The sequence below is a fragment of the Oryctolagus cuniculus genome, chromosome 8 (assembly GCF_964237555.1).
Source record: "Oryctolagus cuniculus chromosome 8, mOryCun1.1, whole genome shotgun sequence".
Classification (NCBI taxonomy): domain Eukaryota; kingdom Metazoa; phylum Chordata; class Mammalia; order Lagomorpha; family Leporidae; genus Oryctolagus; species Oryctolagus cuniculus.
In genome coordinates this window covers 2,006,239-2,077,677 of record NC_091439.1, presented here as the reverse complement: position 1 = coordinate 2,077,677, position 71,439 = coordinate 2,006,239, and the positions used below count along the sequence as shown (strand labels likewise).

Genomic DNA, 71,439 nt, shown 5'->3' with positions numbered 1-71,439 from the left:
GATCAATAGAACAGAATAGAAACTCCAGAAATCAACCCACCTATCTACAACCAACTTATATTTGACAAAGGAGCTAAAACCAATCCCTGGAGCAAGGACAGTCCCCTCAACAATGGTTCTGGGAAAACTGGATCTCCACATGCAGAAGTATGAAGCAGGACCCCTACCTTATGCCTTATACAAAAGTCTACTCAAAAGGGATTAACAACCCAATACCTTCAAATTATTAGAGAACATTGGGGAAATTCGGCAACACATTGGCATAGGCAAAGAGTACTTGGAAAAGACCCCAGAGGCACAGTCAAAGCCAAATTGACAAATGAGATTACGTCCAATTGAGAAGCTTCTGCACTGGAAAAGAAACAGTCAGGAAAGTGAAGAGGCGACTGACAGAATGGGATAAATTACTTGAAAACTATGCAACCGATAAAGGATTAATAACCAGAATATATAGAGACCAAGAAACTCAACAAAGAACGAACAACCCAGTTAAGAAATGGGCAAAGGACTTAAACAGGCATTTTTAAAAAGAGAAAATCCAAATGGTCAACAGACACATGAAAAAAATGCTCAGGATCACTAGCCATCAGGGAAATGCAAATCAAAACCACAATGAGTTTTCACCTCACCCCCATTAAAATGGCTTTCATACAGAAATCAGCAAACAACAAATGCTGGTGAGCATGTGGGGGAAAAGGTACCCTAATATGCTATTAATTGAAATGCAAACTGGTATAGCCGCTATGGAAGACAGTATGGAGATACCTTAGAAATCTGAATATAGACCTATATTATGACCCTCATCCCACCCCTGGGAATTTACCCAAGGGAAATGAAATCAGCATATGAAAGAGTTATCTGTATCCCCATGTTTATTGTAGTTCAATACACAATAGCTAAGACATGGAATCAAGCCATATGCCCATCAACTGAAGAATGGGTAAAGAAATTATGGGATATGTACACTATGGAATACTACATAGCAGTAAAAAAAAGTGAAATTCTGTCATTGGCAACAAAATGGATGAATCTGGAATACATCATACTTAGTGAAATAAGCCAGTGCCAACGGGACATATACCATATGTTCTCCCCGATCTGTGATAACTAATAAAGCACCTAAAAGGTGATTGATAGAAGTAAAATTAACACTTTGAGATGCAATGATTTGAACAACCTTATCTCTACCATTGAAGAACAGTTTTTGTTTTTCAATACTATTTGTTGAACTCTTTACTTAGTGTAGAATTAATCGTATGTGTATAAAATTAATTGAAATAACAAAAAGAACCTAGCACAATGGATCTGTGACCTACTTGGGGAGGCGCTAGCGAGCAATACCACCATTTTAAGTGTTGTGTGCAAAAAAAGCAACCATGCCCATGCATAAGACCCAGCTGGGTTCAAACCAAGGGGGAGGAGTCAGGACACTAGAGGGTGTGGTCATGCGTCCCCAACCCAATCAAAACCCCTGTTCAGCTCCCACTGGGAAGCCTTGAGCATGAGCCTCTAATTAACCTTGTCTGGGTTGCACATCCGCCTCTTGGCAACTCCTACCCAAAGTGAATGACAGAATCCTGGGTAGAATTTTGGAAGAACCCTGGCAGGAGTTACAACTTTGCAGCCTACTGATATAGTGTGCGTGAATTTCATGATTTTTTTTCTTTAATGTGGATGCTATCATTAAAAAGTCCATATTTTGAATTCCTTCAAAGCATCTGAAGGCTGGGCAGCACTGAGCTGACGTCACTGTCATAGCAATTTCGAGCTGTGGTCAGCAGCTGCGGGTCAGAGAACAGCCTGTGCCCCCTTGGCAGTCCTCCCCGCTGGTGGACGGATGCCCAAGGTCAGCTGCCATCTTTTTTTAGAAAGCAAAGGAGTGCTGTTATTTTTCTTAGGCAGAAGTGTGTCCTTGTACCGCAAGCTCCACTAAAAGTGGGACAATAAAAGGGAATTTGGATTTCAAAAAATCTCAAGATTATTTTTCCTAAAGGGAGCAAGATATTTCTGGATCATACCCAGAGAGCTTTTCTCGCCTCGGTCCTGCTTTACTTGTTTTCTTGTTGCTGCTTTAATTTGTCTTGACCCTGGACTCAGAGGAATGCGAGTCTCCCTGACCCATGGACCTGGAGAATTCTCAAGACACTTGACCATGAGGCAGGCTCTTTGTTTTTTCTGTCCTTTTCAAAACAAGTTGTTTACTTGTGAATCTTCATTTGATTTGAAAGACACAGAAGGACGCAGGTGCCGCGGCTCACTAGGCTAATCCTCCACCTTGCGGCGCCAGCACACCGGGTTCTAGTCCCGGTCAGGGCGCCGGATTCTGTCCCGGTTGCCCCTCTTCCAGGCCAGCTCTCTGCTGTGGCCAGGGAGTGCAGTGGAGGATGGCCCAAGTGCTTGGGCCCTGCACCCGCATGGGAGACCAGGAGAAGCACCTGGCTCCTGCCATTGGATCAGCGCGGTGTGCCGGCTGCAACGCGCCGGCTGCAGCAGCCATTGGAGGGTGAACCAATGGCAAAGGAAGACCTTTCTCTCTGTCTCTCTCTCTCACTGTCCACTCTGCCTGTCAAAAAAAAAAAAGACACAGAAGCAGAGAGAGACAGAGACAGAGATGAGCAGATAGAGAGAGATCATCCATGCACAGGTTCACTCCCCAGCCACCCACAGAGGATGGGCTGCGCCAGGCAGAAACCAGGAGCCGGGATCTCAATTAAGGTCTCCCACAGGGTGGCAGGGACCCAGCAGCAGGAATCCTGGATTAGGGCCCAACTCACACCCAGGCAATCTGAAAAGTCATGTGGGGACTCAGGCAGTATCTTAGCCGGTGTAGCACACATCACCTTTCAGTCTGGCACCGTCTGGCCCTCTGGTGGGGTCAAAGGCAGATGCCCTACTAGACCTGGTCCGGGCCCTTCCTCTTGATGCTACCAGGCTGCTCTGGCACTTGCCATTCCTCTCAGCTCCAATTTTCAGTGCTGGCTGTCAGGCTGGGAGCTCGAGGGTCCTCCCTCCACTACATTTGGAAGATAGCGCCTTGTCTGCCTCACCCCTCAGTTCCTTGGTTGTGAGATAAAAATAAATATAAGAGGGGATCTTCATGAAGCTCCTGGCAAAATTTCATATTTAGAAAAATATATATACATGGATTTCAAAATCTTTTGCACCAAAATAAAGTCATCTTTTAATTCTATTTTCCACAAACTGTTCAAGGTGGCTTTGCATGCATTATTCTCTGCCGCCGGTTCCTGAGCTGCTAAAATCCTTGGAGATAGGCAGTTTAGAAGAATCTTTTGTTCTAATACTTGGTCTCTGCCCCTGGCTCCTCACACTGAGGCTTTAAGGCCTCTGTAATTTCCTGAGAGACAGGAGCTTCTGACCCCGAGCCCCTAAATCCCGGGAGGCTCCTTGAGGGATAGGAGCATCCTCTCTTTTTCTGACGGGGTGCCACGTGGTGCATCCCCAGGCAGCTTCAGTGAGGGAGTTGACGGACAGGGGAGCCAATCATATGATCAGACGCAGCCCCACCTCCAACCTTTGGGGAGGGGTCGGGGCGTGGCTGAAGGTTGAGTTGATCAGCAAAAGCCAAAGTCTCCATCAAAGCCCAAACACCGGCCGGCACCGCGGCTCACTAGGCTAATCCTCCGCCTTGGGGCGCCAGCACACTGGGTTCTAGTCCCGGTCGGGGCGCCAGATTCTGTCCTGGTTGCCCCTCTTCCAGGCCAGCTCTCTCTGCTGTGGCCAGGGAGTGCAGTGGAGGATGGCCCGAGTGCTTGGGCCCTGCACCCCATGGGAGACCAGGAGAAGCACCTGCCTCCTGCCATCGGATCAGCACGGTGCGCCGGCCGCAGCACGCCGGCCAGGGTGGCCATTGAAGGGTGAACCAACGGCAAAGGAAGACCTTTCTCTCTGTCTCTCTCTCACACTGTCCACTCTGCCTGTCAAAAAAAAATATATATATATATAAATAAATTTTTAAAAAAGCCCAAACACCTGGATTCCGTGGCCTTGTGGTGTGCCGAAAGTGAGGAGGTTCCCGGAGGGCGGCACACGGTGCCGAGGGCCTGGAAGCCTCATGACCCTGCCCACGCCTCCTACTGTGCATCTTTCTGTTGGCCACTCATCCACTTCCTGTCTCGTGTCGTTTATGACGAGTGCTTCATAGTTCTGTGAGCCGCCCTGGCAAGCTGTGGAAACCCAAGGACGGGCTGTGTAAACCCTGACTTCTAGGTGTTGGTTGTCACCTGGGACTTGCAACAGTATGGGCAGTGGGGGCCCTCTTGTAGGACTGAGCCTGTACCCCATGGCTTAAGAGTAGAGAGGGGCAGAAGTTCATTAAATCATAGGGCACCCAGCTGGGGTACGCTGGTGAATTGGTTGGTAGGTGGGCAACAAGGCCACACAGATCCAGGCTCAGAGAGAGGCATCGTGTTGAGGGTTAGGGTCTCAGGCTTGGTGACACCTCTGATTGCTGTCTATTTCCTCTCCTAGCATCCTAGACCCTCCGTCCTGAGCGTGCACAGCACGGTCAGCTTCTCAGCCTGTCTTAGCTCCCTGTGTGCATCCATCCCTCCACCTCCTACCTTTGCTGAGTATTGCCAAGAGAAATGACACGGGGCAGAAAGTGTTCTGGACCCTGGAGGGAGCCTTGAGATCAACGGGAGAGGCCAGGAGACTTGCGTGGGGCCCCTCCCAGGTGGGCTGCTGCGCTCGCTTCCCCAACATCTCTCTGGTGCTCTCTCTGCCCCTGGCCTCCTTTGGTGTCTGTGCACACACGATGCTTGTTCATCAGTGTCGCCAGCAGGGCCACCTGCCGCCCTTGAACCTGCTGTCAGAGACCACCTCATAGCAGGGCTCCCCTGCCAGCAGCCACGGAGCAGGGGCAGAGCTGGGATTCACCAGACTTGGAGGCGTTGCCGTGCTGAGCTGCGCCCCGTCTTACCTTGCACGAGTCAAGGAGCTGGTGGGGCACCTGAAGGAAGTGTTTGTCCCAGAGCTCCCTCTGGACAGTGGAGCTGAGTTCCGAAGCAAGTGGTTTCCTGGGAGGAAAGGTAGACTCAGTTCCTGGTGCTGACTCAGACGGGAGCCCCGGGGCTGAGTCACCTCTTTGTCTCGTTCTGTCTCCACCCAAACGTTACGGTAGGCAGCAGCGGCAGCAGCTGCTGTGGTCCCCCGAGCAGTGGGTGTGTGCCGTGCAGAGGCGTCACAGGGTATTTTAGGAAAGAAAGCCGTGAAAGCATAGACCTCGCTTGTCTCAGCCCGATGCGCCATGGGAAAGGATCCGTGCTGTGCGTGGGGGACTCTACCCACTCCTGTCTAGCAGCACCCGGCCAGGAGCAACAACTCAGAGCCAAACCCTGGGGAGATGTCCCCGTGGCTGGATGTGTCTCTCTGCAGCAGGAGCAGGTGTGAGCTGGAACCTACTTAAACGTGAACTTTGGGGCCGGCGCTGTGGCACAGTGGGTAAAGCTGCCGCCTGTGGTGCCGGCATCCCATATGGGTGCCAGTTTGAGTCCTAGCTGCTCCACTTCCAATTCAGCTCTCTGCTATGGCCTGGGAAAGCAGTAGAAGATGGCCCACGCCCTTGGGCCCCTGCACCAGCATGGGAGACCTGGAGGAGGCTCCTGGTTCCTGGCTTCGGATCGGCACAGCTCCAGCCATCGCAGCCATTTGGGGAGTGAACCAGCAGATGGAAGACCTCTCTCTCTCTCTCTCTCTCTCTCTCTCTGCCTTTCCTTCTGTCTGTGTAACTCTGACTTTCAAATAAATAAATAAATCTTTAAAAAAAGTGAACTTTAGGAAATGTATTAGCAGGGGAGGTTGGTATTAGTAATTAACAGCCTAGCCACAGATCTGAAATTGCTTCTACCTGGAAACACGAATCCAGGCCCACACCAAGGTGAGCTGAAGTGCAGGGCTGTATTCTACAGGCATGGCTTGTCCATGATGCCATGCCCTGTTCTGGCTGCGAGCTTGCCTTGGAAGCCGGCCTCTTTCTCCCCGGTCTCTCAGTTGAGTTTTGTTTGCCTTTCTAATTTCTACCATCTGAAGGCAAGGTGTAGGGACTAAGGACCTCTTGTCGAGTGCCTCTTGCTGTCATGGGCATGTGAACTACTTCTAACCAAGGAGATGGAAGTGGGTGTCTCCAAATCGACATGTTCTCAGCAAGGTTCTGCAGAAGGCACTAGAGAGCGACTGTGGGAGTCGTCAAGGTCCCCATGCTCTTGGCCGTCTCTGCTCCATCCACTTTGCCCATGCAGTGACAGGGGGGTGAAGGACAGTGTCAATGGTCTCTTAGGGGGCAGCTTTCTCGCTCCCCTCTGTCCACGCGGGAGCCACTTTGGAAGAAGCACCTGTGTGGCTGTTGCCATAGAGAGGAGGCACTGCTGATGGGAGGAGAAGGGAGGGGACTCCGGGGCTCATCACTTGGCCTACTCCCTTAGGAGTGTGCTCTTCCATGGCCAGTCCCCAGCCACCCAACTTGGGAGTTTTGCCGAAAGCAGGACTTTATTTAGCCCAGGGCAAGTTTTCCTCCTTCGCACCTCTGTGTAGCCGTAAAAAGGCAACTGGGAGGTGATGGCTGGGGCTGGGGCAGCCTGGCCACTGTGCTGAGGCTGTGGCATTTGGCTGGGGAGGGCCCTCGGAGCTGCTGACATGATGGATCTGTCTTTCTGCCTACCCCTTCCTGTATTTATCCTTGCCTTTTAGGGCTGCGTACAAAATGCCCACGAGACAAAACAAGAGTGAAGCGATTACTCCAGGAAGCTGTCAGGTGAAGGAGACAGTGAGAGGCAGATACGGGAGTAAAAGCCGAGGACGAGATGTACTAACAGGTCCTCAGCTCCAGCACTTCTGCAACGGACAGCCGTAGAACGCGAGTCTGGGTTTCTGAAGAGTGGGAACAAAGACAGGATACACACGCTGAAGTGCACGCCAGTTCAACAGGGAAGCGTTGACGTTAACAATGCTGCTTGCCAGCAGAAAAGTGGAAGTCAGCTTTCCCTGATGGTGAGCCCCGGAGGAATTTCTCCCCTGGGTCTCCGTGAAAAAGATGCCATACTGGAGAGGGAGACGTCCCTGGCTACATCTCCACTGTGGCAGTCGCTGTGGAGTTCATCTTAGCCTCTCGGTAGCACTATGCCAAAGCTCAGCACAGGGCAGGCGGAGCAGTGTGTGCAGGAAGCATCGTTTCGGTGCCCTGATGGGGGGTAGCATTTAGACTTATGAGAGTAGACAGTCCTAGTGCCATTAGTGAATCTATTGTAGCCCCTATACATAAATCTGTAGCTCCTACACATAAACCACATAGATGTACCAACTACAAACCTTTATGGACAGTGTCAGAGTGCAGTTACTGACAACTTGAATTCCACAAAAGTGTGCATGGACCAGGAGCTCAGAAGATCACTCATGGACCAGGAAGATATGAGGACCAGGGAGACGCTGCCAGGAAAACCGTTTGAGCTGTTGTTGGGCCAACAGACTTGGTTCTGTGTGTCCTCACTAGTCCATGTGTTTGTCACATGGTTTTCCTTTGAGAATGCAGCCACCCAGAGGGAATTCATCCTGGGAAAAATCCAACATGACAATGGAATGTCCATGGACTGGACATACATTTCTTGAATTCTCCTACTGAGTACTACTGGCAACCCTGGGAGTGATACATGGACTAAATAAAAAAGGAACTCTGAAATATGGCAAGAAGAAGGAAAATCAGCAGAACTCAGTCCTGAGGGACCTCACAGTGGGCTCCCTGGATGTTCTCCCTTGCTTAGTCCCAACTGGAGCTGAAAAAATCCATAATTCAGATATCCCATAGGTGAGGAAAAAGAAAACGCTAAAAAAACTCTCTACTGTCCTTAGCCAAACAACCAAGCAAGGGACAACTTAGAAAGATAGAAAACTTCTAAAAATTTTGAAAAATTCTTATTTAATTTTATTTTATTTGAAAAGCAGATATAGAGACAGAACTAGAGCTAGAGATAGGCATAGGGATAGAAGAGAGAGACAGACAGAGATAGAGAGATAGGCGAGAGAGAGAGAAAGAGAGATCTTCTATCTGCTTGTTCACTCCATAAACTGCTTACAACAACCAGGGCTGGGGCCAAAACTCAATCAAGGTCTTCCACGTGAGAGGCAGGGACCCAAGTGTTTGAGCTATCTCAGAGTGTGCATTAGCAGGAAGCTGGAGCTGGAAGCACAACCGGGACTTGAACCCAGCTGCTCCAGTATGGGATGCTGGTATCCCAAAGAGTGTCTTAACCTTCTGCACTAAACACCTGACTCCAGAAAACTGTTAGACAATAACTGATGTACTACAGCACAATACCACCTCCAAAATGTGGCCTCACATGCATGATCTGGCAGAAAATTAGGGCAGAGAGCGTCATCCAGTTCGGCTGGGATGGAGTCAGAGGAGACCACGTGCGGAGCCAGGCTGACATCTCAGCATTGCCTGCTGGGAGATGAGCTGCCCTCTGCCCCTTAAACACAGAGGTGATGTAGCACATGGAGGCAAGAGCAGCGAATCACTCCAACCCCCTAACTTACTGCTAAGACCTGGCAGTGAGGAGAGCTGCCATCCCCTCTCAACTGCAAGAGGGCCACCCTTTTTGGACAATGCTGGAAGCTAAGACTTGGGTTTCCACTGGCTACAGTGCCCCTGCTTCAAGCCTGGGTGGCATTTGAGGAAGCTGGCTAAAACAGAAGTTGACACAAAATCCAAAATCCACGGGCTCTCACAGAATACCACCCCCCACAAATGCTCAGGTTTTCAGAGAAAATCACTTATCATGCCAAGAACCAGGGAGACAATTGCATTAGAAAGGCAATCAACAGATGTCTATATGTATCCCTCAGGAACAAAGAGGAAAACCAAGATTTTCTCAGATAAATGGAAATTAAGGGAATTTTCCAACAGATTTTTCAGGCTGAAAAAAAGGGCTAAGAACATTTTCTAGACAGAAAATTAAGAGTAAAAGAAGGAAATGTGCAACACCAGGAAGAAAGAATAAGGGAAGTGTGTCCTTTTCCTCCCAAGTTTTCTGATAGCTAACGTGACAGAGATGCTGGAATCATCCGACAAAGATGTTAAAGCAACCATCACAGAAATGCTTCCATAAGCAATTATGCGCATAATTGAAACAAATGAAAATTGGAAAATCTCCATAAAGAAATAGGAGCAATCAAAAAAACCCAACTTGAAACTTTGTAACTAAATGTATAATAATTGAGACAAACAATAAATAGACCTGAAAGACCAAGGGTTCAGAGGAAAGAATCCTTGAACTGGAAAACCCAACAACAGAAATCGCACAATCTGAACAACAGACAGAAAAATATACTGAAACAAAACTAAACAAAATCGACACCCAGGGACTTTGGGGCCGTATCAGTGAGCTAACTTTTTGTCATTGGAATGTTGGAGAGAAAGAAGTCAAGGTTGAAACCACAGTTAAAATCATGCTGGTTGAAAACATCTCCTATTTGGCAAAGGACATAGGGTTGTAGGTTTCTAGAAATTCAAGAAGCCAAATGAACCCCAAAGAGAACCTCCCAAAAATGCACACTCTGACACATCACCGTCAGAGCTCTGTGAACCAGAGACAGATCCTGAAACCAGTGAGAAAGCCATGACAACCTTCACGTGGAGGGAGAACTATTTAAGTGACAGTGAGTTTCTGATTAGAAAGAAGTCACAAAAAAGTGACTCATTTTTCAGTGCGGAAAGAAAATAACTCTCAATCTAGAAACAATATAGAATGAAGGAAAAAAAAAAACAAAATATTCTCAGACAAAATGAAGATAATTTGGTGGTGGACTTACTCTATAATAATGGCTTAAAAATTCTCTGAACAAAAAGGAAACATAGAAGAAACTTAGGATAGCAAGAAAGAATATGTCACAGAAAATAGGTGTGAATACCATGGATTTTATTTTTGCTATCGAGGTTTATTGATAGTTTTAATTGTTGAACCAAAAATTATAAACACTACCTGAAGTTATTCTAAGTGTATGTATATAAAAGATGCAAAAGAAGTATATTATAGGGGTCAGCACGGTGCCGTAGCGGGTAAAGCCGCTGCCAACAGTGCTGGCATCCCATATGGGCGCTGGTTCGAGACCCAGCTGCTCCACTTCTGATCCAGCTCCCTGCTGTGGCCTGGGAAAGCAGTAGGAGATGACCCAAGTCCTTGGGCCCCTACACCCATGTGGGAGACTTGGAAGAAGCTCCTGGCTCATGGCTTCAAATCAACACAGCTCTGGCCATTGTGGCCAACTGGGGCGTGAACCAGCAGATGGAAGACCTGTTTTTCTCTCTCTCTCTCTCTGCCTCTCCTTCTTACTCTATGTAACTCTGACTTTCAAATAAACAAATAAATCTTTTGAAAAACAGAAGTATATTTTAAAGAAAGAAGAGTACAGGAATATAAAGGAAGGTGAGGTTTCTTGACAGTGACAGTGCAATGAAAGAAGCTTGATATATGCCTAGGGCAACCACCAAAAAGTCTACACATCCAAAATCACTGTAAGTAAACGAAAATCGAATTCAATAAAATGTTCGATTAACCCACAAAGAAGACAAGAAAAATAAAACAGGAAAAACAAACACAAACTAAGTAATAAGATATTACACTCAAAACCTGCATATATAATTACATTAGATGTAAATGGCCTAAATATGTAAACAAAAACAGAGATTATCAAAATGTATGAGAAAGATGACATAACTTTGATATCTATGGGAAACTCTCTTGAAATATGACTACATGGATAGGCAGAAGGTAAAAGAGAGCAAAGATGTATGATGACAGTATTATCAAAAGAGGGGAACCCTGGCTATGTTAGTAACCAATGAAATAGAACCCAGGGTGAGAAAATGACCAGAGTCACAGAGACCTTACGCAATAAAGGGCCAATCCTTCAAGAATACATCAATCCTACATGCGTAGGAGTCAATAACAGTTAGAAACTGTGTGAAGCCAGAGCCGAGAAAAGCAAAACTGGAAATAGACAAAATAGCAATTTTAGTTTGTGGCTTCAGGATCCCCATGTTGATGACTTATGGAAAAAGTAGACAAAAAATAAGCAAAGATATGAAAGACATTAGCAACAACACATTCTGACCAACACTGATGTCCATCCTACCATATAATCGCAGAACACAGGCTCTTTCCAGGTTCTTGTGGAATGTACACCAGTGTACCCCATCTTCTGAGCCCAAAACAAACTTTAGTGCACTTAAAATAATTGAATTTAGAAATAATGTACTTCTTTGCCACAGTGAAATCACTCTACAAATCAATACCAAAAAGATAAGTAGAAAATCTCTAAATACTTGGAAACTGAACAATACACTTCTAACTCACTCATGGGTCAAAGAGGAGCCGTCAAAGAAAATAAATACATTGGACTCAATGAAAACTGAAATACAACACATCAAAACTTGTGACACAAGGCTAAAGCAGTGATGAGAACGACATTTACAGCATGAAATACGTACATTGGTACAGGAGAAAAGTCTCAAATCCATCCTCTCAGCTCTCCTAACTCATCAACTCAGAAAAAAGAATAAAAACAAACTAAAGCCAGCAGATAGAAGAATGCAATAAAATTAAGATCACACAAAATAAGGGAGTCAACTAATCCAGAACTGATTCTTTGAAAACTTGACCGAGATTGACAAGCCCCTAGCTAGACTAACAAATCAGAAGACAGGAGGAACACAGTGCCAGTGTCAGAATGAAATGTGAGCTATTACTACAAACCCTGCAGATGTCAAGAAGTAAGAGAAGATGAGGTGCGCATTCGGCGTAAGAGTTGAGACACCATTTGGGGTGCCTGCACCACTTCCTGGAGTGCCTGACTCTGCACCTGCTTCTGGCCTCCTTGCGAGCAGCAGGTGGTGGTTCTGTTAGCCATGTCCTTGGTACACACGTGGGGTACTTACACATGTCGGGTACTGGATGGGGTTTCCAGCCCCCGGCTCCAGCTGCTGTAGACATGTGAGGAGTAAGCAGCCAGTAGGAGCTCTCTATCTGCCTCTCTCTTCCTCTCTGTCTCTCTGCCTTTTAAATAAATTAACTAAAAAATAAATAATTCAAATCCCACCAAGAACCTTTCTTTAAAACTAAGGGCATACTATGAACACATAGCAATCTAAGAATGTAAATGAAATGGATTGATGCTTCAAAAAGCGCAAATTGACACTACGCATGCCAATGTGAAATGGGAAATTGGAATAGCTTAGAACTATTAAAGAGATTGAATTCATAACGAAAAAAATCCATAAAAAGAAATATCCAGGCCGAGATAGTTTTATTGGAAAGTTCTACCAAGAATTATTATGCATTTTACAGTCTTTTTTCAGAAAACAGAAGTGGGATGGGGGCGAGTCTTCCAAATTCATTTTATGAAGCTAGTATTGCCCTAACATCAAAACTAAGCAATTATAGTACGAGACAGAAATGGGGAGAGACAGAGAGACAGAGAGAGTGAGCAAGGTAAGGGCATAATGCCCCTAATAAACATAAACACAAAATCCTTAAAAATATGAACATAAATGCTACATAATACATAATAATAATATTTAATGCATCAAGCAGAGTTGTTTCAATATTTGAAATTAATGCGCCTACCTTAACAGCCAACTAAAACGTGATAGATCACACAACATAAATTATGCAGAAAAGCATTTAAAAAATTTAACAACTATTCATGATAAAAGTCTCTCAGGGAAACAGAAGGAAGCTTGTAGCTTCATAAAGATTATCTACAAAAGTCCATAGCTGGTAGGTTTGCAAATGGATCCTTAGCCCTTAAAGTCCTAAACAAGTCAAAGATGGCCATCCTCACCGTTCTCATTCAGTATAGTGCTGGATGTTTTATCCAGTGCAATAAGACAAGAAAAGGAAATAGACGCCATACACATCAGAAATGGAGAAATAAAGCTGGCACTGTTTGTAGATAACACAATTGTCTACACAAGAAATTCCTGATTTTTAAGAAAACAAACTACCAACCAAATCTCATACAATAATGAAGCGAATTCAGGAAGACGCCAGATACAAAATAAATCTACAAACAGTAATTGTGTTTCTGCATACTAGCAAAATGGACAGCAAAATTAAAAATTAATACCATTTAAGTCTTTCAAAACACATGAAGCGCTTGGGTCTAAAGTCAGCGAATCGTGTACAGGATCCACATGTTACAAACTCTAATGCTGATGAAGGAAATCAAAGGGCCAAACCAATAGCTAGATGTATACAGTTGTCATGGATGGACTAACTCCACATAATAAATATGTAAGTTCTCCGCAAATTGATAAACATACCTAATGCGATTCCTAACAAAATCCTAGCAACCTTGATTACTGGTTATAGATAAGAGGATGGGGATGCAGGGCAGAGAACTAGAACAGCTGAGAACATTTGAAAGAGAGAATAGGGGGAAAGAAAGCAACCTACTTTGTTTCCGGGGGTTCTGCACAGTGGCAGGATCCAAGCCCTACTGTGTGGTGACCACACCATGCTCCACACGTCACCGAGAGAGTGCAGAGGATGCAGACATGGCTCTACACAAATTATCTACCTTAATTGTTGACAAAGCAACAAAAGCCACTCAATGGACAAATGCCAGCCCTTTCAATAAATGGTCTTTTACTGGAAAAAAAAAAGAACCTTGACTTAAGTGCATCAGCTTTGGAATGGCAAAAAAAAAAAAAAAAAAAAAAAAAAAAAAGGCAAGCCACATATCCAACAGAGCAGTATTTACAGTATTTAGATCATATAAATAACTCTCAAAACTCTACAGAAAAATAAAAACACCAATGCAATTAGAAAACAGGCGAAAGACAGGAAGAGATATTTCATCCAGGAAGGTATACAGATGGTGAATAATTGTATCACTAGCCATCAACCAACACAAAACCAAAGTGTAGCAAGATACCACGGCACAGTTATCAGAGTGGCTCAGGTGAACAATGGAGCCACCACACCCCACCCCCGGACGGGGAGGGGGGATCACGCACACCCTGCTGAGTGTGCACACACTGCCACTCCGGAACACCTCTTGGCAGGTTTCTGTGGCTTGGGCATGCAAGGCTTTGTGTGTCTTCTGTGGGGAGTTAACAGGGTAGACACTTAGCAGGAAGAAGCTGGACTGGAAGCAGAAGAGCCGAGCCAAGGCTTGAACCAGGCACTCGGATGTCAGCAGCGGGCATCCAGAGCACTGCAACACCTGCCCCTCAGTGCCGCCCCCTTGTGGGCCCTCATCCTGGCAGCTGCTGAGCTCTCCCTGGGTTACCCCGCGAAGCCCTGCCTGGTAGCATGGGCTAGCTCCAGGGGCTTCAGCCCCCAGCCGCTGCCGCAACTCCCTGTAGGCTTGGGGAGATCCCAGAAGCCAGCAGGTCTGCCAACAGCTTCCCCTACATCCCTGACCCTCCCTCCTCACCGCAGACCATATCATCATGTCACAGATGAGGGGGCCCAGGGAGCTTACAGAGCCCATCAGAAGGAAGATGCAGGGACGCCTGTGTGAGTCTCTCTCCTGGCACAGGACGAGCACCCCGGGGACCAACGACATGCAGCGGGGTTCAGGCCCCAGGGAGATGAGTGTGCACGCTGCAGCCAGCTGGGGATGACGCTTTTGGAAAAGACGCGATGTGCGCAGGGGCGCTGGTGAGGAGACGACTAGCAGGAGAACCACCCGGGAAGTGGGTGCAAATGGGCTGACAATGCTCCTGACCTGGCTGCCTCCTGAGCCTGCCCGTGCCTCCTGTCCTTCCGCCTTGGTCCTCATGAGGTCAGTTTTTCCAGGAAGAGCCCTGCTCCCCACTCTCCTGGTTGCCAGCCCCATAGGCTCACTTAGGACCCCTGCGGGTGTTCCCGAGAAGAACACAGGTTCCCATTGGCAGTGCATTTGAAGGGGGCTTCCCGCTGGAAGGCATGCTGCCCCGCGAGCAGAGAACCCTGCACCTCTGAGGTCAAGTGTCAGCGGGGCCGGCCCTCATGGCACTTCTCCTAGGGCCCGCGCTCTCGCCCACGTCTCCAAGGGGATTAGCCGCGGAAGGAGGCAGAGTGCAGCTCAGGCTTAGCTGAGCCCGCACACGGCTCTTCCCTCCCCATATCTGCTAATTAATAGTCAGGATTAACAGCTGCCGCTGCTGGGCCTAAGCCATCTAATCACAGCCGCACCGGCTCCCCGGCGCTCCGCGGTCCCCAAGCGCCACTGCCTCCCCCAACTCGTGGAGAAATGCATCCAGAAATTAAAACAACAACAAAAGCAAGAAGCAAGGCAGCTCCCACCCTCAGCCCCCCACCTCCTGGGGTCGCCTGTCCAGGATGAAAGCAGAAGGTCCCCCCACTTCCCAGGAGCCCCTCCGGGTCGGGGGTGCCTATCATGCCAGCCCCACCAAGGCATGACAGCGCCTGGCCGGGCACAGCGCCATAGACCAGCGCCAATAGCTGTCATTGCGTTGGTGTCTCATGGGTGCCTGGAATCCCTCCCAGGGTTAAGCAGTGGACATCAGCCTACACGGAGCCTACAGAACCCTGCACACTATGGAAGCCAATGTTGGGAGCCCATACACCTGCCTCCCCATCCTCCCTCCCCCTCCCCACCTTGGGGTACCTCTAGGATACCTGTGAGACACACACTTTGCACCCCCATGGGGGAAAGCCCTCTACGGGTCACAGTGGCAGCCCCTGCCGACTGCCTCCTGGACACAGCTGGGCTCCACGGGCAGCTGGTGTGCCGCCACCAGCCGTGGTGCGTGATCGCGACCCTGGGCAGGTGCCCGGCCTGCACCAGCAGCCAAGGAGCCCTGCTGTGGGCCCTTCCCAGCTCCTTCTGTGGGAGACTCTGGTCACCTCCGTTCCTGTGCTCCATCCACTGATCCGGAAGCACCTCCTAGGACGCTCGGCTGGGGCCCATGGCAGGTCCGTCCTCGGTAGGCCTGCGTGGAGACCCTCAGCTGCACCTGCCTGCTTCTCTGTCTCATCACGCCCCCTGCACAGCCTCTCATGCCTCTCACCCAGCCCTTTCCTTTTCCCCCCTGCAGGGCTGGGCACCAAACGTTAATCACCGGAGTCAGCAGTGAGACCTGCCTTCTCTTGGGTCCGTCCAGTAAGCTGATTGGAGCTACGCTGAGCGAACCCCTGAGGTTTCTGCGTGCAATAGGAAGAAACACAGGATCTGATGTCAAATAGCAAGGGGTTTAGAGCAAAACCACTTCTGAGGTCTTGTGGCGTAACGGGTTCAGCCGCCGCCTGCAGTGCCGGCATCACATATGGGTGCCGATTTGAGTAGCGGCTGTTCCACTTCCGATCCAGCTCTCTGCTTAATGCACCTGGGAAAGCAGTGGAGGATGGCCTAAAGTATTTGCGCCCCTGCAGCTGCATGGGAGACCTGGAGAAGCTCCTGGCTCCTAGCTCCTGGCTTCGGATCTGCACAGTTCCAGCCGTTGTGGCCAAGTGGGGCGTGAACCAGCAGGTAGAAGACCTCTCTCTCTCTCTGGCTCTCCTTCTCTCTCTGTATAATTCTGACTTTCAAATAAATAAATAAATCTTTTAAAAAAACAGGGAATATAGTCAGCCTCCGATACCCTTGGGTTTTGTATCCACAGGCAAACTGTGGATTGAAAAATGTTTTATAAAAAAACAATAAAATGCAAATAAAAAACTACAAATTTTATAACACAGCATCACAACTATTCACGTAGCCGGTACATAATTTTAGGCGGTGCGAGTGATCTAGAGGTGATTTAGATAAGGTACACCGGGCGCTGTGTGGGTTGTGGGCGAGTAGTGTCCTATGCCACGTGACATAAGGGAGTTGAGCATCCATGGATTGGGGCTCCACAGGAGGTTCCCGGGCACCCGGGCACACCTGTGTAGAATGAATCTCCACCCACCCATCACCCAGTTTCAACAATCACCCACACAGAGACAATCTTGTTCTACCTCCGTCCCCTGTGGCTCGGTTGCTTAACCTTCCGTGACCCCAATTTCCTCCGCTGTACCATAATGTGGTTTCAACATTTGCCCATCAGCGATTACCTGAGTTAATGGCCGGGGAGTGACCAGCACACCGGCTCGTGCATAGGAGAAGATCAATGCGTGTCCAGTCTTGCGTTTTCTTCTCTTCCCATCTGGGATAAGTGAATTGTCACGGCGACTTACTCTAAAGGAAGGAACTGTGAGGACATTGCAGGGGACAGGTGAACATGACAGGTGAGCAGAGACCAGATGGCATGGCAGTGTCTTGATGGCCAGGGCCCAGCTCGGAAGATTTGTTCACACTCCTAGGTGCATCATCATGGAAATGATCGTGGAGGGGCCATTCTCTTATTCTTCCATCAGTTACTGAATGCCTGTCTTGCCAGCCCAGGCAACCAGGTGACCCAGAGAAGTCCCCTTGAATTCACAAGGGCATAGAGGTTAAAGTCGTGCCTTAGTAACCATTATCATCCTTTTCTTGGTGGGTCGTAGAGCACATAGGAGGATGCCCTGTGAGATCACCAATCCCTTGTGTAGGGAGAAGCCATTGCTTGCAAAGCACAAAGGGGCTGGCAGGTGCACAAGCAGAAAGCAGCGCTGAGGAGGTGGAGGGTGGGGACAGTGCACAGCAAGGGGGTGGGGGAGGGTTTGAGAAAGCAGCTTTATCAGGAAAAGACCACTCCACGGAGCTGTGGTGGAGGCAGAATCCAAGGAGAGGCAGTCTGGGGTGGGGATTCCTTGGTCATGTGTGCAGGCAGAGAAAGTGCCAAGGGAGGCAGCAGGACAACCAAAAAGGTAGAAGACAGGGGACTGTTAACAGAGCTAGGTCCAGCAGGTGTGGCCAGCTGAGGGGTGGGACCTCTGAGACTTGTGGAAGGATCACTGGCCACGATGCGGGAGGTGTGATGTCCCCTGAAAGTGAGGACGAAGTGGGCTGGGCAGGGATGTCCAGGAGGAGAACTCACTATGGACACAGGACACAAATCAGTCCTTTAGGTCCCATGCCTCTGGGCCAGCTCATCTGCAGAAAGGCATGGCCAAGCGGCCAAGTCAGTGAACAGGGAAGAAGGAAGAAGCTATGGACTGAATGTTTGCATCCTCCACCCCAGATTCTTACACTGAAGATTTGACCTCCAATGTGGAGCGGGGGGTTGGGGGTAAACCATCCAGACTGATGGGATCTTTGAGATGGAGCCCTTGTGAAGGTGGCCAGTGCCCTTATCCAAGGCCACGTGAGGATGCAGTGGACCTGGGCCACCAGCAACCTGGAAGAGGTCCCATCAGATCACGACCGTGCTGGAACCCTGACCTCACACTTGCAGCCCCCAGAACTGTGAGCCCTAAATGTCTGTTGTGTTTCAGACTCTCCTACTTTCTGGCTGCTCCTGGGACAGGGACAGACGTGGCATGGTGGAAGTCTGAGGCCATCCAGGGAAAAGCAGTTTGAGGACAAGGACGAGGTGGGAGCTGTAAGAGGACGGGATAGCACCAAATTAAAAGGAGAAAGATGTTACGTGGCATTCATAGGCAGAAGTCCAAATCCCTGTTGGGATGATGATTGAAGGGGGTGCTTTGGAGGTCATTTGGTTATGGGGCTAGAGCTCTTGTCAGTGGATTAGTGGCTCTTATAAAAGACCCAAGACCCAAGAGAGATCTTCCACCCCTTGCATCTGAGGACACAGTGAGAAGTGGAGTCTACAGACAAGGAAAGGAGGCTTCGCCAGGCAAGGACTCAGTGGCACCTTGACCTTGCACTTCCCAGCCCCTAGACCACGAGGAGCAAGCTTCTGTGTGGAAGCTGCCCAGTGTCTGGCATTTGTTATGGTGGTTCCAGCTGACAAAACAGACAGCCAAAGTAGATGTGGAGAGGAGCTAAAGGCAAGTCTCTTTTTCTCAAGAGGAAGCAGAGGCGGAGACTTGCTCTAAGAGAGCTGCGACAATTTCTGGGACACGTGCGACCCCTGGGCTGAACAAGCCACGCCAGATAAGGAAGGTGTGTGCAGGGATGGGGGGGGGGGTGCGGAGCAGGGGTTGTACCATCCCAGGAGCTGACTCAGGGTGGCGAGGGGTGCAGGTCATCTCCCACAATGCCTCTCCTGCAGCACAGCTGAGCCCAAGACGCTTTATCACTTCCAATCCTCTTTTTATGATGCTCGGAACTTGTTGCCATCTGCTAGGCAGAGCTTTAATGCAAATCTGAGTTTGCTTTTATGGTTTCAATTAACCTAATAATAAAGCGAGACAGGCAGGATCCAGAAGAAACTTCTCCTCCCACCCACTTCCAGGCACGCGTCCACCCTCCCCTCTGCCAAATGAAAGACCATGCTGGCCTCAGCCTGCAGCTGGAAACCCGTGGCCACTTTAACCGTGCTCTATCTGCACCCAATTAATTGTATGACGGATGCTATGTTAGTGCTAAGGCTGGTCCGGGTGCAAGGTCTTTCTCCAAGCACAGTGTAAATGGGAGACTCGGGTTCCGATCCACATTCCATAGAAGCAGGGTCACCTTGGGCAGCTGAGGGGGGCTCACGGCCCCCACCTGGAAGAGACCAGATAATTGCAGACCCCCGACAGGATGTCGGGATCAAGCATCTGGCTCCACGCAATGGAGAATACTGCATCGTCCACGCAATCCGGAACCAGTTTAGGAGGGTGTGTCTGGGATAACCACCCATCCCAGTTCGCCCAGGAGTGTAAGGTTTCCATAGATCCAAGACTTCCAGTGCTGAAATGGAAAGCCCCGGCAAACTGGGGGCAGGCGGTCACCTGAGCGTGTCTCCTTGCTGAGGTCTTCTCACGGCACTCCCCAGGGAGGCGGGGGAGCCAGGAACCCACTTCCAATTTCCATTCTCTCGCTTGCTCATGACACGCTTGGAAACGTCACAAAGCTTTGGGTAGCTGAGTGTCAAGAACATTATCACCAGTTTCTTCCTATTCCACAATGCGAAGACCATTTGCATAGTGATATCTATGGCTATATCTATATCTATATCTATATCCCTATATCTGTATATCTCACACTCAAAACTTGGGGAACTTCTGGAACCTTAAGCAAGTTACCCACTCTTTCTCCATTACCTCAACCCTAAGACCATGGTGAGAGTGAGAGATGATGCATTTAAAGTGCCCCAGCTTTGCTCTGTGTTCCTGGCTCCAGTCTTGTCTATCTTCGGCAGTTGTGACCATTTGGGGAGTGAACCAGCAGACAGAAAATCAATCTCTCTCTCCTCTTTCTCTCTCCCCCACTCTCTGTAACTCTGCCTTTCAAATAAATGAATAAATCTTTAAAAATAAAGTATCTCCAGTTTTAAAGATGATTCATTAAATGGTGACGTTGGCACATTATTGCTTTTAATGGAACCCAACTTGTAAGCATGCTGACAAAAATTGCCTGGCATGTGGCTCCAGGTGCTCACCCTTTTTTTCTCTGGATGTGCATGGCTTTAATATTTCCCACACTAGGTTGATGAGCTAAGCATCAGTCAGCATTTCCAAGTAAACACAGCCTTTGAATCTAATTTCTGAATTAGCTTTACTGAAAGCACAGGTGAGACACACACTCCTATGTAGAGCACTCTCTCACTCATCCCTTCACACGAGGAAGATGTTAGCAGGCTCTTGCTCCCAAGGTGCTCCTCCTGGGCAAGACGTTCTCCCACTCACCCAGAATACACTGGGATTTGGCTCTCAAGCTGAATTCCCTTCGGGTCCACAGGTTCTCTGAGCCAAAGGCAGCAATTCTAGAAGCAAGGATAGGAGTTTGGACCCAGAGCAGAAGTCAGCCTTGGGCTCTTCTCAGCTGCTGTTACTGTAGGCACAGAGCCTATGTAAGAAGAACCTGGCTAGCATCCAGTCTGGATTATATTTGTCTTTATAACATCGCAATTATAAAATACTCTATATACAAGTAGATGTGTAATATATAGGCAAGCTGTTTCATGAAGGGAAAGGACAACTGCCTGAAGTCCACAAAAGTCAATGCAGCCCTGAGTCACCTCCATCTCAGGGCTGCAGATCTGAGCTATGTTGTGGTTAGCATGGTGCCTAGGTGAAGGGGAGATTTGCTAAAGTCTCAGAAACCAGCCTTTCTGAAAATGGAAGAGGTATGGAGGGTGTCAAATGATTGGATGGATGAGTGGGTGGGTGGGTGGATGGATGGGTGGATGGGTGGATGGATGGATGGATGGATGGGTGGATGGATGGATGGATGGGTGGATGGGTGGGTGGATGGGTGGATGGGTGGATGGATGGGTGGATGGATGGAGGGATGGGTGGATGGATGGGTGGATGGATGGAGGGATGGGTGGATGGATGGGTGGATGGATGGGTGGATGGATGGATGGACGGATGGACAAATGTATGTATGTATGGATGGGTGGGTGGGTGGGTGGTGCTGGACCAGGATATGGACACCAAGGTGGTGGATATGGTGGAGGAGGAGGGTAAGATGGTTACAATGAAGGAGGGAATTTATAAGGGAACTGTGGTGGTGATGGAAACTACAATGATTTGGGAAATTATAGTGGACAACAGCAATCAAACTACGGACCCATGACAGGGGCTAGCTTTTGTGGAAGAAGCTCGGGCAGTCCCAACGGTGGTGGTAGAGCTCTGGTGGTGGACGTGGTGGACACGGAAGCAGAAGGTTCTAACAGCAGCAGCAAAGGGCTGCAGTTCTTGGCAGGAGAGGGTGCGAGAAGTTGCCAGGAAGCTGCAGGCCACTTTGAGACAGTCATCCCGAATGCGCTGGAGGAACGGTAAAACCCCGCCAGCAAAGCGACTGCAGCTTCAACAGGAAACCCTCCTTGCTCAGGGCTGTCAGAGCCACAGTCTGCAAAAGGTACAGCTCTTGATGAAGGCAATGTAGTGTCCATTAGATGTACATTCCTGACGTCCTTTATCCGTTGTAGCCTTGCCTTGTCTTTTTCTTTCCATTACATCAGGTATAGTGCCCCATAAATTGTAGTAGCAGCAGGAGTAAAAAGTGAAGGAACCTTTAACTTTTCAATATTTGTTTGTCTACATTTCAGTACAGGAACTTTCACACAGTGCAGTTTCAAAGGTGTTTCCTTGTAAGTTAGCAAGCAATGGAGATTATTGTCCATTACTGTTTTGTATGAATTAGGCTAAAGAAGCACCTGTGACTTGCGGGTTGAGGAGAATCTTTTCTTCCCATCCCCAAACCATGATATAAATGGGCACTGACATGCAGAGAGAACACATATTTGTGTGTTTGCAGTGTGTGTTTTAAATAAATAGGATTGGATATTTAAATTAGCGTATTTGTGACTGAAATAGTGTTAAGATTACTTTCAAATGAAAAATCTCAAAATCCCCATTTGGTTTTGTGCATTTTCTTTCAAAATGTAATCCATGACTTTAGTGTTAGATGCACTGAGTCTTAGCTGTGTTTAGAACACCTCCATTCTATGGCTTTCATACAGAAATCAACAAATGCTGGCAAGGAGGTGGGGGAAAAGGTACCCTAATCCACTGTTGGTGGGAATGTAAACTGGTACAGCCACTGTGGAAGACAGTATGGAGGTAGCTCAGAAATCTGAAACAAACCTACCATATGACCCAGCCATCCCACTCCTGGGAATTTACCCAAACCCCGCCGCCAAAATCAGCATATGAAAGATACTGTACCCCCACCTTCACTGCAGCACAATTCACAATGGAATCAACTCAGATGTCCATCAACTGAAGACTGGATAAAGAAATTATGGGATAGATACACTATGGAGTACCACTCGCTGTTTAAAAAAATGAAATCCTCTCTTTTGCAACAAGATTGATACAACTGAAATCCGTTATACTTAGTGAAATAAGCCAGTCCCCAAAAGACAGATACCATATGTTTCCCCTGGTCCGATGGAACCAATAGAATGCCTGGAATGTAAGGCATTGGAGTGAAACAGACATTTTGAGATTCGGTGACCTTTTATAACCCTTGGCTCTTCCATTGAGGAACGGCATTTTGTTTCGTTTTCTTTCTTTTCAAACTATTTGTTGAACTCCTTTACTTACTTTAGGGTTAACTATATGATCATTAAGTATACTGAAAATAGATCATGGTAAAAAAGTGATGATGGGAATCCAAGAGGGAGGGGGAGGAAAGGCTAGAGTGGGGGGACTGGTGGGGGAGAAGTCCCACTGTGTTCCTAAATCTGTACATATGAAATACATGAAACCTGTAGAACTTAAATAAGATTAAATTAAAAAGAGAGAGTGTGAAGACTCACTCTTTTTTTCTTTTTAAAGATTTCTTTTTATTTATTTGAAAGTCAGAGTTACAGAGAGAGAGAAGGAGGGGCAGAGAGAGAGAGATCTTCCATCCAGACAGAGCTGGGCCAATCTGAAGCCAGGAGCCAGGAGCTTCTTCCAGGTCTCCCACGCAGGTGCAGGGGCCCAAGGACTTGGGCCATCTTCTATTGCTTTCCCAGGCCATAGCAGAGAGCTGGATAGGAAATGGAGAAGCCAGGACTCAAACTGATGCCCATATAGGATGCCGGCATTGCAGGCGGCAGCTTTACCCACTACACCACAGCACCAGCCCCAAGACTCACTCTTGAGTATCTGTACGAAAAAAGAAAAAAGAACCTCTCCATACTACATTGACTTTGGTCACATTGGAACTGCTATCATAGAAAAAAATTTTTTGCAAAAAGCAAAAATAAAACAAAAAGGCTTTAAAAAAAAAAAAAAAAAAAAGAAATGATGTAGTTGAGAAACAAGAATGAAGTCATTTACTTTCTGACCAAGACAGACGGCAAAGGGCACCCCAGCAGGTCAGGGCAAGAGTTGGTCCCCAAGCCTCTTTGGGCATTTGGACCTTCTCCGTCTGCATCTCAGGGGCTGAGGGATGCCTCTGATCTGCTGGCTCCCTCTGCATCTCTACCTGGGAACTCCATAAGTGCTGAGAGCCCCGAGGGAACAAAGTCCCTTTAGCTGGTTTAATTCTTTCTCGTTTGCCCTTCTCTCTCCAAATCCACACCTCACTCCCACTCCATTCCAAACCAGACTGAATACAATTTATACACCCGGAACGCCCACAGTGAGTGATGATAACATCTCTGATGGTAACCAGACATTGAAAGGGACACATTACAGCTAATGAATAAATGGGCCATTTTGCACTAAAACACGCTGGTAAATAAGCAACCTCCGAAGCAGGAAGGGCAGAGGCTGTTAGTCCTCATTCCTAGTAAGAGGCAGAGATAAATTGGGTGCAAGCAGAGATCCAATAGGTGCTGACAGTTACAGATTAGGATCCATGAGAAGTGGGCATCCTTTAATGAGTTATGCCAGGCAGCTGCTGGAGAAACGGGCCGTGGAGGGAGACCCCAGAGAACTCCGTAGCCCTCACTGTGCATGGTAAATGAATGCTCAACTTCCCTTTTGTCATACTAGACACAGTGTTAAGAGACCAGATGGGTTCTTTTCCTCTGTTGCAATTTGCAAGGACTTAAGTGTATCGGTTCACCTTCTGTGCCTCAGTGGTGCTATCTCTAAAATGGGAATAATTACCATCGTGTTGCTTCTTCAAAGGCTTGCAAGAAAGATGGATGTGACAATATACGTGAAGGCACCAAGGCAGAGGGGACGGTTTTAGGAACCAGGAACCAGCACTAATATAATCAGCCATGTGACCTGCCATGGACCATTTATTTCATCTTTGGGGCCTGAAGCTTTCTGGTCTGTTAAACGAGGAGCTTGGATTTGTCAGTGGTCCTCAAACCTGGATACACTTTAGAACCACCTGGGGAGTTTTTAAAAAAGAGCACTGCCCTCCTCAAACCAATTAAAGTCAGACCTAGGGGGATGGGGCCAGGCATCAGCTTAGTCCCAAACTGCCCAGCTGCTACGGCTGTTCAGCCAGGGTCATGAGTCTCCCGGCTAGAGGATATTTCAGGTTTCTTTCCAGCTAACATCCCGTGACACCACAATGTGCTTCGTAATTGCTGGAGATGTGTTGGCGCTGAGCCAAAGCCACTTCTGCTTGAAGGAGAAATGTCCCCCAAGTAACAATGGAAGGGGGGCAGAAGGGAGGGCAGGTGCTGGATCAGTGGATTCCAGCTGCTTCTGGACCATGGTTCCCCTGCAAAAGCCGGGCTTGGGAGCGATGTCCAGAGAAAGCTCCCTGCTTTCTCTTAAAAGCACATGCAGTTTTATTCTCCTATAAATGGTGTCACGTAGCATAGAGCCATGGGAGATGGTTTTTTTCTCAAGCAGCGTAAGTACATGTTCGTGGTGAGTTCATTTCCTAGTTTTCTGTGGTAGGGGATGCACACATGTGTATGACCATTCACTTACAGGTTGAATTGCGCTGGGTTGCAGCTTTGGACAGTTAAGAGTTACAGCGGCTGTGATCGCGTGTGTACAGGTGTTCATGTGGACATCCGTTTTACATCTCAGTGGATGAATCAGATCTCCCTTGTGAGTGCAGGTGCCCAAGCGCTTAGCCCATCTTCTACTGCTTTCCCAGGCCACAGCAGAGAGCTGGTTCAGAAGTGGAGCAGCTGGGTCTTGAACCGGTGCCTACACGGATGCTGGCACTGCAGACAGCAGCTTTATCTGCCATGCCAGAGCACTGGCTCCAATTCATTTTTATTTTTTTAGATCATTTTGATGAGTGACATCTCTCTGTGATTTCCATTTGTATTTTCGTAATGATGCTAGACATCTTTTGTGATTCCAGCTACTTTAAATTTGCAGAGGTCTGTGCTTCCTACACTCCTGATTTAATCCACCTTCTTGAATGTTCCATGGACACTTGATACTCACAGTCCGTATTAAGCCTCTGGGTCCCCCAGCCTGGCGGGGGTTGCTGCCCGTGCCCAGGTGGGCTCAGGTTGGAATGATGCGTTCTCACACCGCAATGCGCACTCTCATTGGGTGCTGTGTTCATGCTCGCTTGCTTCCTGGAGTTGCGTCCCTTCTCTTCTCAGGAGCCGTGAGCGCATGGGGGAGAGAGAGGACCTCAGGATTTGGAGCCGGAGTGCACAGACTCTGGACCAAGCCTCGCTAGTGGCTCAAGATCTGGGAAGCCCCTGCCCTCTTAGAGCCCGGGTGTCCTTGTCCATCGCACGGAGGTCACTGCACACAGTGCTGCCTAGACGACCCTAAGGGGAAGCGGGCTCCAAGATGCAGCTTCCCCAGTGCCGTTGCCGGCGCAGCCTGCGCTTAACCCTTAGCGAGAACTTCCCCCGACTCTTCTCAAACGCTCTTCCGCGCTGCCGGTTGAAGTATTCAGCACCACCCGGCCCCTATTGCTACAGCACAGACACGGGGCCTCTGGAGGTGGGAGTGAGAGAAGCTCAGGTGAGCGAGAACACAAAAGGGCAAGATGGCACGCAAGGCAGCCTATGGGAGCCCAGATTTCAGGTAGAGGTTCTAGAAACTGAGAGGGCGCACCTGCACGGAAGCGAGGCTGGAGCGGCGCAGGGCAGGCAGGGGAGGGAGGGGCACAGCGAGGGCCGCTCACCGCGGTCAGACCAAAAGGAGCTGGGAGCAGGGGGTAGGGGTGGGGAGTGGGGAGGTGGGGGGGGTCTCTTTTCAGGAAACGCAAGCAGGAGGAAAGTACTCAGGGGAACCTGCCAGGGAGCGCCAGGGCCGGCAGATCGGCCTGCTGATCGCTGACCGTAGGCACCCCAGATGCTTCCCCGCCCTCTTCTGCACCAGGTGAAGTCACTGGCTGACCCGCTGCTCCCATGATAACCTCAGGCGCTGCTATGTCAACGAAGAATCACCGTGGCCTCGGGCAGTGCGCAAATGGGGAATCAGCGCTGCATTAAAGGGAGATGAGTATTTGTTTTGAAATGTATTTAAAAGCTCCGGCTGGTTAATTATTTAAGGAGCAGTGGGTCTCTCAGCTACCATGGAAACCTCTCGCTCTGCCCCTCCTCCAACGGCCAGGTCAGAGGCCCCGTGCACCATGCGCACACCCACACAGGCTCACACACATTTACACGTGCACACACGGATCACATTCACACTCACAAACACACACACATGCACACGGTCCCACTCACAAACACACACACACATGCACACAGTCCCACTCACACACACACACACATGCACATGGTCCCACTCATGCACACACACAAATGAACACGGTTCCACTCATACACACACACACATGCACACGGTTCCACTCATGCACACACACACAAATGAACACGGTTCCACTCATACACACACACACATGCACACGGTCCCACTCATGCACACACACAAACGAACACAGTTCCACTCATGCACACACACACATGCACACGGTCCCACTCATGCACACACACACATGCACACAGTCCCACTCATGCACACAGACACATGCACATGGTCCCACTCACACACACACACACACATGCACGTGGTCCCACTCATGCACACACACACATGCACGCGGTCCCACTCACGCACACAGACACATGCACACGGTCCCACTAACGCACACACACACATGCACGTGGTCCCACTCATGCACACACAACATGTACACGGTCACACACACAAACACACATGCACACAACTCACACTGGTTAGCACACTCACATACACATACACACACACACACACACACACACGCAGCTCTGCACAGCTCCTGGGATCTGCCCCTCTGGAGTGCTGTGTTTTCCTGCCCACAGTGTCTCGAGGGCCAGAGAGGTAGACCCAGGAGGGAAGAGGACCTGCACGACTGGAAGGAGTCCAGGATATGTGTTCCTCGTCATCCCTACACCATGCCCAAGGGTGGGGACACTGGGTATGCCAGCCCTCTCAAAGCTTAGGGAGCAGGAAACAGCGAGTAGACGCCCGGGATTGGAATGGTGACCATTGTCCCCGATCAGCAGTAGGAGCGTGAACCTGTGCTTCTCTGAGCTGTGATTCCCTATCCCGCAAATGTGCATCATCGCAACAAAATTCCCTTTCTGTTTCCCAGTCTCACTGGCTGCCGGGAGCACTCTGTCTAACAGGTGTCGTTCTTTCTCCATTTGCTGGATAAGGGGCGGGCGTCTATCCCCGGTGTTACTCAAAGGAACCTGTGTCGGTTCCTGGCACCGGCCACGTCTCTGCAGCATCCCTCCCTCCTGTGGCCCCTGTGGGCGTGTTAGGAGCCATGAAAGCCTGGTCCCTGTGCCCTTCATTCTGAGTGACCTGTAAGGATGCCCTAGGTCAAGGTCAGAACCAAGGGGCAGCTCAGGTCTCCTCCAAGGCCGGATCCCTGGCAGGGAGGGAATCGTGTACTGAGCCCAAGTTTTCCTGGAGCTGGAGCAGTGCCACCCCTACCCCCCCCCCCCAGGAGCTGCACCACTGAGCTACATAATTGCATATTTATTCCTGTTGGGTCTTGAAATATTAGGACCCAGTGTACAATCCCAGGGCTCCTGTACTGAAGAGACTGCCACGTAGCGCCAAAATAAAAAGACAAACAATGAGGCAGCGGCCGCAGCCTGCTCCACTCCACTTAATTAATGGGGAATTTCATTAAGAGCAGGCAGAAAACAGACAAAGCTTCCATGCTCAGCCTTTTGCGAGGGTCCTCAAAGGGATGCTGATGTCTCCTTGAATAAAACTCGCATCTGTACCGGCGCCTGCTGGGGGCCGATCCGCACACCTTGTCTGCGCCGTTTCTGCTGATCCTGTGCTTGCTGTGTGGTGGCTGGGTCTTTGGAGACCTGGGGCTGTCACCTCCAGGTAGGTGAGAATCCAACGAGAAGGAGACAAGTCGTGCCCGGGGATGGATGAGGTGCGGAGAAGCAATCCGTCAAGGATCACAGCACCAGGATGTGCAGAGGCAGGAGCCCCGGGATCGAATGCGGGAAGACGGGGGAGCAGGAGCCGACACACAGGCCTGGGACGGGGAGGCCCTGAGTCTGAGCCAGGCAATGCCCCAGCCCGGAATTCTTCATGCATTCTCTGCGGGAGCCCCTAAGGAGTCCACACCTAAGACCTAAAACAGGAAGGCAAGACTCGCTTGCATCTATCTGGAAGGAACGTGCACCTGGGAAGGGCGAGCGCGCGTCCCAAGAAGGCTTTGCTCTGCACATTAGGAACTGGACCGGAGGAGCGATTCCCCTGGGAGGCGGTGGCAGGCTTAGGTGTGGGGTGCAGGTCATGCAAGGCACGAGTTACTCACCCACTGGTCACTCCCACGGCCACCTGGGCAGAGGACCCCGCCAATGCCGGCTACAACACTGTGCTGACCGCAACAGGTGCATTCTGCACCTGGCTCCATTTCACAGGTGAGGAGGCTGGGTCCATCAGGCTGATAGGGTTTGTCCAAGATGCTAATTCAGGTAGTGGGTGCTGCTGAGAACAGAAGCGAGCAATCGGGCTCCAGGCTCTGCTCAGGGGGTGGAAGTCCCAGCAGGGCCCCGGGCCATGTTCTCTGCAGGGGGACGCAGTGGGGGATTGAAAGCCTGGGTCTGCCTGGGAACAGCAGCCCCCACACATGGGCAGGACACCCCAAGGATATTCGGATGTCACCAACCTCCCTCTGTTTCTCTCCATCTCCCCTTCCCCTTGATGGTAAGAGGAGTGAGGGCGGGAGCCAAGGACGAAGCAGATGACAGACTGGCAAAAATCTCCTCTCGCTCGGCTGCTCAGGGGGCTCCTCTGGGGCCTGCCACGGCCCTGTCAGCTGTTGACATCTATGTGTCGTCGTCTTCAAGTGATTACCCCTGTTAAACGCATCCTCGTCGACACCTCTTCCTCACTTAAGAACACCTGCAGGAAATGGATACGGGGCTTAAAGATTTTATTTGTTTTATTTGAGAGGTAGAGTTACAGACAGTGAGAGGGAGAGACAGAGAGAGGTCTTCCACCCGCCGGTTCACTCCCCAGATGGCTGCAACGGCCAGAGCTGTGTCAGTCCAAAGCCAGGAACCAGGAACTTCTTCCGGGTCTCCCACGACGAAGCTGGAGCCCAAGCACTTGGGCCATCTTCTGCTTTCCCAGGCCATAGCAGAGAGCTGCATCAGAAGTGGAGCAGCTGGGACTAGAACCGGGGCCCATATGGGATGCTGGTGCCTCAGGCGGAGGATTAACCTACTGCACCACAGTGCCCAGCCCCAGGCTTGCTTTCAATCTTGCTGGTGCTTCCGCCTTGGTGGAAAAGATACTGGAAAGACAAGGCAATTCTGCTCAGAAGACTGGGAATTTAGTGCTTATCCCTGAGGGGTGGGGAGAGAGCCGGCGAGCACAGTATCTTCTTTTTTTTTTTTTTTTTTTTGACAGGCAGAGTGGACAGTGAGAGAGACAGAGAGAAAGGTCTTCCTTTGCCGTTGGTTCACCCTTCAATGGCCGCCACGGCTGGCGTACCACGCTGATCCGATGGCAGGAGCCAGGTACTTCTCCTGGTCTCCCATGGGGTGCAGGGCCCAAGCACCTGGGCCATCCTCCACTGCACTCCCTGGCCACAGCAGAGAGCTGGCCTGGAAGAGGGGCAACCGAGACAGAATCCGGCGCCCCGACCGGGACTAGAACCCGGTGTGCCAGCACCGCAAGGCGGAGGATTAGCCTAGTGAGCCACAGCGCCGGCCGAGCACAGTATCTTGGAAGGACTCATTTGCCTGGGTCTTCCTCTGGGGCCACCCACCCAGCATGCACTGTCTGGCAGGGGACACCCAGGGAGATAGTTGTACAGGGAGTCAGAGCGCCAGTGAGCCTGCCATGCCAAGGGCTGGGAGACACAGAACCAGCATCAGGAACTTCCCATTCAGAGCCCAGTATGCTTTCTATTCTTTTTTTTTTAAACATTTATTTGTTTGGAATGCAAAGCCATAGAGAAAGAGAAAGACAGACAGACTTCTCATCCACTTGTTCACTCCCCAAATGCCCACAACAGCTGGGGCAGGCCCAGGCTAAAGCCAGGAGCCAGGAACCCTGCCTGGGTCTCCCACATGCATGACGGGGACCCCAAATACGTGAGCCATCCCCTGCTGCCTCCCAAGGTGTGCAGTAGCAGGAGACTGAAATTGGAAGTGGAGAAGCCAGGACTCCAGTGCCCAGGTATTCTGATACGGGATGCGGGTATCCCAAGAGGGTTCCAATAGCTTCACCAAATGCCAATTTTTCCTTCTTATCTTAGACCAGGCCGAGAAGGCGTCCCCTCCATTGTACCCAGATGTCCCCCTGGGCTAAGAAGAGAAATAAGCAAAGATACTAGCAGGTATGATAACTTTGTGCTGGAAGGAAGGTTCTCGCCTGGCTTCTGGAAGGGCAAGGTCACAGGCTACCATTTCCCCCCACAACCCTGCAACCATCTCTGTTCCCACCCTGTGAGGCCTTGCTGGCTGTCTCCCAGGAGCAGGCCACGTCCTGCGGTGAAAAAGACCTGCACACGTTAACGAACACAAAAATCCAATTAAGCTGCCGGGCAGGAAATGTAATCATTGGGAACAAAGCATGTCACCACCATGAGACGCTATTTCTCTCCAAAGGTGATGACTACAGGTTTGCGTGCGGAGGCTCCGTGTGCCTCAGCTTCCCAGGGTAACAGGCGCTGTTCTTCGGGGGCTTGGGCTCTGAAAGGTCACATAGTGTTCCTACTACAGGAGAGCAGAGCCCTGGGCTGGTGCAATACAGCACACACACACACACGCACACACACACACACCCAACAGGACAGGTGCATGAGGAATGAGAGCCCTGCAAACTGTTGGCAAGATCGGATCCATAGCCGCTCCCTCAAGGAGTCCTTGGGCCAGAGACCTCTGTAAGGTAGCGTGTGGATCTGGAAACCCAAATGAACAGACACACACTTGGTACTGAAGCTCCTTGGTGCAAAGCACCCTTCGCACACAGGAAGAGTGGGCATGATTAGCCCTATCCAACTTAGGAAGAGATTGAGGCACCAGCTGGGGGAGCAGAGGACCCACACGGAACCGTCTGGGAGCTAAGAACTGGATGGATCCCTGGCAGGTCTGTTTGGAAGTGGCCAGGAGAGCCAAAGATGCCGCACGGGGCACGCAGTGATGGTCAGGGGGTGTGAACCCTGGGCCGGGAGGGCAGCTGCACCCGGGACTGAATGTGCAGGAGTGGCCCGGCTCTTACCACGCACCTGCCCTTGCCACAGCCATTCTTCCCCCAAGAGCCATCTTCCCAGGCCCTCCCCTTGCTTGTTGGCTGCAAATCCCACAGCGAGCGCTGTGGGGAGGAAGGAGCAGGAGGCGACGACGGGCAGCTGCCTGCACAGCCACGGGCCAGTGCTCTGAGCAGCGTCTCCCAGCACAGGACCCGCATGTGGCCCCGCGCCACCGGCAGTGCGCTGGTCTAAGTGCGAAAAGTCACTCCAGATTCTAAAGACTTGGGGCGAAAGAAAAAAAAAAAGATACCAAATATCTCGTTGATACGTTGTATGTCGGTTACATAGAGAACCCAACTTTCAGCTGTCTTGTGTTAAACTGGATGTACTGAAATCGATTTTGTCGGTTCCGTTTTACATTTTGAAATGTGACTTTCCCCCATAATTAAAAAGGAGTAGCTTTCAATTGTTCTCAGTACCACCACACAAAGACAAACATGGACTGCAATCGTTAATTAGCTTAATTTAGTTAATTTGGCCATTCCACACTCTACATCTTATTTCAAAACACCATATTGCACGCCGTTAAAAAAAATAGGCAATTGTTATTTGCCAATTAAAAGCGAAACAGAGAGACAGACAGATGGACAGGGAGACAGAGCAAAAGACAGAGATGGACAGAAAGAGACAGACAGGCAGAGAGAGAGAGACAGACAGACAAAGCAATGGATGCAGAGACAGAGGGACGGATAGACAGAGCAACAGAGCAGAGTGACAGAGAGATGGACAGACAGAGAGCAACAGACAGAGAGACAGAAAGAGTGACACAGAGACAGAGACAGACAGAATGACAGAGAGAGACAGACAGAGACAGAGAGCTCTCATCCCCTAGCTCACTCCCCCACATGCCTGGGAACCAGATTCTCAATTCAGGTCCCCCAGCTGGGTGGCAGGGACCCAAGCACTGGAGCCTTCACCTGGTGACCCCAGGGTGCACACTAGCAGGAAGCCGGAACCCACAGCAGAGCCAGGGCTCCAACACAGCACCCTGATGTGGGCCGTGGGTGTCCCACGTGTTCCCACCCCGGATGTTCCATTCTATTGGAACAATGCCGGTGCTCCCTGACCTACGATGCCTGGACTTACCATTTTTCAATTTTTCAAGGGTGCAAAGATCATACACGCTCAGGAGAAGCCAGACTCCGAGCTTCGGTGTCTTCCTGAGCTAGAGCAATGCGGTCTGGTGCAGACGGTGGCCAGCAGCCCTGAGCTCAGCTCCCAGGCACCCCTACGCTCACCGGGCGAGACAGCAGAGCCCTCCACGGGGCTCGGCCTTTCTGAGCTGGGATGCGGGGGGCTCTAGACACCTTTCACTTAAAATGTTTTCAGCCACAGAGGGTTTATTGAAAGCTGAAGACCTGTTTTCCTTTGGTTCCTCATGCCTGATTTCTGGGAAATCTGGGAACATATCTCCCCCGGAAAGTCCCAGGCAAGTCAGAGCAGTGTTGCATCGTGGGTAATGGTTTGGGTGTCCCCACAAAGGCCCATGGATTGGGAGCCTGGTCCCGGAGCCTTACGTTGACGGTTACTGGGTTGGGGGTGGAGATTGATGCAACTACGGTGTCTGGGAGGTGGGCCCAGTGGGCATCTTTAGATCATTGCGGGCGTGCATTCTTGCGAGGGAGGTGGTTACTGAAGCTGAGTGCCGCACACCCCACTCTCTGCTTCCCGGCTCACCAACTGATGCCTCCTCTGCACCTGCTGAGCCGTTGCCAGCTTCCACCAGATGTCAGACCAACCGGGCACCAAGTCACTGCATCAGCATGGACAATGACAGCCGCCTCCTCCTTCACAGGGGATGTCATGTCAACCCCTGACCTTTTGGGTAAGGGCCCCGAAACTGTGGACCAACACCCCTGAGAAACTCCTCTTTCCTGGAACATAGCCCAGGGAAGCCTCATCTCTCATACCAGTTGTTCACTCTCACCAGCAAAAACTATTGTTGGAGACCAGACGGAGGGCACCATGCCACTCCCCTGCCAAGGATGGGAGACGGGGCGGGGAGGGCTGTAACAGGAGGGCATCCGGGGGCAGGGCAGCCAAGCAGGACCCTTGGAAGAGCGTCCTGAACTCCTGTGTGACCCAGAGACGGGGAGAGTGACGGCAAGAGCGACGGGAGTGTTGGCCCATCCGTAAATGACAAAGCGCACTCCAAGCCTACTTTGTAGCTCACCTCCTCGGCGAGAGGGTAATCAAGGAAAATGAAGTGTGGAGGAGACGGCCGCACACCCCACGAGCGAGTGAAGTGCCCGGGAGGGAACAAATAGGCTCTTGACCGGCAGGCTGAGTGCGTCAGGGGACGCGGGGAGTATCTCTGAGAGCAACGAGGCAGAAGACCGGCTGGGACTGACGCAAGAGGACACAGATGTCTATAGGGGGAAGGTGGGGGTCTTGCCAAGACCCAGGAGTTGAGAAAGACATTTTGAGAGTCTCAGGGCCAGAGATCTTGTAAGCCAAACCCAGCACCGGGTTGGGGGAGGGGTCTCAGACAAGCGGAGACCCTGCTCCTTTGTCGTGGCTCAGACCCCTGCCACTGTCACCCCAGGACTCCCAGGCTCCCTGCCTGCCTGTGTTGCCCCACTCAGCACATGGTTTAGGAGCACCTGATCCCGGGTCTGCTCACCACGCAGACAGTTTGAAGCCCCAAGGGCGGAGGCCAGAGCTCTTCTGTCCTCACTCCTGTGCATGGACAGGCAGCGAGGGTCCGGCAGGTGTGTCTGGAGGTGGAGAAGGACCTCAGCGGGCAACGTCTCACAGCCGAGCCTTGGGAAATATCAACCACTCAGGGCCAGGTATTTATCACATAGCAGAACACCTGGCGGCTCTGCCCCTGAGTCCAGCTTCTGTTTCTACGCCCCCTGAAAGGCGGCAGGTGACGGCTCAGCTGGCTGGGTCTGGGCCACCATGCAGATGAAAGACCTTGATTGAGATCTTGACTCCGGGCTTCTCCCTGGCCCAGCGCCAACTGATGCAGGCATTTGGAGGAGCGACCCAGCGATGGGAGCGCTCTCCCTCTCTCTTTTTCTGTGTCCCTCTGCCTTTCCGATAAATAAAAATAAAAACATTGGAAAAAAAAAAAAAGCCCTGTGCAAAAAAAGACCTACATGAAAGATCGCTGTGAGTGAGATCCCGGTGGAAAGAAAGGGCCATCCAAGAAAGAGGTACCTTTCTCTGAAGGGAGGAGAGAACCTCCACTCTGACTATGGGTGACTGACAAGTGGGCGACGGTAAGCTCAGACCTGAGTGGGTTAGCCCTCAGGTTCCCTTCCCTGCTGGGCAGTCTTCCTGCCTCTTAGCAAGTAGCCTCTGGTGCCACTGGAGGCCACACCTCGGCGGCCACGCTTATCTCGATTCTGTTGGCGTGTCCCGCATAGTAGACTTTGTATTATATTTTTTTTCAGCATTCCCCTCTTGTTTGATCCCACATGTACACAGGGTCTTCCGAAAGTTTGTGGAGTCTCTGTGCGATGCTTTCCAAAAAGACGTTTGTTAACATAAGAAACTTGTCTTTCTATTTCATTTTCCCATAGACATTGGAAACACTCTCAGATGTCCGTTTTACACCTGCTTTTATTTTTAGACTCCAAAATGTCTACCCTGGTCCCCTCCCGCGCCCAGGGTGGTGCTCCGTGTGCATCTCCATCTCTGCACTTCAGGAACACACGTGCCCCAGATTGAGGGACAGACGCCACCGCTCGCTTTGTGCTCGCCCTTCTATGTTTCTCTTCTGAAATCCGATTGTTCCACAGCTCGCAGGCTGTGGCAGGCAATCAGTCCAAACAGAGATACTGTCAGGGCCGGCAGATCCAAGAGAACGTGTTTCTGGGGTCAGAGTTGCCTCTTTCTTATGATTTTGCCTGCGCCATGCAGACGCACCTTGCCAATAACAAAAAGAACAGCGATGAGGATGAGTGGGAGGAGGAAGCGCGGGCTCTCCTCCATCAGTGCGCGTGGGGGGGCGCCCGGGTGGGAGTGTCTGAGAAGGAGGGGCCGTGTCCCCAGCAGGTGCGATCTGATAGGAGACAGCAGCCAAGCACAGTTCACGCCTGCAGCCTGTGGGGACAAGGGGGCAGGATGGAGGGATGAGGGAGGAAGAGGGACAAGGACACTCTTGCTCTGAGGTTGCGTGTGGCTTCCCAGAGCAAGAGAAGAGGCTGTGTGTAGAGTGGCTCATGGACCAAAGGTGCTTTTCTGGTTTGACTTACGTCTCTGAGACCTTCGCTGAATCCCATCAGTGCTGACGGGTGACTGAGCCGAGGCATCAAGTCTGAGGCGAGAGTGCAGGAAGTTTGTAAATTAAGCAGTAGGGGGGATTGTGAAGACCCAGCCCCTCAGCAGCGCTGTGCACATTCCCTGCTGGCCAGGCCAACAGACTCAGGCTCACCAGGGACGAGCAGCTACAACAACACCTGCCCATTCCTTGGTGCTAGCTGAGAGACAGGGCAGCTCAAAGGCCAGATCCCGCTGACCCCAGTGCAGGCCGTCTGGAATCCTTTGTAAAGATTTATTTAGGGAGCAGCGTCGTGGCTGAGCAGGGTAACCCACCACCTGCAACGTCGGCATCCCATATGAGTGCTGGTTGGAGTCCCGGCTGCTCCACTTCCAGTCCAGCTCCCTGCTAACACACCCGGGAAAGCAGCAGCAGATGGCCCAAGTGCCGAGGACTCTGCATCCACATGGGAGACCTGGATGGCGTTCCTGGCTCCTGGCTTCAGCCTGGCCCAGCTGCGGCTACTGCAGCCATTTGGAGAGGGAAGCAGCTAAGGGAAGATCTCTCTCTCCCTCTCCCCCCCCCCTCTGACCTACAAAACAAATAAAGAAATCTTTAGAAAGAAAAAGGCAAAGGAGGATTTCACTTTCAAATCTTCCAGTGAGAACAGACATGGCGGAAATTGTAAGATGCATTTTTAATTTTAAATTATTCTTTAAAAAACAGTTGGCATGAAACACACACACCACACACAATTCACAACTCTAACTCCTAGTGAGATACAGGTCAGTGACGTTCAGTCTGCACCGGGGGTGACTCCCTTCTGCACCCCATCTCCACAACCTTTCCCCTCCCAAAGGGAACTCCACCCTTCCAGCCCCAACCGCGTGCCCTGCCTTCCCTCCGGGCCCTGGGACTACTACTGTCTTCCTGTCCCCGTGAGTTCAACTGTGTTTGCTACGTCTTTAGGTGGAACCGTATAATATCTCTCCTTTCATGTCTGGCAAATTGTACTCAGCACGGCACCTTCCAGATCCACCCATGTTGTGGCACGTGTCAGGATCTGACGTGGCGCCAAGGCTGAGATCCGTTGTTCAGACAGCCTGGACCACATTTTGTTTTGACGTTCATCTCGAACGGGCTGTCTCCTGCTCTCAGCTAACCCGGTCCAGCTAAGGCTCTCCAAGCGAGCTGACTGTCCTGCCCATAAAGCTGTCAGGACAACGGGGCCCCGTGCTGACCCCAAAGGAACCCCCAGCCAGCAGCTGGCTCACCTCTCTACTTTGGCAGGAGACAGGGAGGGCTGCCAAGGTTGAAGGCAGAGGTCTGTGTTGGACAAGGAGTATAGCACGTACCCTGGCCGGCTTTCTGCTGAGCAAAGCCAGCAGGCGGCAGGAAACGCCCTTTCCACAGCCTAAGGGGACCCAAGTAGGGGGGCAGAGAGACAGAGGCCCCAGCTCCCTTCTGGACCCCTGATGCACAGCCCCCCTCCTAGGAGAACACATAGCCACAATTCCACCACCACAAAGCAAAACCGTGGTGGACAAGGTGCAGGTTCTATCCACTGAGTGCAGCCACAGACCCGTGGCCATGGCCGTGGCCATGGCGGCAAGTCGTGAACTGCCACTGGGGACCGCAGAGCTCGTTCAAGTCCTGCCAAGCTTCAGACGCCTCCTCGGCAGTGGGGAAAGCCACTCTGGCAGGCAGGCGTGGGTTTTTATCTGTGGCTCGGAGATAAGGCAACAGCACACGGTGACAAATGAAGCCAGGATCTGAGCTCTGATCTGGCTGATTCCAAAACTCCAGATTCTTTCAATCCCAGCCATTGTCACAGTGGGGCACAGAGTTGGGAGGGGAGCCAGGTAGCCGGGCACACCCGTCGGGGCTTCCTGGAGCAGCTGTTTCTTCCTCAAAGTTTCGAGAACAGCACTCAAAATCAAAACAGGATTTTCAGGTTAAAAATACACATTGTTGAGGAGAATGCAAAATGCATGATTTTCCTAGAAATAAAACCCAGGACTTCAGAGAAATGTCATGCTGACAGCCAGCTGCCTTGGGAGACCTCCAGCCCCTGGGGACATTATCCCAGCCTCTGCGCTACAGGCTCCTTCCTAGAGACACTGGGGTGGTTCTGCCCACAGCAGGCTGTGGGAACCCACTGGCATAAGCTCAAATTCCGGTTCTCATTTGCCAGCCAGAGGACTTTGAGGTTTCTTTATTTTTCATCTTAAATCTAAGAAAAAAAATCAGCTACTCCCTTTCCAATCCAGCTCTCTGCTATGGCCTGGGAATGCAGTAGAAAATGGCCCAAGTGCTTGGGTCCTTGCACCCACGTGGGAGACCAGGAAGAAGCTCCTGGCTCCTGGCTTTGGATCGGTTTAGCTCCAGACATTGCAACCATCTGGGGAGTGAACCAGCGGATGGAAGACCTCTCTCTCTCTCTCTCTCTCTTCCTCTGTAACTCTACCTCTCAAATAAATAAACTTTAAAATAAAAAAGGTTTTTATTCCCTAACCATAGCCTTAACACTCCTGGTCCTTGTTTTCCTCATCTACAAAACAAGACTCCTAGAACACTTCACAGAGTCTCTGGGAGGAGAGAGTGAGTGACAGACATGAAGTGTTTTCACAGGTGCCTTGCAGGCAGCGAACACAACGCAGGGGCTGCAAAAACTTCATGGAAAGGGACATAGTATGATAACCGCTGAACCCAGCAAAATGCAGTGTGGGGACAGAAATCCCCAAACCATAGGCTCTTCTAATTAGTCCAAATAAAAATCCTTGCATAACTCAGGGCATTGCTTGGCCATTTTTCTAGCCAAGGGAACACCTCCATGTCATTTGCATCAAATGGTACACACAGAATTGCTGACCTCCTGGGTGGGTGGTTCCTCCAGGGTGGCCGCTGTTGGGAACACCAGAGGTGCATAATGCATGTTTGCAAATGGAGCATCCTCAGTGGTGCCTCCGAGCTCTGAGTTCCCTTTGCATCAACCAGGAGAAGGATAAGCCCAGGCCACTCCTTCAGATCCATACTGCACAACCATCACCGTGAGTGAATGGTTATGATCAGAACTGGTCTGGGGCACTATTATGCCACCCTAGAGCCCCCTGTGGGTCTCCCCTAGGGTGTCTGAGTCCCTGAGTCCCTCTCCATGGCAGGGTAAGTGTTCTGAAAGAGGCCTGGGAGTCCCGGGCAGCTGGTAGGAGATACCTGCTCTGCCTCAGCCCCAGGCGGACGGCAGGTGGTACAGTGCCTCCCACCAGCAGCCCAGGCTCCCAAGCAGAACCCTTGGGAACTCATGGTGGTCGCGACAGCCCAGCTTCCAGATCTGAGTGCTTCCTCTCCCTTCTAGATATGAGTCACTCATCTCAGACACGAAGCCAGTGCCGCCTGTCCCCACCCTTCTCCTTACCACGGCTGCCCGTGTCCACTCATCCCCGGCCCAGCGACAATAACCATAAGAGATGCAAATCCACCAGCCTCCTGGGATCTGAAAGAGAGGAAGAAACGTTCAGTATTTCAGCACGGAGACGGAGCAAGTATGCAAATACAGGCTCCCTGGATTCTCATCTCACTTCTTGTACAAAAAGCAAATGAGCTTGGGCTCTGCTACAACACTTGGCTGCATTTAATTTGCTTAGCCTGTTTACACCCCAGAAAACATTCCCATATATCTTCTCAATTGGTCCTGATAAGAACTTCCTTTTCATCCTATGAGCCTTTCTCAGGGCAGAGAAAAGTGTCAAATTAAGGAGGCCTAAGCTTTAGGTGAAGAGAAAGGTTCTCAGGTGGTTGCTGGAAGTGTCTGAAGCTTGCACAGAAAGATGAGCAAGGAAACAAGACATGTGGCTCCCGGGTATGGCATGCCCTTGTGCACACATGCATGTGAGTGGCTACATGCATGCGTGGGTGTGTGTTTATATGTGTCTGTGTGCACATGTCTGTATATGTGCACACCTCAGGGTTGGTGTGTATTATGTGTGCATGCAAGTGCAAAGGCACACACGTGTGTCAGTGTGTGTGGTCACCCACATGTGTTTGTGTGTGTATGCACATGTCCGGGCACACATGCATGTGTGTGTAGTGTGTGTACATGCGCAAGTGTGTGTGCATGGAAGTGTGTGGGCATGGGCATGCATGTGAGTGAGAATGCATGCATATGTGGGTACATGTCATGTGAGTGTATGTATGTGTGTGCATGAGTGCAGGCATACATGTGTGTAAGCGTACATGTCTTGTGGGCAGACAGGTATGTGAGTGTGCATGCTGCTTGTGTGTGCAGGCACAAATGCATGTGAGTGTGCATGTGTAGGCACACATGCATGCCAGTATATATGCATGCATGGGCACACATGTGTGTATGCATGTGAGTATATGTATTCCTGTGTGCTGGCATACATGTGTATGTGTGTGCATGTATGTGAGTGTATTGTGTATGCATGTTTGCAGGCACACATGGGTGAGTTTGCATGTATGTGAATGTATGTGTGTGTGCATGTTTGCAGGCACACACGTGTGGGAATGTGCATGTGTGGGAGTGTTATGTGTACATGTATGCATGTTTGCAGGCACACATGTGTGGGAGTGTTATGTGTATGTGTATGCATGTTTGCAGGCACACATGTGTGGGAGTATGCATGTGAGTGTATGTGTGTATGCATGTTTGCAGGCACACACGTGTGGGAGTGTGCATGCGTGGGAGTGTATGTGTGTGTGCATGTTTGAAGGCACACGTGTGTGGGAATGTGCATTGTGGGAGTGTTATGTGTATGTGTATGCATGTTTGCAGGCACACATGTGTGGGAGGTGCATGCATGGGAGTGTATGTGTGTATGCATGTTTGCAGGCACACATGTGTGGGAGTGTTATGTGTACGTGTATGCATGTTTGCAGGCACACATGCGTGGGAGTGCCATGTGCACATGCTTGCAGGGTGTTGTGTGTGTGTGTACAGGCAGCCAGACTGTGGAGGCCAGGCTGCAGTGGGGAGGCTCCGCTGCAGACTGGCAGCTCAGGGTGGCTTCATTGTCCCCTCTCACAACAAAGGCCTTTGAAAGCCACTGGGCGCCGAGCCACCCTCCTCTGGCCAGGGGACAAGCAATCCTGGCGTGGTCCACACACCTCCTGGGGCGGGTGCCAGGGACTGCTCCTTCTCTGTGCGTCTTCCCAGTTTCTGTCTGCGAGAGGCCAGATGGAGGAGGCCAGGCACGGGGCAGCCGTTCCTGCAGCCCCAGCAGGCCCCAGTCCCCGCTGGTCAGCACGGCACAGCAGTTTAGCCAAGGCTCTGCGTGTGCTGGCATGGGATGGTGACCGTGGCCATGGTCTGTGGGGGAGGGACAGTGGCAATTAGAGGGGGGCCCTGCCAGCACCACGAGAGCACGTGCCAGATCATCACCGTCCCCCAGCCCCCTCCATTAGCTGACACTGCTCTGAATGCTGGCAGGAAAATGAGCTCGCTCCACTCCGGGAGTGGCCGAGCCAGTCCCCTAGTCCCAGAACTCATGAGCTCACTTATTTCCCCTTTAGACAATATCTTGAAATTCAGCTTTCTCTTGAGGGATTTCTTTTCCAGGAACTATATAGGCCCAGGGCAACAAGTAAGTGCCACCTGCATGCAGCCCCCAGACCGACTGGAGCCCACGTTGCCATCATCAGAATTCCCCACACAGCATCACCCACCCATCAAAGGAAGACCGCAGGCACCGCCCACGAACCAGGCACCTGATCACGCACTGAACACGCACTCCCAACTCCAGCTTCCATCTGTAAGAACCTTTAGCCTGAACCTCGAGACGCCCAGAAATGGGGCAGCAGCTGCCAGGCTCCCTGCTCTGAGCTTTGCAGTAAACACTACTTTTCCCCACTCCACAAGTGGACCAGGCTGGGGGGGGGTCTCCCAACACTCTCTTCTCTGGGGGTGCTGGCTGCCAGGTGCAGGTGGGGACGATGGCTGGGGGACAAGCCAGCAGAGAGAATGGCACCTGCTCCTGAGGCACCCTGGGCTCAGATCCCATCTCCACACCACGCCTAGGACAGGACAGAACTTTCGCATGCCAGAGGGCTCATCCTCAGAACAAGCAGAGAGGCACCAGCACCCAAGACAAGGCACGAACCACAGGACGAGGAGAGACGGAGAGAGGTCAAGAGAAACCCGCGATGTGGGAGATGACCGTGGCTTCCAGACTCATCTCCCTGCTGGCGATAGCTGTGCTGGCCCTCAGCTCTGCAGAACAGGAGGGCTCCAGGGTGACTCAGTGGACTGGACGGAGTGGAGCGCCGTGTGGTTTGGGCCAGGGGCTCCAGAATTTCTAGGGCTCCTTTGTAGCTGTGGGGTGGTGGCTCACCAAGCCCCTGCCCCCAGCCTCAGCTTCCTGGTCTCCAAGTGGAAGTGGAAGAACCGCAGGGAGAGGTGTGGGGGAGAAGACCAGACCACCTGCAAGTAGGAGCCCGGGGTGCCGATGGACGCAGAATTCTGCTCAGGAGCCGGGATTGGGGTGCGGCAGGTGAACCCGGCTGCATGGAATGCGCACGTGCCTCTGAGTCCCATTCACGTCCTGCCTGCCCAATCCAGCTCCCTGCTAACGCGCTCGGGAAAGCAGCAGAGGATGGCCCAAGTGTCTGGGTCCCTGCCACCCATGTGGGAGACCCAGATGGAGTTCTTGGTTCCTAAGTTCAACTTGATGCAGCCCCAGCCATTCTGGGCATTTGGAGACTGGACCAGTAAGATGGAAGACCTCTTTGTCTCTCCCTCCATCTTTCCCTGTCATTCTACATTTCTTAAAAAATAAAAAAGATTCAGGGCTGGCATCATGGCACAGTGGGTTATCCCACCACCTGTGCAGCCAGCATCCCTATTAGAGAGCCAGTTCAAGTTCCGGCTTCTCTGCTTTCTGCTAATGTGCCTGGGAAGGCCTCTGATTATCACGCAGCTGCCCGAGTCCCTGCCACCCACGTAAGAGACTAGGAAGAAGCTCCCGGCTCCTGGCTTCCGTCTAGACAGGACCTGGTTTATGGCCATCTGCGGAGTGAACCAGCAGATAGAAGATCTCTCTTTCTCTCTCTGTGTGTGTCACTTCAGCCTTTCAAATAAATTAAAAAATACATCTTGGGGCCAGCACTGTGACGTTGCAGGTAAAGCATAGGATGGCCCAAGTGCTTGGGCCCCTGCACCCTGGAATTCTGGGTGGGGAAGGAGCAGGTGTTTTGCTTCGGGCAGGGCAGGTCTCAGGGAGTTCCCGGCTCCTGGAGACCCTGGACGGGTCCACACCTCTCCCCGTCCCAGGTGATGCTGCTCCCTTTGCTTACAAAGGAGGAGGGAATGGGGGGCCCCAGGGAGCTGGGGCCTGGCCCCCCAGCCCTCCCAGCCATCAGGCAGAGACCTGAGAGGCACCCCCTTCCCCCCCCCCACACACCTTCCCCCCTTCTAACCTGATGGACGCGTAGCTTCCTCCCATTTGCAAGATGTGAGAAACACTTAAAGCAAGGTGCTGCGTTCGGTTCCCGCGGTCGCACGCCTGGATTTGAGCAAGTTTGATTCAGTGTCGCCGCCACACCAACCGCTTACTCTTTTCTCCTACATCAGCCGAAACCAATGCTCCTGACAGTCTGCAGGAGGCTTTGCGGCGTGCATCTGTTTCAGCTCTTCTCTCTCCGCCGCCTCCCCCCTTCCCAGATCCGCTGCTGGAAACGCTGCTTCCCGCTCAAAGGCCGGCCCGACCTTGGCCGTTTGCATCCATCCCATCGGAAGACCATGTGGAAAGGGAGCAGTGGCTTTACCAGGAGAAGGGGCCGCCTGGCCCTGCAGGGCCGGACTCTGGGTGCTCGGTGTGTGGGAGTCCACTGTGCCTGGAAGATAAGAGTGTGCTCGCTTCGCTGCCTCCACCCCTCCACCCCTCCACCCCTCCACTACTCCCCTCTGCCCCTCCACCCCTTCACTCCCCGCCCCTCCACCCCTCCACCTCTTCTCCCCTCCACTACTCCTCCCCTCCACCCCTCCACCCCTTCATCCTTCCACCTGTCCACCCCTCCACCTCTCCTCCCCTCCACTACTCCTCCCCTCCACCCCTCCACCCCCCGCCCCTCCACCCCTCTCCCCCTCTTCACCCTTCCACCTCTCCACCCCTCCACCACTCCTCCCCTCCACTACTCTTCCCCTCCACCTCTCCACTACTCCTCCCCTCCGCCCCTCCACTGCTCCTCCCCTCTGCCCCTCCACCCCTCCACCCCTCCACTACTCCTCCCCTCCACCCCTCCACCACTCCTCCCCTCCACCCCTCCACTACTCCTCCCCTCCACCCCTCCACTGCTCCTCCCCTCTGCCCCTCCACCCCTCTGCCCCTCCACTACTCCTCCCCTCCACCCCTCCACTGCTCCTCCCCTCTGCCCCTCCACCCCTCCACTTGTCCTCTCCTCTTCCCCTCCATCCCTATGCCCCTCCATCCAGGAGCTCCAGAGCAGTGTGGGTGTGGGCTGCCAGCCTGGGCAGTCTCTACCGTCCACACTGCTGAGGCTGCTGGCCCAGGGGTCCCGTCTGTCCCACAGGGGCCTGGGGGAGCCACTTCCAAAGTCTCAGGCTGATTCTTAGATGTGGATCTTAAGGAACATTCTCTTCTATTCCATGTGTGTCTGTGTCTGTCTGTCTCCCTTCTTTCCCCAATTTCTCTTTGTGTGTCTGTCTCTCTTTTCCCAACTTTGTTCTCTCTTTCTTTCCCTGTGTCTCTGTCCCTCCCTTTTTCCCCAGTCCCTCCCTCCCTCCCTCCCTCCCTCTCTCTGGCTCAGTGTATGTCTCTCCCTTGTTCTCTTTATCCAATGTCTTTCTTTCTCCAATCTCTCAATCTCTCTCTGTCTCTCTCTCTCTGCTTCTCTCTCTCTCTCTCTCTCTCTCTCACTCTCTCTCTTTCTCTCTCTCTCTCACACACACACACACACACACACATCCATACACCTAAGGCCCTGATGTCACCACCACCTCTGTACACCCCTTTCTTCCTCAGCCTGGTGCCCCACCCCCACCCTTCGTGGCCTCCTTCCCAGTCCCTTGTAGGGGTGGGAGATTCGCACCTGGGAGAAGAGGTGGCTGCAGCTGCCCCCCCGGAACCCCCGCGCCCTTTACCAGCCCCCACTTCCCCTGTGCCCCAGGACAGACTCCTCAGCCCCCACAACCTGCAAGGCTGCCCAGCCCAAGACCACTGCTGTCCAGGGCTGGGTGGCCAGCAGGGGGCAAGCTGGCTTCGCGGCTGGCAGCCCAGCCTGTGCCGGGCTGCTGGAGGGCCGGGGAGGGTAGAGGCTCACCTGGTAGGGGGGAGGCAGTTATTTAAAGCTGCCACCTCCTCTGCTGCTGGCCTCGCGTTTCCTGCCAGGGGGCCTCAGACTCAGGGCCAGCAGGGAAGGAGGCTGCACTGGGTGAGAGGCGTTAGAGGGCCCCACAACGTCAGCAGCAGCTGCCTCAGGCAGGTAGCACGAGCGGCAGGTGCAGGCCACGTGGGTCACACTCCCAATACCCAGTCCCTCGCTTCCCTCCACCCGCACAGCCCAGGCCATGCTGTCCTCTGACTTTGAAGGTAAGAAAAGTGTGCTACCGAGAGGGGAATGAACCTGCAGAGAGGCACGGGGTGGGATCGGGTCCCATCTGATGCTTCTGCACCTGCTGCTGAGCGCCTACATACGCCTGCTGGTGTGGAGCACTCGACAATGTTGCCCCCTCCAGGGGTCTTCCCTTCATCAGAGGGGACGTGAGAGGACCGTATAGAAGCTTCGAGACTCAGCACTGAATGAGGCATCGGGGAACACGGGAAGCGTGGGTCCTACACCTGGTTCGGCCATCACGGGCAGTGGGACCCTGGGCAGGTCTCTCGGCATCTCTGTGCCTCTGGAGAAATGTGGAGACAGACACGGGTCGGAGGGTGTTACCTGGGGTCCGTGAGTGGGTTTTGGAGACGCAGGAACCCCGTGCAAGGTCTGCGAGGACCGTGGGTATGGCGTTACGGACAGGTGCGTTTTCCCAGGCAAACAGCTGCAATTGCCACGAGCCCTGTGTGAGCAGAGAAAGTCCGAAAGCTCGTGCCAACGACGCCCGCCGGCATCAGCTATCTGTGATTGGGGAGCTGTCGCTCCCCCTCTTCGTGGAGGAACGACACAGGACCCTGCGCTGTTCTTTCGTCTGCTCGGTCCTCCCCGGGTTTGCTGCTGGTTCTTCCCGGGTTGGCTACCGTGCCTTCCATCTCCGTGGAAGGGCGGTTCCCCCTGCCACTTTCCCCACTTCCGCAGGGGAGCGGCACACCGCTGGCCGGCTCTCTCGGGGGCTGCACAGGTGTTCCCTCAGATGTTCCCCTTAGATGTTCCTCGTGCATGTTGTCTCTCTCCTCCTTTATAGTCCTCTTCCACCAATCCCAACTCTGCTACCCACACGCTGAGTACGCTGCTCTCCTCCAATCAGGAGTAGGTCCTACAGTTTATTGGTTGAACTGGAGGCAGCTGTTTCTCCCTTCTCAGCGCCATATTGTGGGAGAGCAGATGCATAGAATAAGTCTTAATTCGAGTAACAGTCTAGTCCGGGTTGCTCCCCACAGGGAGCGCCGTTCTCAAGAGAATTTTGGGGCCATGCACATCTGAGCTGTGATGTTGGGAGAGTGAACTTTGGGCCCAGAAGTGGACAGGGCGTGGCCTCAGCACCTGGCATCTCTGAGCCTCCCTGCTCTCACCTGGTGCCTGGTGTGCTAATGCAGGTTTGTGTTCTTAAAACATCAAGGAAGGGACAGCCAGTGGGGGTCGCAGGTGAGTGACTGGAGGCACCACCCCCACGCTCCGCCCTGCCCATGGAACATCCTTCCAACTGCTTGTCAGTCTTTTTTATTTTTAATATGTATTTATTTATTTAAGAGGCGGAGTTACAGACAGAGAGAGAGACAGAGAGAGAGGTCTTCCATCTGCTAGTTCACTCCCTAGGTGGCTGCAATGGGGAGCTGTGCCGATCTGAAGCCAGGAGCCAGGAGCTTCTTCCGGGTCTCCCACGTGGGTGCAGGGGCCTAAACACTTAGGCTATCTTCTACCACTTCCCTGGGTGCATTAGCAGGGCGCTGGATCAGAAGAAGAGAAGCCAGGACTCGAATTGGTGTCCATAAGGGATGCCAGGATGTGATGGCTTTACCTGCTAAGCCATAGTGCCGGCCCTGCTTGTCGGTCTCAGCAAGACCAAGCTGGGATTTCTGGAGGCAGATCTCTAAAGAGATTCGCGGCCAGCGCCAAAGCTCACTAGGCTAATCCTCCGCCTGCGACGCTAGCACACAGGGTTCTAGTCCCGGTCAGGGTGCCGGATTCTGTCCCGGTTGCACCTCTTCCAGGCCAGCTCTCTGCTATGGCCCGGGAGTGCAGTGGAGGATGGCCCAGGTTCTTGGGCCCTGCACCCCATGGGAGACCAGGAGAAGCACCTGGCTCCTGGCTTCAGATCAGCGCGGTGCACCCGCCACAGTGTGCCGGCTGCAGTGGCCATTGGAGGGTGAACCAACGGCAAAAGGAAAACCTTTCTCCCTGTCTCTCTCTCTCTCACTGTCCACTCTGCCTGTCAATAAAAAAATAAAGAGACTCGCAGGGTCTTCAGTGTTGTTCCAGAGAAGGCTGGGGAATTGGCCAGGACGTTCGAGGGCGCAGCATGCTGGTTGTGCTGGGTGAGAGGAAAGCCAGCCTGAGCTGATCTCCGTATCCCAGGGGGCTCTCGCTGCCAGCAGCCCTGCTCCACAACCGGAGCAGGGTAAAATACGATCCTCATTGTCCCTGGGGGGGCACATTGTAAATGAACCCCAGAAGCAGTTCCAGGTGTAGGAAGTGGGCCTGAGAGGGGGACCAGGGTTCTTTCTCTTTGGCACTGTGACAACTCAGGGGTTGGGTGTGGCTGTCATGACTACGAGCTGCAGGTATATTGGGTGCTGGCTAGCACAGGCACCTTTCACCACAGACCGCGTCCTGGTCAAAGATTAAGAATCTCGGCTGGGGCTGGCGTTGTGATCCTGGGGGGTCAAGTCACCATCTGTGACACAAACAGCCCATATCTGGGCGCTAGTTCAAGTCCTGGCTGCTCTGCTCCCGATCCAGCTCCCTGCTAATGCACCTGGGGAAGCAGCGGAGGATGGCCCAAGTCCTTGGGCCTCTGCACCCATGTGGGAGACTTTGGTGGAATTTCAGGCTCCTGGCTTTAGCCTGGCCCAACCCTGGCCATTGTGACCATTTGGGGAGTGAACCAGCAGATAAAAGATTCCCTCTCTCTCTCTCATTCTCTCTCTCTCTCTCTTTCTGTTTCTCTCTCCCTTTTCAATAAATTAAATACACCTTTTTTTAAAAAAAAAAAAAAAAAGCCCCACAGCCGTCAGCCCACTGGACTGGTCACCACCCCGTCCCCCTGGACTGTCCAGTGGTTACTGCACAGAAGCGTGTGACGTCATCTCTGTCCCCTGGAGTTACACAGTAGCAGGTGCAGAACCTTCGGGTCCCAGGCATCTCTTCCAGGCGGGCTGGAGCGATGTCTGGACCCAGGCCAATGACTTTCGCGCTGGGCCATGTCCATTAGCAGAAGCTAATAGGCTATCATTTCATAATGACTTGAAGCTCTCTCACTTTGCAAATACTGGAGGAATACGAAGTTTGCTCAAGTGCCCCTAAAATGCGCATTTGCATCACCTGGGACTGGAAATTGAAATTCTTCATCGTTCTCCAAATCAGCCAGTGCCCGGCAGCGCGGGGAGCCTCGTCTGCCTGCGGTGTGGAGGCACCTGCTGGGAGCTGAGGTTGAGACAGGAAGATCAGAGATGCACAGGCACACAGCAGAGGCCCGGAGAGAGGGGTTGGTGCTGAGGGGTGCGGTACCAGGAGGCAGGCAGGCTGCGGGACAGACCCTGGAGAGAAGGGGGGGGGTGGTCAGGATGCAAGGGGGTGACCACCATCAAGCCCAAGAGACTACAGTGGGGACCCAGCCCCGAGGCAATGGATTCCGAGCGCACAGCTGAAGCAAGCCACAGTGGTGGCCATCCAGGTCACGGACACCCGGAGGGCGGTGGAGGCTGGCCCTAGGAACCGGAAGAAGTCCGGCTCTTAATGCAGTGGAACATCAGAGCAACCTTGGCAGCAGACCGCCTCGATGCGGAGTCGCTGTAGCTGACTCTAAGGGCGGCGTTGTCCCGAATGGAGAGAGGTCGTGAACAGGCAGCCATGGCTCGGACCGCTCCCAGTGCCGGTCCAGCGGCTCCAGCTGCAGGAAAAGGAGAGAAGCAGAGGGAAAGACGTTGTCCCAGTAACAAAGAGGAAGAAGAAAAGAAAGCTAACATACCCATGGAGGCAGAATCCAGCATCGTTGTCCTGTGGGCGATTCTCGCTTCCACACGGAGACAGCCAGAGCATCAAGAAATGACAAAATAGGGCCGGTGCTGTGGCGTAGCGCAGGTAATACCATTTTCTGCAGTGCTGGCATCCACGTGGGCGCCAGTTCGAGTCCTGGCTGCTCCAATTCTGATCCAGTTTTCTTTATGGCCTGGAAAAGCAGTGGAAGATGGCCCAAGTCCTTGGGCCCCTGCACCTCAGGAGACCTGGAAGAAGCTCCTGGCTCCTGGCTTCAGCCTAGCCCAGCCCCAACCATTGTAGCCATTTGGGGAGTGTTTTTTTTTTTTTAAAGATTTTGTTTATTTATTCGAAAGTTACACAGAGAGAGGAGATGCAGAGAGAGAGAGAGAGAGAGAGGGGTCTTCTACCTGATGGTTCACTCCCCAATTGGCCGCATCAGCCAGAGCTAAGCCGATCCAAAGCCAGGAGCCAGGAGCTTCTTCAGGGTCTTCCACACAGGTGCAGGGGCTCAGGGACTTTGGCCATCTTCTACTGCTTTCCCAGGCCACAGCAGAGAGCTGGATCAGAAGTGGGGCAGCCACGTCTCGAACAAGCGCCCATAAGGGATGCCAGTGCTTCGGGCCAGGGTGTTAACGCACTGCGCCACAGTGCCCGCCCCAGCCATATGGGGAGTGAACCAGTGGATGAAAGACCTCTCTCTTGGAAGAATAAAGTGACTTCTCAGAGCTTCTGCACATCATAGAAAGGAGACAACAAGACTTTTTCATCTCGTTTTAAGGAAGATCCAGTCATAATACCGTGTCCTGAGCTCCCATTACAGCCCAGGCCCTTGCTAAATTCTTTAGGCAAGTGAGATCATCTAAATAGATAGTGGGTGTCACTTCTGTCCCGTCAGGGCCCTTAGCCTGGGTCAGGCTGTATTGGCACCTGCACTCAGCAGGTACCAGCAACACAACTGCAGACCTGGTTCCGGGGGGTGCCCAGACCAATCTAGTTCTATTCATGACGGCCCTGCAGGGAGACGGTTTCCGAACCTACCAGCAGCTGCTCCACGCCCTGCGCATGAGCCAGCCCCTCCCGCTGGGCTCCGGGTCCCACCACCTTTGCCTTCCTGGCCCCCACCATGCTCTGGGAATGAGTGCCCACTCACACCTCCTTGCCTCTCCTCCCCACTCCATTCCTAACGTTTCCTAAGCCCGATGACCCTTGCCTTTGTCTATCTGGAAATCTCCCTTCAAGGTCAAGGCCTTTCTTACATCCTGTACCTCCCCTGGGGCTGTCCTAGGAGCATCTGGTGAGAACCCAGGTAACCCCTTTTCTCTGATTCTCCCCCACTTGAAACATGGGCTTTTAGTCCGTCTACAGTCTGGTCTCCTCTCAGCCGTGCACAGAGGAAACCAGAGGAAATTGTGCTTCACATATAGTCTCCCCTGGGAACAGAGCCCACTAGAGCACGCCACAGATCGGGTCCAGCGAATTGAGATGGGTCTTTGCATCTCCTGACCCCAGTAGTGCCACAGGCCTGGAGGAAGGAGCCCTGGGCTGCAGGTGTGGGACCCTCGCAGCTTCCCCAGGGAGCCCCCTGCCTCCTCTAAGGAGAACCAAGTCTGTGCTAGGTTGCCTGGGGGGGTGCTCACCATCAGAAGGCTCCAGATCCGTGGTATTGACTCAGAGCGTCGCTGTCTGCTCCCACCCTACAGCCCCCTGCACACACGTCTGCCCTGCGGTGTCCCTGGGGCTGGAGGACCGGGCAATCTGGTAGCACCCAGCCTTTGTGTCAGGATCCAGCTCATGGCAGTGGGCAGGCAGGGCCTTGGACAGGGCTCAGCTCCCTCCCGTGAGCCTCCCTCGTCTCCAGGGGGCACTCACGGTCACCAGTGGAAAGACAAGAGGACCCCCGGCCTCTATTTGCACAGCAGAGCCTGCCCGCTGGTCCAGGTCTGGGCATTGCCCTCCTGACTATGGCAAAGGTCGCTCTGCCCACGGGGTCCAGCAGGCGGCAGGGTGAGGGTCTGCTCTCCGAGGGAGGGGCACTCAGCTGCGGCTTCTTCCTGCTGGCTACTGCACTGGCCCTCGCCGTGGTTGGGGCGGAACTGGTGTCTCTCCCGTGACTCCATGTGTCTCCTAGGGGACAGGAAAGGTGGTTATGAGGACCAGCCCCTTGGCCACGCCCTCCGTGCTCCCCCAGGCAGACCCCCGCCCCCACCCTCACCCCCAAGCCTCTACTCTTAGGGCCATCCAAGATGTCCAGGGCTCTGCCCCGGGAAGTGAGTGGGGTGGAGACTTCCGGTCTGAGGCAGGCTCAGGGGTGGGAGACTCCAGAGGGTACCTCCAGGGGCGGCCAGCCTGCAGCCAGGGGCCCCGGGGCCCTGCAGCCCCTGTCCCCAGCGTCGCTCCTCCCTGCCCTCCCCCCGGGCCCCTGCACCTCGTCTGCTTGCAGGCGCCTCTCAGCTGCCCCTGTTGGTTTAGTCTCAGGCCCAGACCCTGTTCAATATTTGTCTGCCCGTCCGGGCTGTTTGCTCTCATTTCCATATGTTTAACATACATATTATCTCCCACCTGGCTCCGTGGCGGCCCTGGCTGGCTCAGCCTCAGCCTGGGGTGCTCCCCGGCACCCCAGTTTCTGCTGCCTCGCTCTCACCCCCACCAGGACGGGTGCTGGGGAGCTGTACCCTCTCGCTGAGCCACATGTGCCCACCGCATGCCCACGCACAGGGCCCCAGAGCACCCCCCCCCCCCCGTGCTGTCCTGGTCGTGGGTCCCTCCCTCTGGCTGTCACTGCGGAACTTGCGCTGGGGTTCTGGCCTGGCCCACCCCGTTGTTTGTTGAAAAGATCACATATGGCAAGTGCGTTTGCCACATCTAACCTCCTGGGCACCACGGCCTAGCCTGCCTCACTCGGCTTCAAAGCATGGCTCCAGCCAGAGGCCTTGCCAGCGGTCATTGGAAAATCGTAGGTTGAACGATGGATAGGTGGGAACCCAGGCGTGCTGATTCATATCCTGGAGCTCTCACCCTCGGTTAATGAGACGTCAGGGTCAGAAGAAGAGGGAAAGGTGTCGGGAGTCCCTGGGCGGCCTGTCCCCTCCCTGATCACACCACTGTCTTCTGCTGTGTTCACTTTACATCCCCTGGTCAGGCTTTGTTCCAGACATTAGGAATCAGGAACCAACAGGCACCTGCAGGAGCTCACCTTGGAAGCAGCCCAGCACCTGTACCTCCAAGTCCTGCCCAGACCCTGATAACTCTCCAGGTGGTCTCAGCCTTCCCCCAAGGAGAGCTCCACAGGACAGGCCTCTCTCCTCAGCACCAAAGGCCTTACGGACTTGATGACACGGAGCAGTAAGACCTTCACCGCCCCCCACCCCGCAAGGCAGGCGCCCTAGGTGCAGCTCCTCTGCCCGATGCCGAGAGGACTCCCCAGACCTGGGGGGGGGGCATTTTCCTAATTTACACTCAGCAAACCCTTCGTCCTGGAGGAGAAGGCGGAGGGGGAGAGAGATAGTGGGAAGGTTAGACCCATTGCCTTAAATCCCCAGCCTAAATGTAAGGTAGGCACTCTTTCTCTCTCAGGTTCTGTCTGGAGAGTGGGGCCCATCTGTTCTCGCGGATGCCCTGCCCCCAGTAAACCTTGCTACTTTGCTTTCCACTGCTCTCCGTCTCACACCTCAACCCCACGACTAAGCTTCGCTGACGTCTTGACAGAGCTACCGTCTGCCTAGCAGTCCAGAGCCATGCACTGCCCACACGATCCACAATGATCATCAGACACGACCACCAAGCTCCGGCTTGAGTGCTCCTCCAACCGTCCTCCCACCATTCCCGCAAGTCCTCCCCCTGCACCAGACCCCGGGCCTGGAGGGTCGGGGGGAGTGGGGGGAGTGGGGGGTGTGGGCAAGATGGTAACAAGTGCCCATGTAGCACGGGCATCAGACATTTCTCTACAATGCATGGCACAAGCTTCAGACAGTGCCTGATTCCGCCAAGCGTGTTTGCAAAGACTTCCCACCACGTTCGGGGGGCTCTCACAACCCCCCTCCCCAGGTCTCAGTTCTCGACACATGTGGCTCTCCCTGGAAGCCTGTCCCCACGGCTTGCCATTTGCAGGCGCAAAGCTCTCTGTGACCATCCTGGCACAAGCCGCGTCCCTCTGCGCCCGTGTTGTGCCAGCTGTGGAGAGAAGACACCCCATCTCAGTGCTTCTCAAGACCCCCAGACTTTCAGACTGACGCCCAGGCGGCCTCTCCCCGCCCCGGCCTCCAAAGGAGGTCCCTGTCACATGTGCCTCACTTCCCCATGCCTCTGGTCTCCTCTCCTTAAACCCATCTCCATACTTCCAGCAGTAAAACTTCCTTAAAATCTCACACGTCAGCTCTTGCTGGCTTCCCACTGCCCGTGGGCTGAAACTCACGCAGTTGGGCCTTCCACACATCAGGGTCTTTGACAGGCTGGATCCACGTGCTGCCTCTGCCCTAGCGTGTCCCAGACCTGAGAGCCCCTTTCACAACCCTGTGCCTTTGAGAACACGTCCCCTCAACTAGAAGCGCTTCCAATCAGAGCACCCCTGCTGATACCCGGAAGTTGGTTCAACCCTTGGGTCTAACAAAGTTGATACTTCCCACTCTGGTCTCATTCCATCCTTCGAGTCTGTTCTCAGTTGTCTACACTTCCTAGGGTCTTGCTTTCTTACTGATTTTGATGAGAGAGAGAGAGAAAGAGACAGAGACAGAGAGAGAGAGCGCTTGCATGCACCACTTCATTCTTCAGATTCCCCCAAGAGCCAAGGCTGAGACCGTCCACAGATACAACCAGGAACTCAATCCAAGTCTCCCGTATGAGTGGCAGGGAGGTGGCGACTCAAGCCATCAGCTGCTGCCTCCCGCTGTGCACCTGTGCAGGAAGCTGGACTGGAGAGCTGGAGCCAGGGCCCAAACGCTGATACGGGATGCCGATGTCTTAGCCAGAGTCCTGACTCCGAGGCTGTCTCTTAGCAACCTGATTCCCGGGCCTTTCCCTTGTCCTGTGTAGCCAATAGGATGCTGGTGTGACAACAGGTGACTTCCAAGGTTAGCTCATAAAAGACACTGCACCTGGGGCCGCCGCTGTGGTGTAGCAGGTAAAGGCACCATCTGCCGGCATCCCATACGGCCGCTGGGTCGAGTCCTGGCCGCTCCACTTCTGATCCAGCTCTCTGCTGTGGCCTGGGAAAGTAGTGGAAGATGGCTCAAGTGCTTGGGCCCCTGCACCCATGTGGGAGACCTGGAAAAAGCCCCTGCACCTGCGTTGGGGACCAGAAAGAAGCTCCTGGCTCCTGGCTTCAGATCAGCTCAGCTCTGGCCATTGTAGCCATCTGGAAGTGAACAAATGGATAGGAGATCTCTCTCTCTCTCTCTCTCTCTGTTTCTCTGTAACTCTGCCTTTCAGGTAAATAGACAAATCTTTAACAAAAGACTGCAACTTCCTCTTTGGCGCTCTCTTAATGACTCTGTGGATGCCAGAGCTATGTCTGGGAGACTTAAAACTGCCTTGTGCTTGGGCCAGTAGGGCAACAAACTCTCCAACCCACCAGTGTGCCAGGGAGTGCTACTCTCAAGTGGCTCCTGCAGCCCCAGTGGAACTGGCAGACGGCCGCAGCCTGGGCCGACCTCATGGCTGTAACCATGTGCACCCTTGACCTAGAGCCACCCAGCTACGCCCCTCTCGTATCTGAGCCACAGAGCTGGTGCTCACTGGTGTTGTAAGCCCCTGGGCTGTGGGGCGCTTTATTCTGTAGTCTCAGATGACAAATGCAGTCGCTTTTGCCCTGTCGCACTAAATTACATCATTTTAAAGGCTGCTGCTACCAGCCTGTCAGTGTCTCCGAGAACTTGGCCGTGAGTCTTTCACCTCAGGATCCATCAGTAATTAATCTCTTAAAACCTTAAACATCTAGTCCATTTCCAGCTTGTTCAGCGACTTGACACATGGAGGTACTTCCAAAACTCCTCATAGATGAAAGGATTTCAAAAATAAAATTTTTAAAAAGGTATAAAAAAGTTGAAATCGTGGGGCTGGGGCTGTGGCATGGAGGGCTAAGTCACCACTTGTGACACCGGCATCCCACAGTGGCGCCCCGGTGAGTCGCAGCTGTTCTGCATCTGAGCCAGCTCCCTGCTATGGCCTGGGAAAGCAGTGGACGATGGCCCAGGTGCTTGGGCCGCTGCACCCGCATGGGAGACCTGGATGAAGCTCCTGGCTCCTGCCTGTGGCCTGACCCAGCCGCAGCTGTTGCGGCCATCTGGGGAGTGAACCAGCAGGTGGAATATTTCTTTCTCTCTCTCTCTCTCTCTCTGCCTCTCAAATAAATACAATAAATCTTTAAAAAAAATTGAGGGCTATTCAATAAGCTCACAGAAAAGGAAAATTACAGAAAAAAACTATGCACGAATTCCAACTTTTTTTTTGCACCAAATTACATGTATCTTTTAAGTCTATTTCCCATGCACTCTGGGAAGTACCTCCTGTCCCAAGGCGTGTGCTACATGCAGCTAAATGCAAGCGAAACTAGGGGCATCTGCTGGCCCCAGTTTGTAACAATAACAGCCCCAGCTTTCCTGACCCTGACCCCAAGCTGGGTTCAGTGTCTCTTACACCAGGTGTCTCCACTAGTGAGTTGGATGCTGGGAGTGCTTTGTCAGCTCCTGCCGAGAGCTCACTACTGGGGGCTTCTGAAGCAGATTTGGCTGCCTTTTCCAAGACACAGGTGCACGTGATGGCTCCCGCTTAGGCACCTTTGCTACCTGGCCCTGGCCCTCTCCTTCCCACGGCTACGAGCCCAGGGTCCTGTGGCCAGGGTTGTGCTTCTGTGTTCTGAGCTTGCCCACGGCAGCAGTGCTGTGCTCAGCTGCGCCTGTGCGCGTACACACACACACACACACACACACAGACTTCCTGCAAGCACCGGGGTTCTGTTTGCTTGGAAAGACGGTCCAGAAACTGACCTCTCTCCTCTGCATCCCGAAATAGCTCCTTGATGCTATCTTAAAAAAAGCAATTTTGGAGCCAAAAATTTGGAATAAAGCTGAGTGCCGGTAAATACCCACACAGCTGCTGCCCAGGGAAGCCAGGCAGGGTTAGTGGAGACGCTAAAGGCGTGCGTTGTTTGTGTGCACCTGTGGGTAAAGGGCCTCCAGCCTGGGTGTCAGAACCCCATCCCCTTCCCAGGCCCCGTTCTACTTTCAGTAGCAGGATGGAGAGGCATGGACACTCCACCCCTTTGCTGCTTGTTTTCTTGTGTAGAAAGGCAGCCGTCTTGGGGCCAATGTTGTGGTTTAGTGGGCAAAGCCACTGCCTGCAGCGCCGGCATCCCACATGGGCACCAGTTCGAGTCCTGACTGCTCCACTTCCAGTCCAGCTCCCTGCTAATGCACCTGGGAAAGCAGTGGAAGATGGCCTAAGTGCTTGGGCCCCTGAACCCACATGGGAGACCCGAAGCAAGCTCCTGTCTCCTGACTTCAGATCGGCACAACTTGAGCCATTGTGGCCACCTGGGGAGTGAACCAGTGGATGGAAGACCTCTCTCTCTCTCTCTCTGCCTTTGCCTCTCTATAACTCTGACTTTCAAATAAATAAATAAATCTTTTTAAAAAGAGAGAGAATACATTCATATATGCCTTAAACAAAAAGTGAGACAAAGGGTGGGCGTGGCCCCTAGCCATTAAGATACCCCACATCCTTCATCATGAAGCCTGGGGGAGGCAGCAGGCCATGAGTCAATGGCCTGGGGTCCTGCCACGCACCTCACCTGCCCATCTACACCTCCAACCTAAGCCTGCACGGTGCACACAGCCAGCACCACTGTAGCCGCTGTGTGAGCCCACAGGTGGCCCATCTTCCCGGTCCTCCCATTTCTCAACAGCACCGCACATGAATTTTTAAAGTCAAATGGATGTAAATTGATCCTATTTCAATTTTCTTTGCTTTGCAAGGTTTGCTGATGCCTCCTAGGATACCTACAGCCTCCAGGGGGCTTCAAAAAGCATCTGGGACCTGGGACCCTGTGCTGAACTCGCAGGCAGTGGAGACCTACCCTTGTAGGTGGTAAAGGGCGTTCTCTCCCACCCTGAAATCCTGTGTCCGTCCCCCCGGCCATCTCCTCATGTGAATGCTGTGGACTGCACCGGGGCCCGGGAGCAGACTGACTGAATGCAAAGGACGAAACCTTTCAGCCTGCCTTCCATTTGTCTCCCAACTCAGCTCTCAGAGGTCGTTGCAAACGCAGGGCTCCTACAAAGGGGGCGAGCTCTCTTCTAAACTCCGCTGTGGAGACTCAGGGGGCATCGCTGAGCCTGATCGGCTTCCTCCTGGCCATCCCATCCTTACAGCTAGGATGTTACAGATGCGTGCACCTCTCCATCCTGGGCTCTCACAGCCTCTGCTGCAAGAGGTACTTGAACAAGACCTTTCCCCATCTGTCAAAATCTACACATCTGGGGGCTGGCGTTGCGGCATAATAGGAAAGTCAGCCGTCTGTAGCAGCAGCATCCCATATGGACGCTGGTTTGAGTCCTGGCAGCTCCACTTCCAATCCTGCTCCCTGTATTGCAACTGGGAAAGCAGCAGAGGCTGGTCCAAGTGCTTGGGCCCCTGCACCCCATGGGAGACCTGGAAGAAGCTTCTGGCTCCTGGCTTTGGTGTAGCCTAGCTCTGGTCTTTGCGACCATCTGGGGAGGGAACCAGCAGATGGAATATCCCTCTCTCTGTCTCTCCCTTTATCAAACTGGGACCTTATGCCAGTCCCTGGCCCCACCCTTCATGGGGCTTGCCCATGCACTGTCTACCCCAGTCCCAGTGCAGATGTCAAGTTCTCTGGGAAACTTCTCCAGTGGCACCCAGCCTGGACGAGTTGCCTGTCACAACCAACACTCTGTGGTATGATTGTCCCTTGGCTGTTCTTACCCACCCACGTCAGAGCTCATTGGGGACCACAGAGCCACCTGCCATCACTGTGCGCTCGGGACCCAGCAGCGTAGCTGGCCCATCACGGGCAGAGCAAATGCACACACCGCACCTGCCTGTCTTGCCCCCTTCACAGGCTGTTCCAGGGAGGGGAATGTGAGATTTCGCAAGCTGCTCCCAGTTTCCTGGCTACAATCTCCTCACCTAGAAAAGGCATGGCCTGAACTGGCCCATTGTCTCTCATTCTTTCCTGCACAACCATCTACAATTCTGTGATCCTAAAGAAGCCACATTAAGGGGACAAGGAAAACGGGAGCACTCTAGCCGACACAGGGATGACGACGAATGTTACCGAGTAGCCTTCTACGTGGTCCTTCTAAGCTGCGCATACCAGCGGCTCAGGCTGCAGAGTAGACCTGGGTCTTCCCACACTCTGAGGTCTGCAACCCCCTCCACCCATCCCGGTCATCAGCAGGGCCAATGCCTGTGTGTTGCCCATGTTGAATGGGTCAGCCCTTGTTTTTCAGGTTGCTCCGCCGTGACCCCACTGAATTTTCTCATCCTGCCTGTTGGTTTTGAGGATAGTTCTCTTTTTAAAAAGCCAAAGAAACAAAAATCAATAATGTGCAAAAACAAAACACACACACAATCATGAAAGGGAAGACAAGCCCAGACAGCCCTGTGCAACTGAAGTTTAAATTAGAATACAACAGTTTAATGCTCCTGGAGACCACACTAGTGTTTCTTATCAGATTTCCCCTTCAACGAGCAATTGTGAAACCATTCTGTCAGAGGAGTGAGTTGTTGTTCCGCCCGATGAACAAACACCATCGATTTCAATGTGCGAAATGTGGAAACAAAGACGTGGCCGTGGCCGCTCCCTCCCTGTGCCCTGCACTGGCCACCACTGCGCTATGGAAGAGGACATCCCCCACTTTGTTAAGTGGCCAGGCGGAAACACCGGGCCGGAGGTGCAGGGGCTGGGGTGGGCGGGGGGAGCCCTGGCAGGCAGCCCTGGGAGACACTGAGGCAGAGAAGATGCTGACCCAGGGGTTACAGAGACCCGAAGGCAGGAAGACGAGTGGACATGGGGGTTCTCGGTCCCTGGGGGGACTTGGGAAGGAGAAATCTACACGGCTTCTCCGGGAGTCTGCACCTGCCGCCAGCTTGGAGATCTGCCACAGCCACAGTAGACAAGGAGGACATAAGCAGGAACCTTGAGCCTTATCATCATGCCCAGTCCCTGAGGTCATGGCCCCTTGCTGCAGACAGTCTGTTATGAAGACAGAAGCAGCTCCTGCCCCCACCCTCCCCACAGAGCTGGCCCACAACTTCCTTGTAGGAGCCCCTGGCCTCTATCACTAATTAATTTCTTCTGACCCAACACACAAGGATGTTCCCTTCAAAGGGCGCGACCCTCAGGTCCACGGCCTTCTTTGCTTGCCGGGCTCGTTGAGCAGGTGCCCAGCCATTCTTTGGGCATTTTCCTGCCTGATGCTACACAGCAACAGAGGAAAGGCAACTGGAGTAAACCCACGGCGATAACAGTAAGAACAGCCAACAGCTACCAGCGACTGTGGGACCGAGCAAAATCTCCACGTAAAACAACAGCCCCTTAGGATCCAGTTCATGTTCCCTGTGCTTCCAGAAATAGTTTCCTGCCCTTGCACCCAGGGAAGACAGAGGGGCTGTTCTCAGGGGGAAGGTCCCAGTCTGGGAGCTGAGATCTGAGGTCTGGCGTCATTCACAGCTCCTGGTGGTGACACAGCCCCGAGTCTGAATAATCCTTGGGCGTGCTGACAGATTTTCTGTCGACACTTGCAGACCCAGAGGGGGTGGGGTAGGGAGATGCTGAGCGTCCCCAAGAACTTGGTGATGAGGGAATACAGTCGTCCCCTGGGAGACGCACCTAGTAAGATCCCCGCACAATGGAGATGATTAGACAACTGTGAAGGTAAATGCAGAGATTATCTGTAATTGTGTGACTGCAGTGCTGGGAACACCCAGAACTCCAGTCGGGGGATCTGGGAGCAATCTCCAGACGATGAGATGGGAGCGGGGCTGTAATTTGTAAGGAGAACCCTAATCAATCGCATTGTGTCTTCCTAGGAGAAAGCCCTCATCAACAGCCCCCTGGCAGACAGGTGTGAGTGTGTGTCCGCCTGACAGGCAGAGCGGTGCCTGCTGTGGACACAGACGTGTGAGGCCACCAAGGCCAGTTCCTCTGTATCCAACGTGGCTCTGGGAAGGTACATTTTATTTTGGTTTGGCTGGTTCTGTTATGAATTAGTTGGCTTTGTTATGGTTTAGTTGAGTTGGGGTGTTTTTTTGTTTAGCTGTCTGGCTGGCTGGTTTTGGTTTGGTTTGGTTTGGTTTGGTTGGATTTGCTACAGTTTGGTTGATTTTGTTATAGTTTGGTTTGGTTGGTTTTGATATGGTTTGGCTGGTTTTGGGTTTGGTTTAGCTGGTTTTGGTTTGCGTTGGTTGGTTTTGGCTTGGTTTGGTTAGCTTTAGTTTGGTTTAATTGGTTTTGTTTTGGTTTGGCTGGTTTTGGTTTGGTTGGTTTTGTTATGGTTTGGTTGATTTTGCTATGGTTTGGTTTGGTTGGGCTCATTTTTGGTTTGGTACAGCTGGTTTAGGTTTGGTTTGGTTGATTTTATTTTTTTTTCTTTTAAGATTTTATTTATTTGAGAGGTAGAGTTACAGACAGTGAGAGAGAGACAGAGAGAGGTCTTCTGTCCATTGGTTCACTCTCTCATTGGCTACAACAGCTGGAGCTGTGCCAATCTGAAGCCAGGTGCAGGGGCCCCAGGACTTGAGCCATCTTATACTGCTTTCCCAGGCCACATCAGAGGATCAGAGGGCTGGATTGGAAGAAGAGTATCTGGGACTAGAACTGGCACCTATATGGGATGCCAGTGCCACAGGCAGAGGATTAACCCACTGTGCCACGGCACTAGCCCTTGGTTTCGTTTCGTTTCTTTTCTTTTCTTTTCTTTTCTTTTCTTTTCTTTTCTTTTCTTTCTTTTTTTTTTTTTTTTTTTGACAGGCAGAGTGGACAGTGAGAGAGAGAGAGAGAGAGAGAGAGAGAAAGGTCTTCCTTTGCCATTGGTTCACCCTCCAATGGCCGCTATGGCCAGCGCACTGCGGCCGCTGCACTGCGCTGATCCGATGGCAGGAGCCAGATACTTCTCCTGGTCTCCCATGGGGTGCAGCGCCCAAGCACTTGGGCCATCCTCCACTGCACTCCCTGGCCACAGCAGAGAGCTGGCCTGGAAGAGGGGCAACCGGGACAGAATCCGGCACCCCGCCTGGGACTAGAACCCGGTGTGCGGGCGCCGCAAGGCGGAGGATTAGCCTAGTGAGCTGCGGCGTCAGCCGGTTTATTTTCTTATGGTTTGTTTGGCTGGTTTTGTTTTGGTTCAGCTGGTGTTGGTTTGGTTTGATTTGGTGGATTTCGTTTTGTCCATATAGCTTGCTTGCAGAGAGGCCTGGGCTGGAGGGGCCAGGAACACTGCCGCTTGATCCATCTGGTAGCACAAGGTCTGCTTCTGTCTCTTGAGGATTTTGCTCGTGGGAACTGGCTGCACTGGCTTCATTCAACAAGACAGGACTGATGAGCTCACAATGTTAGGGTCTGGGACCCAGAATGGGCATAATTTGTCAAGGAATTTGTCCTCACAATTCCTCCTGCCCCTTGCTTGAGAGCTGTGGCAATCAAGTGTTTAATCAAGTAACTTGGGGTCTAGTGTTCCTTCTCCTTCTCAGTGGGGAAATTGAGCTCAGATGGCCAGCTCTGAAGCTCCCTGGGGACAGGCAACCCTCCCCAGCACAGAGAGAGCTACAAAGATTCCTCCCAGTCCACAAAGCCCCCACAAATGCTCCCTTGATCCTGTTCAAAAAGGCTGACCGGGTGGAGGAACCAAGATACCCTCAGGCAGTGGTGTTAGTCAAAGCAAAACAGAAGAGAGCACTGTTTAAAAAAAGATTTATTTGCTTATTTGAAGGAGAGAGAGAGGGAGAAAGAGAGAGAGAGAGAGAGAGAGAGAGAGAGAGAGAGATCTTCTATCTGTTGGTTTATAAATGGCCACAGTGGCCAGGGCTACACCAGGCTGAAGCCCGGAGTCTGGACCTCCATCTGGGCCTGCCGGGTGAGTGGCCGTCTTCTGCTACTTTTCCCAGGTGCATTAGCAGGGAGCTGGATCAGAAGCTGAGCAGCCAGGACTCGAACCATCCCTCCTGTAAGGGATACAGTCATCACCAGCAGCAGCTGAACCCACTTCCCACACACCAACCCCAGAAGGGGGTCCTTTGGAGGCACTGGCCGTGTTGACCCGCAGTCTCTCTCTTCTGTGTTCTTGGGTTCACCCCTAAGACCATGGGCCCTGGGTTTCTCTTGCCAGACACCGGGAGGCATGGCCTCAAGGTACCCTCAGCTCTCTCTGAGGTGAGTTCAGCTGATGACCTGGAAGTCCCCCATGGAGAAGGTGGCCCAGGCTGACCACGGAAGAATGGCCAGTGCCTCCAGGTGCTTCAAGAAGGTCTCAGGCAGATCTGCTCTGCCCCTAGCTCTGCCCACTGGCTTCCCAAGTCACGGCTGAGAGGCGCCACTGGGGACTCTCCCCCAGGAGCCTGCACCGGGGAGCTGCACCTCCCAGCAACCTCTGGAGCCCTTGTCCGGGACAGCTGGCCCGTTAGGACCACACTCAATGTGCAGGCTTCCCGGGGGCCAAGGCTCTCCTTCCCAGGGCCCTGGGGCAGCCCAGACATGGGATCCTACACCACAGAGCACCAGACCCCAGCCTGCCCTAGATCAGGTCAGGGTTCTGATCAGCCTTTCTGCCCCCAGGCGAGTCCCCAAGGCCCGTCTCCCCCCCCCCCCGCCCCTCAGCAACCTGTCCTCCATCATGGTCCCTGGACATTCAATGTCCCTCACCAGCCCCTGTACCGCCAAGCCCCAAGCAGGTGCTGGAATCAAGACTCTACCCAATGTCCCTGCACCCTGCTTCTGCTTCCCTCCCTCCCTCTCTCCCTCCCTGGCCACAGCCTCCACTTCAGCACCTCTGAAAGTATTTGAGCTTGATCTGCAAGAGAGCCTCGCTGCGATTTATTTATTTATTTATTTGTGAAAAAAAAAAATGAGATTCCAATTATGGCCTAGCCATACAGCACAAGGCTACGTAGCCATTTAAAATAATGGGGGAGAGGGAAATTTAATGAGGTGGAAAAATGTTCACAGCAACACATTCAGTGGGAGAAAAGAGGCTACAACGCAGTGTGTCCGGAAAGCTGGGCTTTTTATAAAAAATGCATTGTGTTTATGCCTACATGGCTGGAAGAAGGTACGCCTCAGTGTCCACGGTGGGCACCCAGCCGCCAAGCAGTGAGGTAACTGCAAATGATACCTTCCTTGTGTTTCTCTGTGTTTGCTCATTTGGTCTACACTGAGGAAATATTACCTCTGTAAACAAGAAAAACATATAGCAAGTGTGGAGTTTCTGTATCCCCTCACACCGCCACGACGCCTTTTCCACCCACCCCTCCCCCCCACCGTGGCCTTTCTTGTTTTTATCCACGCTGGCATATGGGCTTATTATTCTCAGCCAGTGAGCCAATCACAATAAAGCTCAGTCTCTGTGAGCAGACACGAGCTGTTGGTACTCCACAAATGGCCTCAACACTCAGCCCCTTCAGCCCCACAGGCTTCTTCTGTGTCCGAAAAGCACTCTTCTCTCCGGTGTGCCCTGCTGCACACTCACCCGGCTCAGCTCTCCCAGAAGGCGTGAAGCCCAGGGTTGCATCAGAATCCTTCCCTGAAATGCAACGCTTTCTCTCTGCCTTGGAGCCGGAGCTTGCATAGTGGTTAACCGTGGGGGTTATTTCTCTCTGCGATCGACAGCGTACGTTGGTGCTGTATCCTCACCATTCGCTGTGACTATTGACTTCCAAGCCTTGGTTTCTCATCTGGAAATTGAGAATAATGACAACCTCCACTTACAGGGTTGTTTGGAAGTCTAAATGACTGAATACAATCAAGTGCTTAGCACAGCACTCGGTGTAGAGCGGGTACTGAGCAGACAGGAGTGATTATTAACCCCTGAGCAACCTCATCCTTTGGAGGAATAACATTTTGAGATATTTTTAGTCTTATGCACTTGACTTTGAATAAAGAGCCCAACAGCAGGCTTTGACAGCTCAGAAGAGGACAGAACATGCATGACCTGGAGTGGAGAATTCTATTCTGTGGTTTCCCAGCTCTGAAATATTGATACAGAGGGACTCGGCACCTGAGGACTCAAGTCCGTGCAGAGGGTCAGCTTTCAGCTACATTTCAGTCACCTTTCGGAATAGCTTTGCTGTGCCCTGAATAGAAGCCCACACACCAGTGACTGCCTCTTTCAAAGCAGCAGAAATTCTGACTTTCAGTTCTATAAAACAGAATCTGAGGGCTGAAAGCCATGTTCAGCTTCATCGGGTCTAACCTCCAAGGTGATGGAGGTTTGCATCTCCCCTGGAACACACACACTGGGTCAACATCTCATCTGCACCTGAGTCATCTCAAGGAAGCAGGGACTCTACCCCCAGACAGTCATACTACCAAGGACCCTCAACAGCTCACTCCTTATAGAGGTTCTTCTTCTTAATGAACCTAAACTACCTCTCCATAGTTTTGAACTTGTGGTCCCAGTTCCAACACTTGGATGCAAAGAAAAGACTGATCCTTTTCTCCCATGTCATTCTTGCCAGTATTTTGTAGCCAGGGACCACACTGACCACTGAGCTCTATCTTCAGGTTCCATCTCACCAACTTGCAAAGCGATCATCTACGCAGAAGGTTGGATGGCTCCTCCTCATTCTATTCCGGTCCTCTGAACTTAGGCTATCAGAAGAACACCTTTCTTTACTGTGGTTTAACTGACACAGGGTATAGCAAAGTGATTCTCCCCCAACACGTCAGGCACCGCAGTTTCATTTATGTTGCCAAGAGTCTATGTGGTGGCCAGCGCCGCAGCTCACTTGGCTAATCCTCTGCCTGTGGCACCGGCACTCCGGGTTCTAGTCCCAGTTAGGGCACCGGATTCTGTCCTGGTTGCTCCTCTTCCAGTCCAGCTCTCTGCTGTGGCCCGGGAAGGCAGTGGAGGATGGCTCAGGTCCTTGGGCCCTGCACCCACATGGGAGACCAGGAGGAAGCACCTGGCTCCTGGCTTCAGATTGGCTCAGCACGCCAGCCATAGCGGCCATTTCGGGGGTGAATCGACGGAAGGAAGACCTTACTCTCTGTCTCTCTCTTACTGTCTAACTCTGCCTGTCAAAAAAAGAGTCTATGTGGTTTCAAGTGATCATCATGAATGTATTCTCAACTAAGCCCCAGATACAGATAGAAGAGGAGGGTAGGAAGAGAGAGAAATAGACAGTAGATGGATGGGTGGATGGATGGATAGATAGATAGATCAACAGACAAACAGACAGATGGAAAGATAGATGATAGGCAGGCACATGGTAGATAGATCAATGGATGATAGGTAAATGATAGTAGACCGATTGATACATTGATAAATGATAAATTGATGCATTGATAAATGCTAATTCCTTTACTAAAGTACTACTTCTATGCTCTAGTTTTAGCCTATGACTGTGTTTTTTTTTTCTAAGCCCAATATAGGTTGCTATATTCACCTCTGTGAAATTTTACCACTTTGGATTCTTTCCATTGTTTCAGCTTGTTGAGAACTTTGGAGGACCTGATTCTGTCATGCAGAATATTCGCTAACCATCCTAAACTCATGCCGTCCACAAAGTGATGATTCTGGCTTCTTGCTTCACAGACGTTATGGATTAAATTTTTGACTAGCACCAAGCAGAAGCCAGAGCCCTGGGGAAATTCTCCAGAAATTTCTCCCTCCAGTTCCTCATTGATCCAAATCTTTGGATCCTTCACTGGGTCACCATCTGCCCAGGATCCCTTTCATCCTTTTCTTAACACATCTTCAGATGTGGTCCAATGACAGGTGATACGAAACACGGTGTGGCATGACTCTTTAGAGAATGCCTTAATGAAACCCAGAGCCACATTTTCTCATCTGCCCATCGAAAATCCTTACTATAAAAAGCAATAAAACAGACAAGTGTGCCATGACAGTCTCTCACATCATTCACTCCGGGTTTCGAGTGCTGTGTTCTTCTTCTGGATTTTCTCAAACTATTTCTGTTTATAACACATTTTGGGAGTTTGCTATCTTTTTGATTCCCTTGTAGAAAATTGACCTATCCAGCACTGTGGCACAGCAAGCAAAGCTGCCAACTCTGACACCAGCAACCTGTGTGAGCACCGGTTCGAGTCCCAGCTGCTCCACTTCCAGTCCAGCTCCCTACTAATGCACCTGGGAAAAGCAGTAGAAGATGGCCAGGTGCTTGAGCCCTTGCACCTATGTGGGAGACCCGGATGAAGCTCCTGGCTTCAACCTGGCTCAGAGCTGGCCATTGCATTCATTTGAGGAGTGAACCAGTAGATGGAAGATTCTCTCCTCTCTCTCTCTCTCAAATAAATCTTTTTTAAAAAAGAAAAAAGACTGACCTGTTGCTGGCCCCCCTGGTCTCCAGAAAGTTCTCCACGCCCAAGGTTCCTCAAAGTTCCCAACAGTAAGCTGAGCCGTACAAGCTGAACAGCTGTGACACCTCAGCACTGGGTCCAAGAGGCGGACGTACAGTCAGCTCAGCCAAACATTCTCTCCCCGTCTATAAATAACTTACGACGAGTGCACCCATCGGGTGCATAAACAATGGGAGAAAAGGCTGGGAAATAAATCTGTTCCCTTGGATTTGGGGTGATTTCTGAACTGTAATCCCGAAGGCTCAGGAGATAGAAGGCTGATGGGAGCTATGGCTGTAAATGAACTTGGGACCACTGAGAAGGAGCAAGCCTATGCACCCCTGACCGCCACCACCACCGCGGTGGGATTGACCAAGACCTCTGCACAACTGCTTCTCGGCTCAGTGCCTCCCGTGGCCCAGCCCTGCCTCCCCAACTCCCCCAGGCATGCCTCCCAGGAGTACCCTCAATAAAGCACTTGCATGCAAACCTCCTTCCCAAAGCTGGCCTTGAGGAAGCTTGACCTAAGGAATGGAGCATCCAGAGGGAAGATTTTGGAACTGTAGCACTCCGTCCGTAGAGGCAGCTGTCTAGGGGGCCGCCAGCACAGTGGCTGCCGGAGTCCACTTATTCCAGGACAGTATTGTTTGTTCCATGCTGTATTCATGCCATAACTAGCAATTCTTTCCAGTAGTGAACTGGGATGAGACATCAGTGCGAGGGGAAGACAAGCAGGTGCAACATCACAGGCACTTGAGGAGGATGGAGAAGAAGCAAGCTTCAAACCTGGGAAATGGAGAACTGCTGAGCATTGCTGATGCACTGGAGAAAGACGGTCAATGTCAAGGGTGACTCATCACCCAGTTAAGGCCCGCTGTGAAAGCCGAGGGCCTCTGGAGACACACAGACAGCCCTCCCCCGCAGCAGGAGGCGGAGAGGACCATGGACCCAGCCACATGCTTGCCTAGAGGGAGAGCAAAGTGTTCAACGAGATTGGATTACCAGGCAAAGCAAGCCTCCCACCCCAAGGTCAAGGTGTCTTGGGGTGGGGACAGCTGTGTTGATAAACCCAAGAACCTGGAAACCCCAGATTCCCCTGAGCTCTCTGCAGAAGCATCCCACTCCTGGCTAGACACAGATGCTCCCTCCTCCTGGTGAAAGGTGTGGCAGAGGCCTCTGGTTTGTAAAACACGCACATCACTCCCTGGGCTACCCCGTTAGAGCAAGACCTGTATTTAGAGTTGTGTCGCAGCAGGACCCAACTGGGGCAGTGCTGAGCCGACTGAGGGAGGCCGGGGATGTTTTGTAAAGGGGCTGTGGGACACGGCCTGTGTGCGGCAGCAGGCACCAGGAGAGTGGGTGCCAGACTGTCCCTAAGAAGAATGTGGGGGCTGAGGCCAGTGCTGTGGAGTAGCAGGTAAAGCCACCGCCGGCAGTGCCGGCATTCCATATGGGCGCTGATTCGAGACCCGGCTGCTCCACTTCCGATCCAGCTCTCTGCTATGGCCTGGGAAAGCAATAGAAGATGACCCAAGTCCTTGGACACAGAAGACCCAGAAGAAGCTCCTGGCTCCTGGCTTCGGATCGGCACAGCTCCGGCCATTGCAGCCACCTGGGGAGTGAACCAGCAGATGGAAGACCTGCCTCTCCTTCTCTCTCTATGTAATTCTTTCAAATACATAAATAAATTTTTTTTTAAAAAAAGAAGGATGTGAGGGCCGTGTTGAATAAGAGGAGGGGGTTACTGACAGGGAGCACTCCCCCAGCACATAGCATTCAATGCCTTGCCAGTGTTATGGGACACGGTACTAACAGGGGAGATGATGTAGCCGCCCTCTGAGACGCTGAAGCAGCAGGGGCAGGGGGGGTCACAGAGGGAAGTGTCCCCACTGGAACGGGGCCCCCGTAAAAATCCAGGGAACTCACCGACTGGGTCATGGGACACTCAGAAGGTGGCGCCACTGGTCAAAGCAGCAAGGATGCACATGGCCAGTGGGTTCTGTGGGCTCAGCTGCATCGCTCCAAAATTCATACACCGGGGCCCTAACCTCCCATGGGACTGTCCTTGGAGACAAGATCTCTACGAGGTAATTAAGTGAGGTCAAGAGGAAGGGGCCTTGATGCCCTAGGATCGGTGTGCTTCTAAGACAAGACAACAGAGATCTCCCATGCCTCCTCTCTCTCCGCCCCACCCCACACCCCCGACATGTTGCAGACTCAGCAAGACGGCAACCATCTGCAATGCCGGGACAGGGCCCCATCCCAAGCTGAATGGATTATTACCTTGGACTTGCACTTGGGCTTCCAGCATTGTAAGAAAACACCTGTCAGTTCCTGCAGCCTCCCAGGCTATGGTATTTGGCCACAGCAGCCCGGAGTTGACTAATACAGAAAGTCCCTGATATTCTGTAGGACGGGCTGACTGTGGCAGGTCAGGGCTTACTCCAGGAAGGTTTCTGTGGCATTAAACTCCCCGAGGTAGCAGGGATGACAGAGCCACAAAATGATAGAGGCCGGCTACCCGAGTTTAACCTCCCGAAAGCAAGGTGAAGGCAACATCATGGTGATTGGCAAGGTCAATGTGACAGCCAGATGGAGGCAGGACCTGCAGAGAAATGGGAAGATCTTGTTGCATTACTGAAAAGCTTGGGGGTCCCATGTCCGGGGCAGGCTGGGACGTCCCCTCCAAAGCAAAGGGCAGGTTGTGTGTGGAATCTCCCCAGATCCCTACAGTCAGAAGGCAGCACCGTGATCCAGGAGCCCCTTCTGTGCTGCAGGAAGTATACGCCGTACTTGGACCTCCAGGCCAGTCCGTGGCGTGGCTGGGATGGTAGGTACTGGCTCTGGAGGAAAGAACTCTGCCATAGATCGGGCTAGTGACAAGCAGCCCTACTGCTGGTGCCTCAGGCCTGTGGACTTGCCACACTGGAGGTGTCTGTGTCTGTGACGTGGAGCTTACGACAACATCCCAGCAGGAGTATCAGTATGCCGGCCACCAGGATTCTGCAGCAGGGCCAGGCCATGCGCAGTGGAGAGCCACACACCATCCAAAACACAGCTACCGGCAGGCTGGAGGGTGCTGGTAGAAGCTGGTCATCTGACCATGGGATGTCAAGTGAGCAGCCAGCCAGCACTTGCCTTTGTCAGCTGGGTTCTGTTGGATCTACCAAAGAACCGGTTCAGGCTGGCTCAGCAACAATCTACTGCAAGAGACAAAGTGACTTCAGGGTATGACTCCAGCCAAACCGGAGGATACAAATAAGCCACACAAGCAGGTGGCTCAGGCCGCGGTGCCTTCCACGCCGGTGCTGCGGGCATCTCTCTCTCGGCTCCCACTTACTCCACCTCTTTCCCTACGGGCCTTCTGGTCACCAGGTACCAGTGGCGTGGTGTGTGAGCAGAGACCCACAAGTGACTTTGCAATACTGCAGCTCCTCTCCTCAGGGGGTGGAACAGGAAGAGCCACAGGGGGTAACCCTTCCCGCAGGCAACATCTCAAGCCATCCGCTTGCCTGCCTGGCATTAACCGGAAACAGAAGCTGTCTGAGCGATGAGCAGATGGCGCGTTGGTCAGAGGTTGCAAGAAAGCAGCTTGGAGATTGGGACCAGGAAGAAGGCAGAGGAGGCCAGCGGGCTGACCGGCGGTGGGGGCCGCCGTGTGCAGGTTTTCATATCGTATGTCAACGCTCTCCAGGGAACACTGGCAGCAGAAGAGGCACTAAAGAAACACAGTCATCCTCTGTATCCATGGAAGATCAGTCCCAGGGTCCCCCACCACCAGGGACACCAAAAGCCGCAGTGCCCAAGGCCCTCGTATAGCAAGGGGTAGTATTTACACCTAACCTACTCGCTCCTCCCCTGGGCTCCAAGTCATCTCCAGATTGCTTTGCAACGCCTACCACAGTCCCCATGCTGTGGAGACAGTTGTTTAAGGAACAGCGGTGAGAAAAGGAAGTGTTGCAGGTACAGTCGCCATCGCGGTGCGAGAGGGTGTGCTGCAGGAACTGCCCTGGACCTGCCCTGACCCAGGCTGATCTGACTTCAGTCTACCAACGCCGTGCCTGAGAGGTTCCCAGGCTGACCCTTGGGAATGGGGAGTTACAAGGAGCTTCTTCCGCTTTGGAGGGAGCAGAGGTTCAACCTGATGGCGTTCACACCTATTCCAGGAATGGGTTTTCCTTTCCTGCCCATGGGCCCCCAGCCAGCATGCCGATGGAAGTCTGAGCCAATGTTTCACCAGCCAACACAGGGTCCTACCTCGCACCCCATCAGACAGGGAGACCCT

General features: G+C 52.5%; 1 long non-coding RNA gene across 2 annotated transcripts; it reads right to left on the bottom strand.

Annotated features, from left to right (window-relative positions):
- Nucleotides 1-37,033: 37,033 nt before the first annotated feature.
- Nucleotides 37,034-44,166, bottom strand: LOC138843367 (uncharacterized). Of its 2 annotated transcripts, none has more exons than XR_011378000.1 (3): nucleotides 43,730-44,166; nucleotides 39,714-39,791; nucleotides 37,034-38,227 (listed from the first exon to the last, which is right to left on the bottom strand). It is a non-coding gene; the product is annotated as an uncharacterized lncRNA (long non-coding RNA). The 2 variants fall into 2 exon arrangements; XR_011377999.1 differs by lacking the exon at nucleotides 43,730-44,166 and adding an exon at nucleotides 41,423-41,759.
- Nucleotides 44,167-71,439: the final 27,273 nt, after the last annotated feature.